The 72,089-nt window shown below is 44.9% G+C and overlaps 1 protein-coding gene across 2 annotated transcripts; it reads left to right on the top strand.

The window, feature by feature from the left end:
• Positions 1-43,822: 43,822 nt before the first annotated feature.
• Positions 43,823-65,188, top strand: Lhx8 (LIM homeobox 8). 2 transcript variants are annotated; one of them, XM_059265055.1, is made up of 9 exons: positions 43,823-43,918; positions 45,718-45,807; positions 46,024-46,185; positions 49,552-49,673; positions 51,895-52,115; positions 52,572-52,675; positions 56,734-56,829; positions 61,168-61,351; positions 64,940-65,188. In XM_059265055.1, exons 1-9 carry the CDS (start codon positions 43,838-43,840, stop codon positions 64,984-64,986), a joined length of 1,107 nt encoding a protein of 368 aa, XP_059121038.1. In that variant the 5' UTR covers positions 43,823-43,837; the 3' UTR covers positions 64,987-65,188. The 2 variants fall into 2 exon arrangements, with proteins under 2 accessions (XP_059121038.1, XP_059121039.1); XM_059265056.1 differs by lacking the exon at positions 43,823-43,918 and having other exon boundaries at positions 61,168-61,355.
• The last annotated feature ends 6,901 nt before the right edge of the window (positions 65,189-72,089 follow it).

Genomic DNA, 72,089 nt, shown 5'->3' with positions numbered 1-72,089 from the left:
GGTCCCAGCAGACATGCACACAGATCCCTCTCTGACGCCTGCCTTGCCTTCCAGGATACACCCTCCACTGCATCTCCTCTTCCTCTGTGGCTGCTGTGAGTACCCCCTGTGACCTCTTGACCTCTGCTGCTTCCGTGCAGATCTTAGATGCTGGTCTACCCCGGAGCCCCACCCTCTTCTTTCCTCGGACTCCTGAGTGCCACCCTAGCACAGCACCATCTTCATGGTAGAGCCTGCTTTTGACTTCACCCACTCACAAGCACCCCACCATATTACACTGTCACCAGATAACCAAAAATTCACAGCGTGTAGCAGTTTCATGGGCAGTAGTTTGCCACGTAATTCAGATTTTTTTCATAGCAGAACTGAGGTAGCTGCTGAGTACCAACCAGCCAGTGGACTGGCAGCAGTTCGATTAGGCCATCAACAGTGGGCACCAGTTGAAGTCCACTGGCTATTGGTCCTTGGCACATCCCTGGTGACTGGATAGCGGACAGTGGTCTGTGATCACCCCATTGTTAGGTGTGTTCTTCTGATGGGACCCAGGTGATGGTTCTGGTGCACCTGCTAAGCTCTCAGGCCTGGCTCTCCTGGTATGACTTCAATCCTCCCATGTGGTGTCTTCAAATGGTCCAAATTTACTTTGATAAGTTTACAGGGTGATGCTCACTCTGCTTTTACAGGGTTCCACAGGCCTGTAGCTCATGTGTTGCTAGAGTTTTCCTGCCTGGCCCACGGTCAGGGCAAATCTCTCTCACCCGCCAGTCCCACAGCCGCTCAGACCCGATCAAGTAAACACAGAGACTTATATTAGTTACAAACTGTATGGCTGTGGCAGGCTTCTTGTTAACCGTTCTTATATCTTAAATTAATCCATTTCCATTAATCTATACCTTGCCACATGGCTCATGGCTTACCGGGATCTTTCCATGCGGCTTGTCATGGTAGCGGCTGGCAGTGTCTCTCTCTCAACCTTCCACTTCCCAGAATTCTTCTCCTTGTCCCGCCTATACTTCCTGCCTAGCCAATGGCCAATCAGTGATTTATTTACTGACCAATCAGCAACACACTTGACATACAGACCATCCCACAGCACTTCCCCTTTTCTTTTCTTAAAAAGGAAGGTTTTAACCTTTACATATCTCCAAAGTCAGCTTGGTATATTTGGGAATTTGGGCGTAGTTTCTCTTACTACTTCCTGCTGGAGGGGGGCGCTGTATCTTATGGGGATACAAAGAAAATTTTATAATTATGGAATAGTCCATGAGGGTATGTCGTCTGAGCCAGTTGCCTTGAAACCATTCTGGATGTTGGATCATCAGGGCCATGGTGTCATCGGAGACCTTTTAGGGGGTCTTGGCTGGTCAAACCTGATGTATCTTAATCTGGAACAAATCCATAGTCTCTGGCTTTCTGTGGAAACAAAAGCAGAGACTCTTTTTCAAAGCAACATATCCTTATATCCAAATTTTGAAGTCAAGGTACCTTTAAAATATACATTTTGGCATAACTTAACAGCTTTTACAATCAAATGTTTTTTTGCAGTTACGAATATCAAAGAGAACATAATCCAGATTCTCTGTGTGGTAGCCATCTTTATGTGGCTTATTTTTTTATATTAGCTTGAGCCTATTTCTTTTAAACTGTAGCCTTCTAAGCCTGAAATGGCGCAGTGGCTGCTGGCTCCGCCCACTTCAGCTTCCCAACATGGCGGTGGTCCGCTTTCTGCCAGCTCTGGGAGCCGTAACTCTCAGAAATAGTGGGTCTACACTTTTACCAAAGTAGCGTGTAGCCCAGAAACCTCTTTTTTTGTTTTGTACTAGCAAAGGCTATATCCACCACACAGCTTAATGTGTTACTTGCAGAGGCCTCATTCCCACCATACTGCAGGTCGAGAGAGCGCACGCTAGGAACCCGCCAGTAGCTCAAACCGGCAGCTGTTGCTCATTTGAGAGAGACAATTAGGAAGCTGTTTTTAGCTCCGTTTTAGAATCTTTTTTTTAAGTTTTTAGGTGGAAACTCTTGCCCCACGTTGGGCGCCATTTGTTGCTAGAGTTTTCCTGCCTGGCCCACGGTCAGGGCAAATCTCTCTCACCCGCCAGTCCCACAGCTGCTCAGACCCGATCAAGTAAACACAGAGACTTATATTAGTTACAAACTGTATGGCTGTGGCAGGCTTCTTGTTAACTGTTCTTATATCTTAAATTAATCCATTTCCATTAATCTATACCTTGCCACATGGCTCATGGCTTACCGGGATCTTTCCATGCGGCTTGTCATGGTGGTGGCTGGCAGTGTCTCTCTCTCAGCCTTCCACTTCCCAGAATTCTTCTCCTTGTCCCGCCTATACTTCCTGCCTAGCCAATGGCCAATCAGTGATTTATTTACTGACCAATCAGCAACACACTTGACATACAGACCATCCCACAGCACTCATGGGTGGTGCTGGACAGGTGGTGTTGTCCACACCACAACCAGGCACATGGAAAGCCTGCCTCTGCACTTGCACTCGCCAGGAACTCAAACATTGCGTGTCAAATGGAATCTCTGGACAAGGCACAGCCTGCAAAATTGCTGTTTTATACAGTGTGGAGTAGTTGGCAATGAGACATACCATACATAAACACACTGTAACCTCCCACTGCACACAGTGAGCCCTTGGGTTCCCCATCCTCATATCCACAGTGGCCACAGGCAGGGAGCACATGCTCCAGGTCTTCTTGATTCGGGAAGGATGGGAGTATTGGTCAGTGGTGTCTCCCAGGGAACTCACAGGACTGAGTGTCATGAATACCCTCCCTTGCCACAAAGTTGGTGGGGCTGAAGAGATGGCCTCATGGTAAAGTGTGACTATTGCTTTTGCCCAGGATCTGAGTTTGGGTCCCACACTCACATCTGGTGGCTAGCAACCCCCTGTAATCCCAGCCTCAGAGGATCTGATGCTCTTTGCTGGGCTCCTTGGACATATCCACTCACAGACACAAGTAAAGCAAACATAAAATCTTTTTGAAAAAAAAAATGGTTGACCTTGAGCCACACAGCAGACCAAAGACAGGTTTCCCATCCTCCACCCTGCCTTTTCTGCCCTTCAAGTCATGTGATCCGGGATAGCTTATGAAGTCCTGAGTGACAGGATCACAAAGGGAATGAAAAATTACTAAATGCAAACTTAGGTGTCTTGGGTTTCTTGGAAGTGTGAAAGGTAGACAGCTTCCCTCCCCCATAAAGATGAGGTAAATGTCTAGAAGGGACAGTCCAGGAAGCCTCCTCAGTAAAAACCTGCTCATTCGCCTGGAGGTCCTCAGCGATGCAAACTGCTCACTTGAGATGAGAAGACCCCTATTGTAGCTGAGATAGCTTCCTCAGGCTAACAGGCAAGGCAAAAAATGAAATACAATAAAGAGAGTGCATAAAGCTGGCAGGCCGAGGAAGCCAAACTCCAACAGCTTCCGTCTACCAGCTGCCAAGTAGGCCGGCTGTGGAGCCACAACTCTGCATCTTATAACTTTGCTAAACCTGAATGTATTTTGTTATAGTACACTATTCTGTGGAGCTTTTGTTAATCCCACCAATCGAGAATAAAACCACTCCCACAGATTAAAGCCAAATTTGAAGTAACCTTTTAATTAAATACTGGCCAGGTGAGTGGACTCTGGCCAGGTCCATACCCAGGTTCCAGGGAAATGGCCCCAAGTCATGGTTTACAGTGGCTTAAGAAGGAAAACCCATAATTCATTGCATTTCCCATCAGGTCCAACCAGGGGCAAGTTTACATCCTGACGTAACTCCAGCCTATATCCAAATAGGGGCAAGCGTGACATATTTCCTGCCTGTGAGCCTCCCGCCACATATGATCAAGCACATCCAGTGCAGATGAGTCAAACAAACTTGTTCAGGGGAGTGAGAAACATGGGACTTGTTATCTCCCATAAACAATAGCCCCCAGCATTCAGGAACTCTCTGTCCTTGAGCAAGGGGCTTGCAGATCTGAGGCATTTTTGTTTTATGGATTCCTTAGGCACAGTAATTAAAACTTAAGAGGTAACCTTGGCTCTCACACTCTGTCTTGCCATGGGTGAATACACAATCAGAGCCATCTCCATTAACACAGACACTTTCCACAGGGAGCATATGCTTACAGCAGAGGAAATACAAGATCTCTCTCTTTCCTTCCTTTCACCGAGTCCTGCAATGAGGCTTGTGGTCCTCTTGAATCTACACATTCTGCTCTTGTGTCTAAGGAGAAATATGTGATGGTTTTTGTTTTATTTTTAACTCAATTTCTATTTGCAAGGGAGAAAAAAACTAGTGGCAAAGAGCATTAAGACTTTGAAAGTTGTAATTTAGGTTAAAACAAAATCCTTCAGAGGAAAGTAAACAAGGTGTCCTTTCCCTAAAGTCTCCTCTTACCAGTTGAAAAATAAAAACCTGGGTATTTGAACTGCAAACTTTTTCATTCCCTACTCCATCCTCTTTTCATCTTTATAAACTGAAGAAAAATCTATAATTACTATACTAACAAAGAATACAGCTGAACTATACACAGGTTAAATCGTTCTAAATAAAGCTGAGAATAATAAATAATAGACCGGTCGAGGGAGTTAGCATAATAAACACACCGACAGCAACACTACACCCCACAATGTGGATGTCGCCCCATTTCCAAGTACTTGAAACTTCCTGGGTAGAAAGGCAGCTTGAAAAGCGTCTGCAAAGTTTCGATTTCCTTGGAAACTGCAGAGCCCTCTACTCCAGACTCTCAGAGACTCCTACAATCCCATTTATTCTAAGGGTGGCGGCAGTGGTGGAGAGGGGGGGTGGGCGAGTTGTTAACCTATTGTTCAAAACCTCCAAGGTATCGGGTACGACATTGTCATATATACGGCTCCTCTGACTCTCGTAGGCTTCTGTCTAGCTACTTATTACATGCAGGCTCATTCATGATTCCTGGTGAGTTCACGTCTCATCTAGAGCAGACAGCAGCAACACAAGAGAGAGGGCTGACATCCAAGGTTGTCGACATGGGCAGTGTGTGGATGACCACACACACACACACACACACACACACACACGCACACACACACGCACACACACATACATACATACTCATACACATACACACACATACACACTCACACATACACACACATACACACTCACACACATACATAATACTCATACACATACACACTCACAGACACACATACATACACACTCACAGACACACATACATACACACTCACACACATACATACACACACATACACATACATACACACACATACACATACATACACACACATACATACATACATACACACACATACACACTTGCCGTGGTTAAAAACTTTAGCCTCATATGGACCACAAACTACTTTCAAGCAAACTCCACTCGTGCATCAGAATTCTCTTTTAGAAATAAAGCAAGCTGGATGTTTACTGCATCAGATCTTCAGAGGCAGTCACTGTGAAGTCCTGTGGGTCAACTTAGCCTGGCTGGGAGTCACCATTGTTGCATCTATAAAGAGAGATAAGCCATCGTTTCAAACCTACCTGAAAGATCAGCTTAGCACTGAATTCTGAGATGAAATGCTAGCCAAAAGAACTTTATTGTAGCCATTTTGCCTGCTCCCTCCTCTTGCCAGTGAATGGCTCCCCATCCTCTGCTTAATCTGCTCCAATACAGTCCCACTCTGCATTCTTGAGTGACCTCCTGTCTCCCCTTCTCTTCCCTCTCCCTTCCCTTCTCTCTGTTTCATTCACAAAGCTATTCCTTCCTTGCTTCTTGGCTGACCTGAGTGAGCAGCCTCCGACAGCATGTGCCCACTGTGGTGTTCCGTCTTATCATAGATTCAAAGTGATGGGCACAAGGGATCATGGCTAGGAGCCAAGAGTAGCTTTCCTCCTTTGAGTCAAAGGGACAAAACACTAGCACACTCCACTTTATTGAACAGAAAACGGAGACTCAGAAGTGGGCTAACGTCCTCATCTTGTGAGAACTAAAATGTAGAAAGGCAAACTGAATTCAGAGCTCTGGATTGTTCCCCATGGCCATCCTTTCCCGGCACTGGCCTCTGCCTTGGCTAGGAGTAAGGATCAGTTAACTGTAGCGTGAGGGGCTCAGCTAGATCCCAGCAAGATGAGCTGTTCACATCAGCAAACTGCTCCTACGGGGCTGCCCCGCTTCCTGGCTCCTAAATTAACGTCTTCCACTGGGGAAGGTGGTCATGGGGTGGACAGAGAGCAAAGGGAGACTGACTCGGGAATCATGGAAGCAGGCTGATCAACCGAACACCCAGTGGGAGGAGGAAAGAAAGAGGGAGAGACGGTGTTGCTGAGTGGTACTGAGGATCCATGGCACTTGTGAAATCGATCCTACAGCCTCCTAAGGGGACATAGTGAAAACTAATGCACACTTTCCTGACACCTCACCTCCTTGGAGACACAATCTGTGATCACACCAGGTTCACTCGGTCCACTCACCGCAGCCATATAACTAACTCATGTTAGAATGCAAAAAAAAAAAAAAAAAACAACCAGCATTGTCTCTTTTGACCAGCTTCATTATGCCTGGGTGACAGATGCCACCCGGGGGAGTGGCAAGTTCACTGTTCCCTCTGCTGTGCGATGAGACCCTCGTTTGGGGCTGGGACCACTCTTGCTGATGGCACTTCCTGGCTCCCTCTCTGCTCTTTACAGCCTAGTCCTTGGTTCCTCTCATCCTTTCTTCCTCCTGCTCAACCCCAGCCCCCAAAACACAAATCTTCCTTGTATGTCAGTATCCATTTGGCAAGCTACATCACTGAATAGGGCATTTTCCTGCTGATTTAAAATAGCACTTATCAGTTATTTTTCTCTTTTGGTCCCCACACTAAGATAGAGAAAAATGAGGAAATTTTAATCTCTCCTTATCTTTTTAAAGTAAAACATGCCTTTTTATCACTGTTCACACCCACTTGGCCCCGGTCCCAGCACTTTCTAAACTTCCCAGAGATAGGCATTTATATTTTGAAACAGTGAAAATATATATTCACTTTGGGAAGACATATAAAAAATTATTTGCACATATCTTGGCTGTTGGTGACAAGAAGATAAAATGCCCTGAGAATCCAGGAACTTGCCCGTCCTTGTCTCGTAATTTTGAGCAGTCCCAAAGCAGTGCATTTCTCCCATATACGCCTGGGTTGGAAATATGGATATATGTGTTCTTGTGACGTTTTTCATTCAATATATCATCCTCCCAAATAGTTTCTCATAATCTATTAGTACCTGCCCCCAAATTTTAACAGCTCACAACCCACAAAATAGCCAGAGGCATCAGAGAAGTTGATTTCTTAACCAGTGTATACAGGAGTTATTTATTTCCCGGCCTTCCATCTTAGGTAAAACAAGCACCAGAACAAAGTCTCGTTTGTGTCTCATGTTTTCTGTGCTCAGAATCACGCCTTGTGCCTGTGCACGCTCTCCACCACCGAGCAGCACCCAGCCCACAAATGTTCTTTGCTAGCACACAGTCTTCCTTGCAGACAGCTGTAGACTTCGTTTCCACTCTCAAAGTCCCAGTTTGACTATACCTCTTAGGCTGTTCACCCCTCTCTGGTGAATCTCCTACTTAAATCCTGAACTGGATAATTTTGTGTAATTCTGAAATTTTTCTCTGCATACATTATGGGGAGCTGTTACATGGTGTTGAGTTGAAGGACCCCAAACCCCAGGCTAAAACAGCATTTGCAACCTGGCCCTTGTTCTCTGTCAGGCTCAGCACCTATCTCAGAAACGTAATGAGCTGAACCAACTGGTGTGTGTTAAATTAAAATCTGCTCAAATCGTGGAGTGACATTTGATCGCCGTATTGACAGCTGTAACTGGATGTTCAGAGCAAGTCTAAATGAGAGGTAGGAATAAGATACAGGCAGAGGTGCCTGCTCTCCCGACCAGACTGACAGAATCAACAGCACAGCATCCATATTGTTATGCCTAGCAAGGCGGTGGTTGTTTAGAGTACACCGCAACCAAATAGGCTCCTGAGGACTGACTTCAGCTGGCTGAGCTCCTGGGAGGCTGGGTTCTAAGGCATCATGTTCATTCACAGTGAAATGTGGGGTTTTGTTTGTTTATCTGTTGTTTTACTTCTTGTGACAGTGGGTAGAGCCTTACCTATTGAAGGTTATCTAACTACAAATGAGCTTTTCAGAATGGAATATGAGCAAACAGGGTTTGGGAGGGTGTTTTGAAGGTGCCATAGAGAACCGTCTGCACACATTGCCGCAGGCAGCCAGGCTTCTCTAAGACACCCTTGTCTTGATTCTGATTTGCCTTCCGCTGTGAAAGTAGTCTTTCCTCCGCAGCATGGTGGCCCCTTGCTTTGACTCAGTACACAGACTATATCTGGCTCAATTGAGTTGCAGTCAAATTAGTGAGTCAGGACTTTCTGGTGACAGAATTTCGGCAGCTTTAATAGCAGTTACTGAGTGACTAGAACAAGTCTATTCCACTTGCTGTGACATGACAGCTAAGATCATCCCAGCCAATTCTAGTAAACAGCTTCTCTGTAAAGGAACCCTCTTACCATTGACACTGATTCTCCCTTAATACAATTTAGTAGCAGAAGATTAGACTACACTTATAACCACCCTCGAATCTACAGTACACAGTCTATACCTAGTAAGTCTCCAGGCACACAAGACGGTGCAGTGACAATTTCTGTCTTCAAGACGGTCTAAACCTAGTGATTGTCAAAGGATAGAGATCACTGGTGGGGGGGGGGGGGGAGTGGCTTATAGCCCTGGAAAGGAACTGGGAGGCTGCCCTTGACACGAGGTTATTTCCCATGAAAGTGTAGCATTCCTGTTCTTGTAATAAAATGCCATCAGAGCACTAGGGCATTAGTGCAGTTAAAGTAGACTTTCTCCAATAATATAGGAATGGTTCGTTGATTGTTACAAAAAGCATTTTTGAAATGTTCAGTTGCACTTTTGAAAGTACAAATTTTTACACTTCACTGGGAACACCATCATAATATTTAAAAATATAATAATAAGTCCAGGATCAAGCAAAAAGGCCTGTGCACTAAGTTGTATATTTATTCATTGCTGTGGGATGGTCTGTATGTCAAATGTGTTGCTGATTGGTCAATAAATAAAACACTGATTGGCCATTGGCTAGGCAGAAAGTATGGGTGGGACAAGGAGGAGAATAAAGCTGGGAAGTGGAAGGCTGAGTCAGAGAGACACTGCCAGCTTCTGCCAGGACAAGCAGCATCATGTGAAGATGCTGGTAAGCCACGAGCTACTTGGCAAGATATAAATTTATGGAAATGGATTAATTTAAGCTGTAAGAACAGTTAGCAAGAAGCCTGCCACGGCCATACAGTTTGTAACCAATATAAGTCTCTGTGTTTACTTGGTCAGGTCTGAGCGGCTGTGGGACTGGCAGGTGAGAGAGATTTGTCCTGACTGTGGGCCAGGCAGGAAAACTCTAGCTACAATTCATTCATTCATTCATTCATTCAGCTAGTCAGAAAATTAGATCTTAGCACTTAGGTAGGTAACAGAAATGTAATGTTGAGTAAAATGACATAGCCTCCAGGTCATTCACAGAGCTGATAGTTTTATGTGACGATCACATCCAAGTTGCATCACACAAGAGTAAGCTACGTTTCCAAGTCATGTTTCCAAAGTGAGGTTTATATTAGGCAACTGAAGCAAATGAACTCAAAGGAAATACAAGCAATTACAGTGAATGCCGTCTGTGACTAGCCTGGATCTTATATATATAACAAAGCACAGGCAAAATGAAGTCAGTTGTTGGGTTTGTTTGTTTTATGAATGTTTTATTCATTTGTTTTTGCTTGTTTGAGACAGGGCTTGTTTGTAGCTGAAGCTGGTCTCAAACATGCAACAATCTTCCTGCCTTGGCCTTGTAGGTGATGGAATTACTGGCCTCTGCAGGCAGCATGCTTGGCTGAAAGACTATCTGCAACCACGGTAGCCGAGTAATGAGCTGTCACTCATAAAAGGCAATACTGTTTCCACCTCGGTTCCTCAACCGTGAGTGGAGGAAGCCAGCCCCACGTGCTGAAAACACTTAGACAGCCCTGGAGCCCAGTAATGGAGGAGCTGTATAAGGTTCCCACCCCAACAGGGCTGAGCTCAGTAGCTCCTGAGTATGCAGCTTGGACAATGAGGATGCCAACAGCAGTGAGCTCCCAGATAACTCACTCCTGCCAACATCCCCACCTCCACCTCATGGCAGGACCCAAGCCAGAGCCAAGGGAAGACACTCTTGAATTCTTGTCCAAGAGAAACTGAGAAATAATAAATGTTTACTGTTACTTTAAGACACTAGATTTGAGTGTGTTGTGTTTCTCAGCTATAGATAACAGATACATGGCAAAACCCATCCAGATCCAACATATGTGTTCATTAACATAAAGACAAACATCCAGCCATGTTTGTGGCCTTAGCCCCCCCAGCATTCTGCACCCCCAGTTTGCATGGTCGAGACAACAGTAGAGTTATTGGGGTACCTGCTTTTCTTCAACTTTCCTAGCAGTTAGCCATTTACGTTTCTGTCCAGAACCAGAAGCTCTGAGCTGTAACTTTGGCTTGGTAACTTTTGAGCAGCCCATACAGACAGCCCTGAAACACCATCACACAGCTTCAGGTCCATTCACTTACTCCACACAAAACCCATCTCAACAACCAACCAAGTCGTTGAGAAACAGCCCTAGAACAATGTCACATTAAGAACGAAACATGGGCGGCTGTCCAGTTCAGCAAGAAAGCACTTGTGCGCAAGCTCAAAGTTTGACCCACAGGTGGCCCAGCTCTCCTAGGGAAAACAGGAGACAGAGGCAGGAGAATCCTCAGAAACCCACAGGACAGATACCATGGCTCAAGGAGCCGGGAGCACAGTAGAAGGCAAAGGGCAACCCACAAGATTATCTTCACACCTACACACACAGACACACACACAGACACACACACACACACACACACACGCACACACAATTTTACAAAGGAAAAGAAATGAAACATTGGATTTCTCCTTTTTTGCACTAGGAAATGTTAAGAATTAAAAAGGTTAGCATAAACTGGTCATTTAAATGATTCTGTACGAGTTAGAGAGCTGACTGGTTAAGAGCACCGAAAAAAAAAAAGCACTTGCTGCTCTTGCAGAGGACCTGAGTTCAGTCCCCAGAATCCACACTGGGTGGCTCACAGCCACCCACAAATACAGGCACATGTGCACACACAGGCACACATGTAACTAAAATATTCTTAACTTTTTTTAAAGAAGTCATTCTACACTCACAGCAGTGGCCATTAATTGAATGCCTGATTATGTTACTATCATTCCAGGCAATCTACCTATATTATCATTAAATATTCTCTGAAGATATTATTACAAAATGTGTTTTCTTTATACATGGGGAGACTGTTTAAGTGACTTACTCAAGGTTACCCAGGACAAAAGTGGTAGAGTTGGGATTCCAACCCTTGTCTGCCTGATGCCAAGTGAAATAACATTTACTACAAGACACTCTAATGAAACTCCAACAAGGGACCCTCTGAAGAGGAACCAAGTTGGTAATGGTGCTTGTCTATTTTAGACTAGCAATGAAACTGAAATTCTAACCCGTTTTATTGGTTTCTTATGCACTTACTAATTGTCTCTTCTTTAGAAATTACCTACATATCAAACAAAAATTTTCAAGCTTTTTATTTGTGTGAGAGAGTATATATATATGCATCTCATTGTGTGTAGGGGCCCCTAGAAGCTAGAAGATAAAGGTTGATCCCCTGGAGCTGGAGTTAACGGAGGTTGGGAGACACCTAACATGGGTGCTGGGATCTTAATTCAGGTCCTCTGCAAGAACAGCAAATGCTCTTAACCGCTGAGCCATCTCTCCAGCCCCCTCAGACAATCTATAATCAGATTGTAGAAGTGTTCTCGGTGTGCTACCTCATGGTCATCAATATTGCCTGATTTATTGCAGCCACTTCATAGAACAGGAACTTTAATGAGAATGCATTGACTGGGTGGGCTAATTCTACCCTTAGCACTGGAAGAAGTGATGTTAACTTAGACTGTTTGGTAAACACGCATGATTGTTACAAACACCTCAAGAAAAGGCATCCAAGGAACTGATGACTTTGCTTAATCCACACAGAAAATTGTTTCAGACCTAAAGGTTTAAGACGCTTAACTTCAAGTCTTTTATAAATATTTCTGAGTTCATATTTCGGGAGTTTATCTGTATACCACATTTTTATCTTTATTTGAGATCTTTTCCATTTTTAGGACTCTTAAACACACTCACCATTTAGGGACTCATGAAATTCTCATCGCATAGTTAAATGTTGTGACTTCTTATCAGGTTTACGGAACACCTTAAGTGCTTTCTGTTGCAGCTTTATGCACCGCGTCGAGTGAGTCTGAGGAGTATTGAGTCCATGGGATGAGCTCATGAGGGACTACATCCCACACCACTAAACATGGGGAAGAACTAACTGTCGGTGGATTTCCCAGTGAGAGATTCCTTTTGCCTAAAATGTTCGAGGAGACCTATTCCTTGTTGCCTAGCTAATTAATATATCTAAAGAGTAATACTTGCCATGCCCAGGGCAGAATGGGGCTGAGCTCCTGGGTCCTCCTCTTTCTCTAGCCCCTAAAAGTTGTTTTAAGGGAGTCGATTACTCCCTAGACTTCGTTTCAGTTTGTGTCGTTTGCTTCATTCACCACATTCCTGCTCTTCTCTTGATAATGATTGTATTCCCCTGCCTGCCTTCTTTTGGCAATAGCTGACCTGGCTGTGAGCCCAAAACATGGTAAATTACAAATTACTACCAGATGAAGCTGCAAGTCTTCCACAGAGCACTTCCTCCAGGCCCAGAGTACTGCGAGGCTCAGTGACATCGCTGGAGTGATTAAGACCTGTGTGTGTGTGTGTGTGTGTGTGTGTGTGTGTGTGTGTGTCCAGAGGTGTGTCTGTATGTGCAGGCATGTGTGTGTTGTCAGCCAAATGCATGCATGTTACTAGATGATAGAGCTTTAATGAAGCGTCCCATTAATTTTTAAAATCAGAAAATAAGAAATAAGTTGCAGTGGCCCAGGAAAAAGTGTAACAGTGACAAGAAATAGTTACGAAATAAGTCACAACATAATTCTCTCCTTTAAAGTTATTTTCTCAATAACTCTTCTTTAATTTAAAATTTTACATAGTTACAAATAATTTTAATTCTAATATTGGAAATGAGACTTCGTAGCCATTCAGTGGTGGTGCACACCTTTAATCTCAGCACTTGGGAGGCAGAAACAGGCAGCTCTCTGAGTCTACAGAGAGAGTTCCAGGACAGCCAGCGCTATACAGAGAAACCCTGTCCTGAAATGGAAATGAGACTTCTTGTGAAATAAAAAATAAACAATATTCTTATTAAAATGTTTTTTTACTTTTCGTTTTCAATACTTCTGACTAAACAGCATTTGCTATATGATTTTTATCAATAAATAATAAATGTCCATTTAAAAAACTTCATTATTTTTATAGATAAGTTTTAATAATCTGGGTGAGATAAATTTCCAAGACTCTAGTAAATTAAAAATAGAAGAAAAATAGAAAATTCATTTATATTACTAAGTCCACAATAAAAGTAATTTTTAATCATGTGAGTGACTGTACTGTATCATACTGTCTTTCTCAGTCCCCAAATGCAAATGTCAGCTTAAAATCTGAATCTATCCCACAAGCTACAAAGGTCGTTCAGGAAAATAACTGAAAAGCACCTCCTGAATAAGTACAATTTGGGGTGACTACTCATGATATATTGACTGGTTCGTGTACATGTGGGAAAGTGAGGCATTATCAAATTAAAATGGAACATCTGTAAAACGCTTGGCGAGAGAATGTTAAAATGTTATAAATCAGTATGTGAGTGTTTAAAATGAAGTAAACTCGCCCTGTGTTTTGTGGATTTGATTTATTCCCATGTTTCACGGTGGGGTTACACTTCAGCAAAGCTCAAGGAGCCAGATTTCTTCCTAAGTCTCTTCCCACCAAGGTATTTCTATTAAATTCAGCTGTGGTGCCAAGACTTCATCATTTTAAAATCCATGGTTGTTCAGGAGGCTGGCATGGAACTCACCCTGCATCCCAAGCTGGCCTTGAACTTGAACTTGGCTGAATCTCCCATTGCTGACATCACACATGTACACCCCTGGCCCCAAACTCTGTATTTTGATCCTGTAATTCTAACAACCGTTCAAATGTAAGTGTGCTGTAAACACAATGCCGATTCCATGTCTTGAGAAACAGAGACATGAAAAGCTGTCTCGAGCGGGATAAGAGTCCAAGCCACTCCACACACGGGTGTACGGCCATGCAGGGCAGACCCCCCCCCAACAGCGCCCTCTGTGGCCCTGCACTGTGAATGCAGCTCTTCAGTCAGTCTGAGAGCTCTTCCCAAGGGCCTGTTCTACAGAGGATCTGACTTATTAGTAAGTTCCCCCAAGGGAATCTAGAAGAGGAGCTCTGGCTTTCCAAGGATCTTGTCTAAGATCACCATTCCATGCTTTCCCTGAATCTTACCCAGACAAGGCAAGTGTGAATCCAACATGTGATGGGGAGTCACTGAGACTAAAAGGGGGGCAGGCAATACATTGAGGTGCTAAAGTTTAGCCTTTCGTTAATAGAAGAAATAAAAAAAATCTAGAAAACCTCAATAATCCCCACCCCCACCTCAGAGGAGTAGTATCTGGCAAGGACTGACTCCAGAAGTCATTTGTTTCTTGGTAAGAATCTGAAAGAGTGGCAGGCTATTCCCACTATTTTCTCATGTGGGTGTGCTGTATGTGTGTACACGGATTGTGTGCAGGTGCGCTCACCTACGCAGGTGCACGCAGCTCACTACTGTACAGCAAGGAGCTCTGCTTGTCTCTGCCTCCCGGAGTGCTGGGGTTAGAGATCACTCCACTGCACAAGTGTTTTGTTTTCTGTTTTCTGTGGGAGCTAGGGGTCCCAAACTCAGTTCCCTGTGATTATTCAGCAAGGACCTCACCCTCAGGGCCGTCTCCCCAACCCAAGGTTATTTCTTTGACAGTATATTCACCTGAGCCCAGATCTGTGCTAACACTTAAGTACCAGCCCTTGCCCTGGCTCCTCTGCATCTTCTAGAGAGAATGCAGTGCATTGTGGGAGCCCAAGCACTCAAATGAAAGAGACAGATGTTACTCTTTGACGACTTGCTCAGTGCAGTACTACCGAGAGAATTCAACTGCACTGCTTGATAGGGCAACGTAAGAAGGATAAAATAACAAAGCAAACTCTAAAAAAATCTGTTTACGAGTAACTAGGAGGCCACTCTTTTCTGTCAGGATTGGTTGACAATGCCCTGGCATAAACTACAAACTCAGAACGGACCCGGTGTTTCTCAGAAAAACTGTGGTTACTGTTGCATGACCGGGATAACCCCTACTATAGACCTTCCAGTTCGCAGAGCTTCTCCCCAGCTTCTCCAGCTTTTCCTCTGGCCTGAAGCCGCTGCCTGGGTAAAGGCCACCCAAGGCTGACAGTGAATGAATTCCAGGCAAATTCCACAGCTTATCTTCCACTACAGGGAAGCAGCGTAAATGGCTAAACCATGCAGCGGCAGCAGCATCCAAGCTCTGAGGGTTTAAGGTAGATGACCCCCCAACAAGAAATTTCAGTGAGCTAAAGATGGAAGTGAAGGGGACTTCAAAGGGTCACGTCTAGACAACACCTTCCTGTCTCAGAGAATCGTTTGCGACCTCTACTCACTGCAGACCAACAAGAAGGAAGAGCCGTCAGACCTCATTGACCGTAGGTAACGAAACAGGGTAATTTCTTCTGATAGTGTCACCGAAGAGGAAATCCTACAGACTAAACCGATTAAGATCTCAAGGGAAATATCATATGAACAAAATTGGTCGAGGGGCTTTGGGAAGGTTGTGGGGTTTGGGGAAGAAGGGGTTATGGGTGGGACTTTTAAAATTTGAATTGGTCTCCTTTTTTGCAGCAGAAACAGAATTTGAGGAAATGTTGAGTTATACAACAATAGATAAGTCTTCTATGTTTTCCCATTAGACAGTTATAAACGCTGAATCCTTAGTTCCCCACAATCTGAAACCACTCCCCTTCCGGGAAGAACAGAGCTGTTTCTTTCAAAAGGACAAAGCTGATTGCACTGAGTATTTTTTTATCTTATGGTATGTACGTCAGATGAAGCTAAGTTGATGACATGTTGAGTATACGATGGAATAGAACTGAGGAATTTAGTCCTAGTGGTTTCAAGTTGTTGTGTTTTGTTAATCACGAGATTTGGGTTTATCATACTATTATATTTATAATTTTCTTTAGAAAGGGTTTTCAGCATGAAAACAAAAACATCATGTTTCAAATGCTTTTATGTTCTGCTTTTACCTAACCTTCCCTTTTAAAAATCACCTGTTTAAAAAGCAAGAGGATTTTAGCTCTTTATAAGCACCCCCAAATTAGTGAGCCGGTTTATCCCCAGCACTTACATCTATGGAGAAAATGTGACTGTCTGGGATAAGGCCTTTGCTGACTCACACCTCACTAACTCTGATCTTCCCAGACACCTCTCCTGGGTTATTTGAGTCAGAATGACTGATCTTTGTTAAGGAATCTACAACCTAGAGTAGCTAGTTAGGAGAGTCTGCCTCCCTGCTTGCTAGGGTGGGTCTCACACTAACCAGTAGTTTAAAAACAAAAAAGACTTGATTGAGCTCTTGATGGTTTAGACACCTCAGTGGGTGCCTCCTTGCTGTAGGTGTCCCTCTGGGATGGTGGAGCTGCCATGGACACACACACACACACACACACACACACACACACACACACACACACACTGCAGCCTGCTTCTGCGCACGCATGTTCCTAAGAACGTATCACAGAGAGGTCTGTGATAGTCACAGCTGTTGAAAGAGTCCTGATACTTGAAGTTTGTGGTAGTGAGAAGCACAAAGCCACAGGGCAGCCACATTCACACGCTTTCTTGACTCAGCACGCTGTTCTCCTGTGAGTCTGTTAGTGAACAATGGGATCCAGTGTCAGATTGGTAGCAATCATCAATTACTTTTTACTAAAAGATTATATGCTTCTATAAAAAGCCCCTGATTTAAGTTCTGAGAAAAAAGCAATGTGTATTGGTAAAATTCTGACTTGAAACTGGAAAGCTATTATTACTCTTGAAATTATTAACTTATAAGAAATACATATTATATTATTTAAGTCATTGCATTTAAAAGGAACATGTTTTTGTAAAAGAGAAACCTTTGGAAATATTGTTTACAAAAAATTCAGTGTCTATGTTATTCCAATTATGAAAGTAGGCATTGTAAATGAATTACGATGTAGGCATTGTGAAAGAGTTAGCCAAAGTGTTCAGAGACAATGAAAACTTCCTATTGTGACTGTCTTGACATGTCATCCTACTCTGTTTCTCTTCTCGTACACTTAATGTCTGCATACAGGGAGAACTTACTCTACATATAGCACGTTTTCAAGTTATGTCAGAATTCTCTCAGTGGAAAAATAATGTTAATAGCTATGTAATACTCCATTCTAGAAATATAGTAGATATTAATGATTTTCTTGAACACCTTGCTTGCTTAACCTATTAACAATGACCTATAATCCCAGCTCTCAAGAGCCAGAGGCAGGCAGATCTACATAAGTTCAAGGCCACCTGGTCTACAAAGTGAGTTCCAGGACAGCCACAGCAGGTACACAGGAAAACTCTGTCATGAGAGACAAAAAAAAAAAAAAAAATTACTGTTTGTAAAAATTTGAGAGTGTGAGCACAGATTTTTGTTTTGTTTTTGACTTTTTAAGAAAGTCTCACAGTGTAGATTGTGCTGGTCTCAAAGTAGCTATGCAGCCCAAACTGGCCTGGAATTTACCATGCTCCTGCCTCAGCCTCACCAGTGGTGGGATAACAGGCATGGACCACCATTCTCTGCTATGATAGACTGTTCTGTGGAGGCTGATTCATTTTTCATCTATTTGTTTTTGTTGAGATCTCTCCTCTTTATTTTAAAAATAAGGTTAGCTAGTTGTGGCGATTCACACTGGTAATCCCAGTGCTCAGAAATCTTAGGCAGGAGGATTGCCATGAATTAAAGACAAGCTTGGACTATAGAGTGAGACACTATCTCAAAAAAGTAATGCTCTTTAACCAAAAGTGATTTTTAAAAAGTAGATACACCACACACACACACACACACACACACACACACACACACACACACAAAACCAAAAAGCAAAAAGCAAAAGAAACAAGAAACAACCTCATAAATTTCTTCCATGGGCAACTACATCCCATCATATTTCCTTCAAGTCTTTTTTCTTTCAATATATTTGAAATTATCTTGATTATGTAATTTTGAATCCAGATTTTTCTCTTCTCACATACTGGAAGCATTTCCATATGGCATAAAATTTTATTATTATTTTTAGTGGCACTTGTGACTATTAATGACTGCCTTGGGCTCCCTAGCCTGAGGGAGGCATAGTTACTCAATCACAATTCCCGGACACTTACATACTTTATAATGGGCTGTGTCAGACATCACTGATTGTAAACTCCAGTAAGAGACTCATTTCTTTTCCATAAAATGGCCAAAAAGGTGGGGCTGGAGAGATGGCTCAGCAGCTAAGAGCACTGGCTCTTCCAGAGGACCTGAGTTCAATTCCCAGCAACCACATGGCAGCTCACAACCATCTGTAATGAGATCTGGCGCCCTCTTCTGGTCTGCAGGCATACATGCAGACAGAACACTGTATAAATAGTAAGTAAATAAATCTTTTTTTTTTTTAAAGGGCCAAAAAGAAATGGGCCATACTTGGTGCTGGAGAGATGGCTCAGCAGCTAAGAGTGCCTACCAGTCTTTGAAGGACATGGGTTCAGTTTCAAGCACACAACAAGTGTGTTTGAAACATTCTGTAACTCCAGTTCCAGGGGATCAGGCACCATCTTCTGGCCTCCAAGGGCACCTGCACACACAGAGAATATACACAAACTCAGGCCTAGGCCTGCAGGATCTCATGCCCCCACAGGTACCTATTTCACAGACAGCTGTCATGCATTGACATTGTGCACATACATATATGCAGGCAAAAAACATATATGCATAAAATAAATAAATCATTTTTAAAAATTAAAAAAAACACATAAACTCTATTTCAATTTTCTGAGTTTAGAAAGTGTGGCCCAAAGAGCAAGATTTCCATAATATAGAAATTACTGAAGATGCAGTTTATTTAAGGGAAATGAACTCACATAAATTCCACAGTTTCAGCTGGGCGGTGGTGGCGCACTCCTTTAATCCCAGCACTCGGGAGGCAGAGGCAGGTGGATCTCTGTGAGTTTGAGGCCAGCCTGGGCTACAGAGTGAGTTCCAGGAAAGGCGCAAAGCTACACAGAGAAACCCTGTCTCGAAAAACAAACAACAACAACAACAACAAATTCCACAGTTTCTTGTTTCCTTTTTGTAATTTCTTAGTAATAAAAATACTGAAAGAATATATCATTTCTTTTTTCTTTTTTTCTTTTTTAAGAGTTTCTAGGGATTGGGCCCGAGTCTCATTGCTGCAGCCCAAGCTACACGTCACATCTTTAAGAGGTGGTTAGTTTATCACCCCTCTTTTTTCCAGGACTGTACTTGACATTGTTACCGTGGTGGTGGAAGTTGTTCGTTATCTCTACCATATCCACTGTTTAGAAAGAAGAATCGGTATGTTAGAAGAACAACACAAAGTATTGATGCTGCTTTGCCAGCCTACCTTGACCAAGATTACACTTTACAAATCTTCTATCAAAACCAGAGGAAAAATATACTTGGAACAGAATCTATTAAAATGTACCTCTTGCTGTGATTCTGAGATAGTATTTTTATATATGCATAGATAGTACACTTTGGCAACATTACTACCCAATCTTATAAAGCGCTGATATTTCATGCAACTGTTGTTTCTTTTCTTCCCTTCTGTAGTTCTGGGGATTGAACCCAGGGCCTGACATACAGTCACCTCCCAGCTGAGCTACACCCCCAGCATTCATTTGCTTTTTATTTTAAGACAGAGTCTCTAAAGGTTGCCTAGGGAGGCCTTGACATTGCCTCCTCTCCTGCCTCAGCTCCTGAGCAGCTGGATTCCAGCCCTGTAGCACCAGGCCCACCCTACCACAATGGTTTTAAAAATAAAATTCCAGGTGTGATACATATCAACCTTCAGTTATGTAACTTTAAGGAACACTCACTCTATTCTTTTTAAATATTAGCCTTCCATGAGCCTCCTAGTATTTGTATTTAATAATTTAGGACATTTTACCACAGCACTATTTTAAACAACTCTTTGTTTTCCAAGGAGAAAAGTAGGAAATGTGTATCCTAAAATTAAAAATGCTTTACTTATACTTTAAATCTTTCTTTTCCCTTGTGCTGGGGCTAGAATGCAGGCCACCCGTGTGCCAGGCCTGTACTCTACCTTAAAGTTCCATTTCCACAACTATAGATGAAACTCCACCTCCACCGTTTCTTTTTAGAGCTACCTTATTTTATGTATATGAGTCTTTTGCACGTGTGTCTATACATTACGTACATGCCTGATGCCCTTGGAGGTCAGAAAAGGGTGTTGGATCCCCTGGAATTGGAGTTATGGATAGTACTGAGTTTCCATGTGAGTACTGAGACTGGAAGACTGTTCTGCAAGAACATGTGATCTTAACCACTGAGCCATTTGTCAATTTTCCCCTCCCTGCTTTTAAGACAGACAGGTATTCAGCTCCTGACTCTCCTGCCTCCGTCTCCCTAGTGCTAGGAACAGAGGCATATGCTATGACTTGGTGTTTTCTTTTAAATATCAGCCCTGTTAAAGGTAGATGTCACAGCCACGTGTGGTGGTGCACACCTTTAATCCCAGCACCCAGGAGGCAGAGGCAGATGGATCTCTGAGTCTGAGGCTAACCTGGTCTATAAAGCGAGTTCACACAGAGTTCACACAGTTCACACAGAGAAGCCTTGTCTCAAAAAACAGGAAGGCAGCCACGGTATTATACACACATAGTGAATGCCTTTTTTACTCTGTTTCCTTCTCTCAGGTCCCTAGAAATCCTTCCCAAAGGCAAAGTTCTAACTGAACTGTATGCTGAGCACCTCTCCTGGGGAGCTGACTCTAAGCTGAAAGAGGTCCTGATTGAGCTCGGCCCATACTCAGGGCACAAAGTTAACTTTAAAACTGTTTGGTTGAAAACACAACAGACTGCACCCAAGAAACAACAACCAACCTGACTTACACACACACAAACACACCACAGATGCAGATCAGTAACCCTCACACATGCACCTGCGTAGTGGTATTTGCTCTGCCCATGACCTTGGGCTACATGGCCTGAAGGAGACAGTGCTTCTTGTACATGACCTCTTTAAAGGAGAGAAGGGTCACAAGATCCCTTCTTCCTGTTTTTGGGGTTTTGTTTTTTAATATCCTGGCATGACTGGGACACCAGACAGCTTGGGAATTGAACCCGGGTCCACTGGAATATCAGTCAGTGCTCTTAACCACTGAGCCACTTCTCCAGAATAAAAATTTAAAAAAAAAAAAAAAGGTAAGAAGAAAACATGTGATCCCTCTCTCTTCTCCCTTTAAAAGTCAGGAAGCACCTCCTCCTTCAGGCCTTATAGCCCAAGGTTATTGGCAGAGCAAATACCACGACATACCTGCACACGCATGAACACACATGCATGCACACACAAATTCACAAATTGCTTGATTTAAAATGATGCATTGAATCTGAAGAGATGACTCAGAATCTAAGTGTGTTGGCTGCTCTTCCAGAGTGCTAGAATTCAGTAGCTAGCACTCATGTTGCAGGGCTCACAACCACCTAAACTCCAGCTCCAAAAGATCTAACACCTTCTTCTGGCCTGCACACACATGACATACACAGACACACATATACACACACATAAATAGAAAATAAAATACCTAGATAAAAAAATAAAGTGAAGTATTTTTCTATGTGTATAGTTCTTGGAGAGGGGAAAGACACTTGGAGACAAGGTCTATCCTGTGAAGTTCAACAAGTTTCTATTCCTGGCCAGGACCCCCCTGTACAAAACCCTCTGGTCCCTTGCCAGCCAACCCCTCTCATCAGAGAGCATGCCAGCTGCCCCACCTTCCATGAGCAAATTAGAAAGCATATCCATCCATTCTGTCCGGGTGCCCAGACCTCACTTTCTATGCTAGAGGAGACCACAGACCTTCCCACCCCATCCCCCTCATTGACGATGTTTCAAACTCAGCATCTAAGACAAGGGAAGCCAACACCTAGAATGCAGCACACGCCCTGTGAGGACTTTACATATGCCTGTCCATCACCAGTGAAATGGGGAGGAAATCCAGACAGACGGAAGTCTGGCCTGCAGGGCAGAAGCCCACCCAGTGCAGAGTTACTGGCTGGCAAATATCGGTAACATTCTTAACCCCACAAGGCTGGAAACTCTCCGTTTGAAGTTTCCCACCTTTTTTTTTAAATTGTATTCTTCTTTATGTGTGTATGAATGTATGCCACAGGTGTGTAGGTGTTTGAGAAGACAAAAAGGAGCATCAAATCCCCAGAAGCTAGAGTTGCTGATGGTCCTGAGCCACCCCATTAGGCTGCTTGGAATGGAACCCAAATTCTCTAGAAGAGCAACAAGTGCTCTTAACTATTGAACCATCTCTCCAGTCCCATGTTGGAACTCTTTTCCTTGCAGTTCCAGGGAGACAAATGAGCATTTTAAAAATCTTCACAAGAGATAACTAGGTTTATTTTGCAACACAAACTTCCATGATTTTGCTCTCTTAACAGTATCCAAACTTGTTGGCACATCAGCTTTTATTTTAAAACATTCATTTCTCAGGATCCAGGAAAAATATAAACAGTGAAGTGTCCCTGTCTCAGGAGAAACAGAAGCTGCTGAATGTGGTGCAGTCTGTCACCCCAGCACCGGAGACACTGAGACAGGGCTGTGAGTTCCAGGCCAGGCTCTGGAGTGAGATGCTTTCCAAAAAATAAATAAGCAAATGGGGGTAAAAAGAAAAAGTGAGTAAAGTAGAAGAATAGAGACTTCATAAAGAGAAACAAAGGCAGAATGCAAAGAAATTCTCAGAACATGTATCATAGTTTAGAGTTTAGTTACATAAGAACAAAGTTTAACACTTGGAGGACTCAGCTGCTTAAGTAATATCCCCACCCGTGGTCTAAAACATGGTGGGACTGGGAACTCAGTGGCTACCTGGGAGTACAGCACCTCCCTGAAAACTGGAAGCATCTGGCTCTGTTCTGACCAGCTAGTCCATGTGATGATTTATTTTTCAGTCAGGCTGGTTAGTAGCAGCCGGGCCTAAATGACAGGTGTGCAAACATCTCTGAAAGGCAGTTTTGTAAATACAGTAGTTCCCCTTTATCCACAGCTTTGCCTTCTCTGGTTATAGCTATGGAGGATCTGGTTATAGCTACGGAGTATCTGAAGGTACAAAATGAAACATTGAAGAAATCAACAATCAGGGCTGGAGAGAGACGGTGCCACAGTTAACAGTTAGGAGTGTCTGCTGCTGTTCCAGAGGACAGAGTTCTGCTTATAGCACCCACAGAGAAGACATCCACAACCACCTGTAACCCCAGCCCCCAAGGCTTCCAGGACCTCTGTCCTCCACAGGCACCACACACAGACACACACACACACACACACACACACACACACACACACACACACCCCACCCCACCCCACCCCACACCACACCACAAACAATTAAAATAAAACACTTTGCCTGTCCCACTTTATGTTCATATCCTTCAGGGTTTAATCACTATGAACTTGCTCATTTATTCAGCAAATATTTGTTGAGCTCTACAACAACATAAGAAAAAGAAAGAAAAATGGGAAGAAAATGCATTTTAAAGCATAGCATTGTGGCCCAGGCTTGTCATATGAGAATGAAATGACAAGAGGATTATCATACATTTGAGAGCAGCCTGGGCTGACTGTCTCGAGAAAAAGATAAAATAATAATATTTATGTATGTATATATTAATAAAAATCAGCAAAATTTAAATTTAGAAGTCCAAAGGAGAGATACTTTAAAATGTTAGCACATCTAATTTCTGTTCTGTTTTTTCTGTATAATTATTGGACTTGTTTACTCCACATTTTGGAAATTTTACCTCTGCCTATGTGGTGGTTTGACTAGGAATGGCCCCCATAGACTCAGGTGTTTGAATGCTTGACCCATGGTACGACATGGTGGCGTGCAGGCAGACATGGTGTTGAAGAAGGAGCTGAGAGTTCTACATCGTGATGCATAGGCAGCAGAAGCAACTGTGAGCCACAGTAGGCATAGCTTGAGCATAGGAGACCTCAGAGTGCCCCCATAGCCTGTCCCCCCCCACAGCCTACCCCCCCCCCCACAGCCTATCCCCCCACAGCCTGCCCCCCCTGCAGTGAAACGCTTCTTCCAATAAGGCTACACCTGCTCCACCATGTCCCACCATGATGATAATGGACTGGACATCTGAATTGTAAGCTGCCCAATTAAATGTTTTCCTTTGTAAGAGTTGCTGTGGTTATGATGCCTCTTCACAGTGATAGAAACCTTCACTCAGACAATCTACTTTTCAGAGCTGTATTCAGCTCTACAACCTTGAACCATCGAACTTAGTGGTGATGTTAAGAAGTGGAAGCAAAGAAGCATTGTTTTTGAAGAATGTAAGAAATTAATTTGGAAAGAAAAGATTAGGGAACAGCATTCTCCCGCATGCGAGCTCTCCTTCATCACTCTGTTTGCTGGCCCTGTCCCCATCTGTTGCACAGAGCAATCTGTTTCATGTGCTTCAGTCACCTGTGTCCTGCAAGTGTCAGGGAAGAGAAGGGCTGGAGAGTGTGTGTTCTGTTCATCTGAGTTGCCCTCCAGCAGCCCTGAAAGCAGCTGGCACAAGACAAGTGTTAGTGGCTATCTACAAGCTGTCCTTTCTGCTCTCTTGCTGCTGGAAGGAAGGGTTCCCCTGCACGGCTCACCTCTCATTGTCGGTCTTCTACATCTTTAAAAACCTGCATGTCTATGAAGCCCCTCTCCCGGGAGAAAAGTACCCCACAGAGGGGTTATGCGTCCTCCTACTAGCTAAGGGCTTGCTTGTGAAGCCAGCTACACAAATTACCATGAGAAACATGGTTCACCTCTGTAGTTCTATGAACTTGCTTTTTCAAACATTTTCCACCCCACCTGACATTCAACCAGGACTTCCCTACAGATGTCTGGGTCTAGAAAGTGTTTGGCTACATCCCTTTACAGGCACTAAGCTGTACTCCAGGTTCCACACTACTTGAATAGATAAGAATTACAATAGCCATCATTCCCACATTCCTCCTCTGCCTCTAAGTGCTAATAGGTCATTGTTTGGATGGCTTGTTTGTGTTTAGGATAGTTTCCCAATTTGAGCTCCAGAGATTTATAGATTACCTACCCTAGGTTATTCTTATGCGTTTTAAAAACATCTTGCAGGACCTGGTGTGGTGACAGCACTCAGGTAACAGAGGCAGGCAGGTCTCTGAGTAGGAGACCAGCCTCGTCTAAGTATCAAATTCCTGGCCAGCCAGGGTTACCTGGGTTTCATAGTGAAACTCGGTAAAAAAAAAAAAAAAAAAGGACTGAGAATATAGCTCAGTGGTAGAATGTTTGTCTAGCACGCACAAGGCCTAGAACTCAAACCTAGGGAACACATACAAACTGTTCAGATATTATCTGACTTACTATCACAACGCCCATATAGATTAAAGGAAGTTATCTCTACTTTCCAATTAAAAAAAAAAAGGCATAGGGACAAGGTGTTAGTATCTGCATTTTTTTTTAAACAAACAAAAATCAAAGTCACAAAGCTGGTAAGTGGCAACATAGATTCTTTCAATTCTAAGAAGAGGTTTCTGTTTGTTTATTAACAGTGAACTAATACATTGATCATGTACCTGGTCCTGTTGGCATTAACCTCAATGTACATAAGCAGAGTGTGCACAGGCCTGTCACCCCCCTTCCCACAGAGCCACCACTACCCATCAAACAGAACTGCCATTCCTTTGTCAGTCTGTCCATCAGCTCACCAATCATAACATAGTCCCAGTTGAAGGCATTAAGAATCTCAAGCTCCCTAAATCATGTTTTCTGCTCTCCAAGAGTATTTAGACTAGCAAAGAAATTAGAAAAGGCTCCCTGGACTGCAGGGTGGCATATGGAAGGACAGGAAAGCCCCAGGCCAAATGGGTGGGAGGCAGGACTCTGGAAATTTCTCTCCATTATTTTTCGCACTTTGGTTTTCAAATGAGATGGCATGCCACCAGGCAGCTTGGGATGTTTAAATACTAGGTCCCTATTCACAGTACATCAGATGGAATGATAGCTGTAGATTCAGGATGAGCTCCTTACATATTTGTGTTTAAAATACAGTGATGTCTGGAGAGAATGTACAACTATGATTCTACCAAAGACAAAAAGTTGTTTGTTTTTAAGATTTCATTTTATTTTTAATCATGTGTGTATTTGTGTGTCTGTCTTTATATGTATACACATGAGGTCAGTTCCCCTTGGAGGCCAGAAGAGGGTATCAGATACCCTGTAGCTGGAGTTACAGGTGGTTGTGAGCCACTCCCTGGGTACTTGGAGCTGAACTCAGATCCTCAGCAAGAATGGTGTGATTATTTAACTGCTGACCCATCTCTCCAGGCTCTTAAGAGATTTTAGAAAAAATCTTCAACACATCACAAAAGTAGACAAGAGAATTATCTTATTTCTCATCAACAAATAAATGTAAATTTTGTGTCATAGGTAGATTCTAGCCGGTTGAAGTGAGGTGCATTTCTCCTCATCCTCCCTTCTCAGGCTTCTCAACCTCAGTTGCTTGCCTTGCTCCAATAGTGAGGGCCAAGCACTCCTCCCCCTCGTCTTTGGTTCTGTCAGCTTTCATTGCATGTTCTGGTAGTGAGCAGTCAAGTGGTTCTGGTCAGTTTCAGGGACTTCCTAAAGCTATTTGAATTGTTTACGTTCCTGCTTACAGAACTTCCTTACAGGATAGAATGTTTCAATCTTAGAGGACACTGTTGCACAACAGTGAGCTATTAAAAAGAGAAAGAAAAAGAAAGAAAGAAGGAAGGGAGGAAGAGAGGGAGGGAGGGAGGGAGAGAGGGAGACTATAAGGGTGAGAGGGGAAATTCCTGGGGGCATATGGGGAGGGTTGGAGGGAAGTTTGAATGGAATATAGTCGAGATACATTGCTTAAGGGTATAAACTTGTCAGAGAATAAATTTAAAATATTATTTTAAAAAGAAGAAAAGAGAAACTAGTGAACATGCTCAAGGAAAAGGCAGCATTTAAACCAGCCTTCAGAATCTAAAGGCCAAGTGGAAGAATGAAGAATGCTTGTTTGAAATTTGCAAATATTTGATTGGTTGGAAAATACCAGTATCAACAGCAACAACTAGACAACTGTTAAAAAAAAAGAAAGAAAGAAAAAAGAAAGAAGGAAGAAAACTTCAAAATATGAGAGTTTAAAACAAAACACTAGGTCTTTATCATTTTGATGATTCTATGGGGCCATCCTGAATTGGGTGGTGGAGTCCATAACTCTTTTCTTTCTGAGATTTGAAGAGTAGCATCAGTTAAATTTCTCACAGTGCTGGACCTGGGTCCTCACCCTGAGCTCCAGTCAGAATGAGCTTTGAAGAAATAGCCCACTTATTATAGAGAGGTTTATATGTTGCCAGTTGATGATAGTCTACTAAAGATAGTTATTCAATGAGAGATCAACCAAGTTCTTATGATGCAAAAGAGTATGCACTACCCTCAAAAGATCACACTGTGATTCATCATCCCAGTCTTATGTGATGCTGTCCATTAAGAGGTTATAGTGATAGATATGGATATAGTTAGAATGGTAACTTTTAGATCACTCAAGTGGAGTTCACTACAGAAGTTATGAGAGGAATGTTTCCTGGGCCAATGCTCCACATGCACAGAGTCCCACTATTTTCTAGTGGAAACAGTCATCATGTAATAACTGCAGTTCTTGTGATAGATAGGCTTGTATACGGAAGTTTCTCTCCCACCAGCAACTCCCAAATACCTGGCAGGTGCTTCTCAATTACCACACAGAGGCTTATATTAATTACAAATGTTTGGCCAATGGCTCAGGCTAATTATTAACTAGCTCTTACATTTAAATTAACCCATTCCTATTAAACTATTTATTGCCTCATGGTCCATGGCTTAATGGTCCTGCAGCATCCTGCTTCTTGGGCACCTCTTGGCATCTGTCTTGACCCTACCCCTCTTCCTCTGAGTCCCAGTTTGATTCTTTCACCTAACTTTATCCTGTCTTGTCATAGGCCAAAACAACTTTATTATCAACCAATGAGAGACACATATTCACAGCATACAGAAGGACCATCCCATAGCACAAGATGGAAGATAAGATACATCTTTACTCAAGCTGTCACAATTTACCTTGGAATACAAGAACAAGGGCTGCCCCCTTGGACAGAAAAGAGAGATCCTTCACACAATCCCTATAGCACTGCAAGCCACAGAGCATCAAGACATTCTGGTAGCAGAAGGAGCCAGTCTGATAGAAGGGGAGGCAGAAGCACATTCTAGAAATCTATAAAGCTTTGGACCAAAATCAACAAATCAATAAAAGAGGAATGATCCTGCCATAACTACCTAAGGGTTCATAGAAAAAGTTAGGTTGGCTTTTATCTAGCTAGGTTCCTCTCTGTACTTTTTATGTTTTGTGGGAAAAAAAGTAAAGCATGTTTAATTTTAATAGAATTGTTTTAGCAAGAAAATGCTAAGTGTGTTAAGTCCTGACTTGGAATAAATGTAAGTTTCCTTTTTTAAAATTTATTTATTCATTGTGTCTTTCACATCATGCCTCCCAATCCCACCCATCTCCTGCCCCACCCCAAAATAAAACAAAATAAAATTGAAGAGAAAAAGAGAGAAGAAAAAAGGAAGTAGGGGAAATCTCATCACGAAAGCTGCAGTATCATCATGCAGTAACCCCTTCATGCATTCATTTTTACCTGCAGGTGTCCATTGAAAAGAATCATTGGTCTGGTTCAAGGCCGCTGGTCTCTGCTGCACCATCCAAGCTGGGCCCTTACTGTGACTCTTTATGGACATCCTGTTGTTGCCTTGTGATGTGGAAATCCTGAAGCCCTGGGTCCACAGGGGCTGAAGAGATGGCTCAGCCATTAAAAGCTAGTCTCACAACCAAAAATATAAGTTTCCAAATAAAGAAATCCCTGAAGCTTATGTAGACAGGTTTTTCTTTGGGCTGTCAGCTCACAAAATGACACAGACACCTACTAATTATGAAAGCTCAACCTATAGCTTGGGCTTGTCCTGCTAGCTCTTATGACTTAAATTACCTCATTTTATTAATCTATGTTTTGCCTCATGGCTTTTTACCTCTCTTCCATCTTGCACCTCCTGTTTCCTCTCAGTGGCCTCTGGCATCTCTCTCATGCCTAGATTCATCTCCTCTCCTCTCTTTCTCTGTCCAGAAGTCCCACTTCACCTCTTCCTATCTAGCTATTGACCATACAGCTCTTTATTAAACCAATCAGAAGGTGCCTTGGCAAAGACACATCTTCACAGTGTACAAAAAGATTGTTCCACAACAAGCTTGAGAGAGAGAGAGAGACAGAGAGGGAGAGAGAGAGAGAGAGAGAGAGAGAGAGAGAGAGAGAGAGAGAGAGAGAAGCTGGGCAGTGGTGGCCCAGGCCTTTAGTCCCAGCACTGGGAAGGCAGTAAGTTCCAGGATAACGAGGGCTACACAGAGAAATGCTGTCTTGAAAAACTAAAAAGAAGAAAGAAGGAGAAGGAGGAGGAGGAGGAGGAGGAGGAGGAGGAGGAGGAGGAGGAGACTATGAGACAAAGGAATGCCTATAGCTCAGAGTTCAAGCTCGATTTAATTTCAGCAATCAATCCACAAGGCGGCACATGCACAATGGCGCACTAACAACAGGCAGATGATCTGAGAAATCTCCCTCTACAGCCTGACATGACCAATATTTGTAAGAGCTGGTGTGAGAATGCAAAAAAAAAAAAATCTGTGAACAGTAGTTTACCACAAAAACATAGAAAGATTCCCATGAAATTAATTCTTAGTTTGAACTCACAGAGATCCAGAACTCACAGATCTCACCTGAGACACACAGCAACAAGGATTCAGAAACTGAAGTGTTTCCACCAAAGTCACTACACTGCTAAAAACTGAGAGGCTGAAAGTGGAATGCAGGTCAGAGGCCCCCATCTCTAGGCATTTCTACCTGAGCTTTCTGTCTCCTGCCAACTCTGAGGGGAGGGAAATGGAGAGACTCCAGAAATGGTGTATCAGTCCGCTGTGGTAGTGCAGGCCTGAAATCCCAGCACATAGGAGATGCAGGCAGGATCATCAGAAATTCAAGGTCATCTTCAGCTACACAGTGAGGTAGCCTGAGCTACAGGAGACTCTATGTGGTGGTGGTTGGGGAGGGTGTGGTATGTGTGACAATATCCAGTAGAAATAAACAGCTTGTGTAAATAATCACAGATCAGTGATTATGTCCAGTCAAAATAAGATGCAACACCCAGGATGTTGACTAAATCCAGCCACCATGATCAAACGGGAGACAGTTGGAATGCAGGTTCCTCCAGAGTAAAAGATGTTCAATTAATTCAATCACATGATTGCTCCTTTCTCCCCTACTATTTTCTATAAGTGTATAAAATAATAAAACTATGCTTTGATCTCCAGAATTATTAGAGATAGTAGATAAATGTAACTGCTGTAATCTTTGTAAGTGCTAGGAAAAAATTTACCTCTAAAATTTTACTATGATTTTTCCAAAACTTTCTACTAAAAAAAAAGACATATTTTTGCCAAGTAGTGTGATGATATTGTATTTCCCAAAATATTGTGCACCCTAATAAACTTATCTGGGGTCAGAGAACAGAACAGCCACTAGATATAGAGGCCAGAAAATGGTGGCACACACACTTTTAATCCTAGCATTCCAAAGACAGAAATCCGTCTGGATCTCTGTGAGTTCAAAGCCACATTGGAAACAGCCAGGCATGGAGACACACACCTTTAATCCCAGGAAGTGATGACAGGAAGCAGAAAGGTATATAAGGTGTGAGGACCAGGAACTAGAGCCTGTTAAGCTTTTAGGCTTTGAAGCAGCAGTTCAGCTGAGATCCATTCGGATGAGGACTCAGAGGCTTCCAGTCTGAGGAAACAGGATCAGCTGAGGAACTGGCGAGGTGATGTTGGCTGTGGCTTGTTCTGCTTCTCTGATCTTCCAGCACGCACCCCAATACCTGGCTTCAGGTTTGAATTTATTAATAAGACCTTCTAACAATTCTTGTTACAAAGTAGCTTATCCACAGCATGTTTGTGTGGGGGAAAAGATGAAAATAAACTGGACCTTCCAGTTTGCTGGACAGTTAAACATCCAGACAAGCAAATACATAGGAAACAACAACAAAAAAACCTACAAACATTGGCTTCAGTCATCAATTGTCTTGACTTCAAGGGCAGCCTGGTCTACAAGCCAGCTAGGGCTACACAGTGAGACTCTGTCAAAAAACACAACAAAAAAACAAACCAAGAATCATCTCCACCCAACCACTGCTCAGATCCCACAGTAGACCTCATGACTGACTGTAACACAGGAAGCAAAACAGTTGAACAGGTACTTCAGGAAACTACCGCTGGCTTCCTTCCAGGGGAAGGTGCACACCCTATATGTTATCTCCAAGGCCTGTGGTAGCGGTCTGTGGCTTGTTGGGAGAGTTTGTTTTCATTTCCACAAATGAGAGCCTTCACAATGTGTGGATTTATGTATATGATTTATATGTATATAGAGAAAATTACATGAGATCATCTGATAATTTTATTAATTTAAGAACCAAAGTATAGATTGAAACATTATAGAGTTGAAAGAATCAACAAATTATTTCTTTGCCCAGTCTGCCTCTAGACAGGGAATTTTCAGAGTTCAAGGACCACCCATGAGGTACTCTTACATCTGTACCACCTGATACCTCATAGGCACTCAAACAAGCTTAATGAATTTAACCCCAATAGTTATATGGATACAGCTCTCTCTCTTTCTCAGTAATCATTGATATTTGTCTGGGGACTCTCTCTCCAACTGACGTAACAGCCAAAGATGTTTTTAGAGAAAATGCATCTAGTTATTTACTTTTCCAATCCTGGTCTTCTAAGATGAGAACCGTGCATTAATGTGTGTAAGAAAAGGCATCAGACCTGCAAGAGGCCCATGGAAAATCGGTGCAGAACTCCAGATTGGCTAAATCAGGTTTGTTATTTTATCCATTAAATAGTCTAAGCGGATTAATTGGAACCAGACATGTGAAGATTCATAGGGTTTGCATTTTAGTAACACTGGTTATTTTACAAAGAAATCTGTAAGTTATATTTCAACACATCCAAACTAACTGCTTAAAGAAAATGGAGATCTTGGTAAATAATTTTTAAAAAATACATGTAGGCCGAGATGTTACAAAACCTCTCTCCTTTTATAACCAGATCCATCTCACAGTAAACAATGTACTCACCTCCAAATGTCTTGTATGAATAATATCAGTCATCTACATTACCATAGATACATTTTATTTATAAATTATATACATCAAAGCAAAATTTTGTTTTCATGAATAAACAGAGTTTACATCCTGAGTTGGTATTTAGTGGACACCCTTAAGTCACAGCAGCCTGTCTGGATAAGGAGAGAGAGAGGAACAACTGTTTTCAGCAGATTCCATCAAAGGAAACATTTCTGTCAGCTGAGTGCTGAACTCCAGGCACCCAGGCCAGAAGCGTATTTACTCAGTCCTCAGAACTGCTGTCTGGGCCTATAACTGAGACACCTTCAGAAACTGGTATACTAAAGCTTTACCCCGATGTAAACAGACTGGTCAAGGTAACCACGGGAATGCTGCATTCTAGAAAAGCGATTTGAAAACACTCAGCCTGGTCCACATTCTCTGGCCAATTACAGCCTCACAATTATTCCTCCACCAGACACAAAACTTAGCAATCAAACAATGGATTTATGAATAATCTTTGAAATGTCACATTAGCTCTGCTTTGAAGACCTCAAACCTGTGTGAGTGACCACAAGATAAAAAATAAATTCCTGATTAGATAAGCTCAATAACCTCTGCATTGCATTCAAAATACGTTTAACATAATCACATTACACTGCCATTGTACTTTATTGTTTTGCAAACCAGTTATTACAGCCTTGGAATAATGTCAAAAATATAAAATTCCTAAGTTTAACGCTTATAATGAAGAAATATACAAATCATCAGAAATATACAATAGTCGTCCCCCCCCCCCGTGTGTGTGTGTGTGTGTGTGTGTGTGTGTGTGTGTGTGTGTGTGTTTAGTTGGGTGATGATTTGATTTTAATTTAATAGCTTTGTTTCCAAATATCTCTCTCTCCAGCGTCTTCACTACTGTGGTGTTTTGTCCTGTCTCTCCTCTGTCACACTTAGCTCAACTGCTGTTGACCTGGGCAAATGTGTTTCTGATGCCTGTCAGCAAGTATAAAAGCATAATTTCATTAAAGTGTATTATATATGCTCTGAACCAAGAGAACAGTGTAAAATGAAGTTTGGCTGAAGTTCACCCGGGCATCACACAGCACTGGCAGGAGTGTTTTTAAACAGATGGTGTAAAATCTTGCTAACACGATAGTGTGTGCTCGACATAGAAAAGTGATCAGGAACAGATGTGTTCCAATGACCACCGTACCAAGCAGAAACAATGAACAGGGATCCACGTTAAAAACGACACCCTGGCCAGGGGCAAAGAAAGCACCGAGCAAAGCTTGTCCCTGTCCAACACCACTGATCTTTCTGCAGATTAAAGGTGGCATGCAAATATATCCCCTTTGGCTTCTACCCACATTAGTACTGCACTTCCATCAAGGTGGCCAGAATTAAGAACATGATTTTTAAATATATTAAAAAGATAATCCCATGAAGGGAAAATAAGTTCTTGATTTAACTTAAGAAACTCAGGACCCTAAGGACTCTGTCCATCTTTGGCGCAGAACACATTCTCATCAGCCCAGCAGAAACACACACACACACACACACACACACACACACACACACACACACACCCTTTAGAGCTATACACGATTGCCTAATCAAGTTCCAAGCATTTGCCCTAGCATTGAATGGCTTTATTTAAGAAGTACCAAAGGCTTAAGCAGCTGTGATTGGCAAGGGGACTAAAGCTAAGTAGGGAATCCCCAGGGAAATGCTCCCCGAGACTGAGCCACTCCAGAGGATGGTCAGGCCCACACCCTTAGCATCTGTCCCCCTGAGCCACCTAGGATGGAGGGTGGGGAGTGAGGGGAGAACTGTGCTGGTACCGGAGCAAGTGGATTCCAGGAGTCTGCTCCAGCACAAAGCAGATCATACCTCTCAGGCTTCAGCTTCCCACAGGATTTGGGCATTGGGGACTGCCTACCTAGGAAATCCCTAAGGCCCTGGAGGTTTTGCTCAATCAGGCCTTGCCACATGGCTTTGCCACACACATTACTCCTAAGGACTGGAGTAGGTGCTCTCTGTGTGCTGCCTGAGTGCCTGCTGGTCTGGGGCTTTTTAAAGACAGAGCAAGAAGCACCCTTGTGTATTTACAAGCAAGTGGGGCTGAGGGAAACCCAGGCTTGGGCTAGGGGCATCCTCCGGGAGGGCACCGACTTCCTCATAGAAAAAAAAGTCTTAAGGAGCTCTCAATGCCCCATCTGATTCCAGAACAGGAACATTCGTGGTAAAACCCAAGTCTGCATGCTGGGCTAGCCCATGGCCAAGGGCTAAAGGACAGCGGCTGGCATCTCTGGACCAGCCAAGCAGGATCCCTGCTCTCTCTGTCTAGTGTTGACTCTGGCCGTCCAGGGCTCTGGCCACCCTCTGGGGTGGGCAGGAGTGAAGACCAGCCACAGCAGCCTCCCTGGGCATTCTGGGTGTGGACAGCAGTGCCTCTGGGGTGAAGGCCAAGGGCCTGGAGGACACAGCTTGGACACCCTGGGACCGGGTGACTCCATGGCAGTCCCCAAGAGACCACCTGCAGAGAGGGCACTGATCTGCACAGGCTGCCCAGCTAGAGAAAAGGCCTGGAGCCTGGCAAGAGGTGGCCTGTTAGACTGGGAAGTTAACCAAGGAAATGCAACAATATTTACGCAGGCTGTGAGAAAGTGCAGGCCCAGCATGCGATCTAATGGGCCTTGCTAGTCTGCTGCCTGAGGCCAGAGATAGCACATGAACTTGAAAACTAGTGCTCAGCACCCTCCAACCTTGCACCTTCCACAGCCCAAACCAGATGCTAATTCTCACTTCTGTTATTCCAAGGGAAAGTGGGGGTCTGAAAGCCAGTGCACCATGGGGACCGACTATGGAGGTTAGCACAGTGATTAAGACCTTGGCATGGGTTTGTGGTCTGCCTCTGTGAGGCATTTCTTGGAGCTTTGGGTTTCTGGTCTATGAAGTGGGCAACAAGTGCCACAGCAGAGAAAGCGTGTGATGCTCACCCAACAGCTGCTTATAATGGTCCCCAGTCACCTGGAAAGTAGAGAGTCTTTTGAGGAAATGTTACTCCAGAGCTTTTTTTTTTTTTTTTTTTTTTTTTTTTGGTTTTTCGAGACAGGGTTTCTCTGTGTAGCTTTGCGCCTTTCCTGGAACTCACTTGGTAGCCCAGGCTGGCCTCGAACTCACAGAGATCCGCCTGGCTCTGCCTCCCGAGTGCTAGGATTAAAGGCATGCGCCACCACCGCCCGGCAACTCCAGAGCTTTTAAAGAAGCAGAGACATGGGTGTTTTCACTGAACCCGCTTTTCTACCCTGGCTGTTAAAAGAACAGAATAGATTGATTCAGCTCCACCCCAAACAGGGTTGAACTCAGGGGCCACACGTGCTAGCCAAGCCCTTTAACACTGAGCTGCACGCTCAGCCTCTAATTCGGATTTTTTTGAAAGAAGTTTCTTCCACATCACTGCATTATTAAAGTTACTTATGCAAAGTGGAAATATTCCAAAGGGAAGGAAGAGGAAGAAGGGCTGAGAGGGTTATTACACAATGCATTAGAGATACGTTTGTGTAATTAAACATTCAGAAGAAACCTCTGCCCTTTGACTCTAAGACAGAAAGACAATAATGAATGCAAAGAGAGTCCTAATATCCTCTGAAGGTGGTACAGTGTGCAACATTCTTTAAATTTACATTTATTTGTATGGGGGAAGGCGCAAGTGCCACAGCTAGCATCTGCACTTCCAAAGACAACTTGCAGGAATTGAGTCTCCCCTTCCACATAGGTTCCAGAGGTGAAACTTAACTGTCTTTACCTACTGACATCCTGAGACACACTTTTGCGGATGGGGCAGGGTTGGTGCCCCTCCTGCAAGGAGAGCTTATATTTTACTGAAATTCATGAGACTGACCACTCTGAAAGTTGGATTTTGCCTCTTTTACAAAAGCCTGTAGCAGCTCCCCGAGGAGTTTGCAGGTGTTACTGGTGCATGTGAGAAACTCAAGAATTCAGAGTAAGGTGTTCACACACACACACACACACACACACACACACACACACACACACACACACGAGAGTGGGTGAATTAATCACCATCGGGACTGGTATCCTCATCACAGGATGAGAGGCCTCTTCCAGCTCTTTCCAAGACTTGGATTCCCAGCCATCAGGTTTCCTGGGAAATTCTGGACAAATGCACAGCTAAGGTGATTATGGGCTGTGTCTGGGGTTAGATCTCACAGCAGCAACAGCACCTGGTTCCCAATCACCTCAGATCCAATCTTCTCTGTCTACTCTGGTCCTCCTTCTTTTCCTGGAACAAAATCTGTTTCAGCATCTGATAAAATATATAGCATTTCTGTGTTTGCAGAGTGAGACCAAAGAGGCTTATCCTGTCCCTGATCACACATGTTCTCTATCCAAGGTGTTCCTACAATGCTACACTATAGTAACCCCAAGTTCAGAAGCCACTCCTTCTGTGGCCTCTCTGGAAGACAAAGCAGGTGTCCAGTTCCATTGCTCACTAAGATTTGAAGAGTTCCATCATTATAAATGAAAAGTGGAACCCAAGTTCCCTCAATTATTTGGTCAGATTGTCCACTCTCTTCCTGGCTTAAATTCTTCAAGGGATTAAAAAACAATTAAATTGCTTGAACAATGGACGAAGCGCTGGAGTGAAGATGGCTGAGGAGGGAGCCTGCTGTTGGCCAGAACTTTTATTGTCCAGTGCCAAGCACTAAGCTGGGTTTCAGAGAATCAGAAGACAACACAGCTCCTGTCTCTATGGAGCTTTCAGAGTACCTGCTGGGGTCATCTTGAATACCCTGTTTGTGTTAGGAAACTATTTCTGAAGGCTTTCCCACAAGTGGCAGAGGGTAAGATACCCCGGCTTTGCATAGCCAGAGGCAGGCACTGTAACCTCTTCAGACTTTATAGAGTTGTGGTCAAGTTCAAAAGGAAAATTCCAGAAGAGGGCTTAACCCTCTGTATCACTATCAGTATAGAGATTAGTCACTGCTTGATTCATCCAGAATGAATCCACTTGTGACAGTAAACGTCAGCTGTAAGGGGACGGACAGACACTTGACTGTGGGTTTAAGAACTGACTCCATTTTCCCCTCTTGTGGCTTTTTTATTTGACACTCGAAACCATTCCATGATAGTGGAAGTGGAATGGGGCACACTTCACCGAAGGATACCAGAAACCTCAGTTTACCTACAGGTACAGGGGCAGACAGAAGTCCCAGGAGGAAAACGCTGGAGGCTGGATTATTAGGTCACAACCAAGTCTTCTGAACTCTGAAAAGAATCACATCATAAAACCATTTACCAAAAGTGTCCCTTCTGAACTCACCCAAAAGAGTTCTATGGCTAAAACACTAAAAATGCAGCTTCCACGTTAGATGTTTAGATTCAAAGGTGGAGATAGTATTATTGGACAAGTTAAAATAAGAATGTGCATCAGAGCACTGGGGGGGGGGGTGAGCAACATCTACTGCCGAGCTCCCAATACTCAGATGCTTGCACAGATTCGCAGAAATCCAGGTGCCTGCTTTTTAAATGCATAAGATTAGCCTGAGATAAACCAGGGAGACCAGAGCAGTTCAGGAAAGCTTGAATGAGGGGTACTGCTAAAGCTGGGGGCTGACCATTCTCTCCTGGAGCCTGTGAAGGGCATGGAGGTACTGCTGCTCAGGTACTGAGTCTGGGGGACCCTATGGGGCATCACACTGTATAGCCGAGAACCTGGCCTGTTCCCGCCTCTTGGAACAAGGCTTTGGTGATGCTTCTGCTCCTAGATCTCTCCAAGGAAGCATGGGAGAATTAAGAGAGGGCGAGAACTGTACCCCACCCCGACCAGCACCCCAGAACCCACTGTGTGGATGAACACTTATCCAAGCACTGTTTCTGTTCATATGACACCTTAGTGACGTGCTCTCCATCCTGTGAATGATAAACACTGAGGTCTGAAGTTAAATTCTTCAATATCTGGCTACAAGTTGATTAGCTTCAAACTTCACATTAAATGGACAGCAAGTTGTCTCGCTCTTTTAACAACATACTTCTCTCCACCCGCCCCCAGAAAGGCAAGAGGGGAGAAAGGAGAAAGGAAGGAAGAGAGGGAGCAAATTGGAGGAAAACATTTCCTCGGTTATGAGAACCAAGTCTCCTGCAGTTGAAATGCACATACAAAGTTACTTAACTTTTAAAAGTATGGTTTAGAATTTTTCTGCAGACCTTCATGGCGAACGCATCATTTTACAAGTTCCCTTAAGATATGGCTGACGGCACAAGCCTGGGGAGTGTTGCAGAGAGCTGTGGGCACCATAGCTGTGGGCGGCTTTCTGGGCTCTCCAAGAGCCATGAGTTCCCTTAGCAAACTTTATCAAATTCTGGGAACCAGGGGCTCTCGCGATACCCTGCAGCCCCACTCCCGGCTACAGAAACTCTGTTGGCGCCCGGGCTGTTGCATTCAGACAGAGAGTGGCTTTTCTGCCACCCTAGCTGGGGTTTAATTCCAATTATAGGAATGCGAGAAAAGGACTCGGGCGAGGTGGGATGATACGGGTGGGAAGAGAGTGGGTGGAGAGTCACCTCCGGGATGAAGTCTCCACTCTCCCAGATGAGGGAGCTCAAAGCTGTATCTCCTGGGAGAGGGGGGTTCCTAGAACCTGCCAGAAACTCCAAGGTGAGGGGATTGTTACTTGGACATTTCTCACGTTCCCGCTACATCTTGTTCTTTAGGGGTTTGCAGGCAGGATTCTATAGAAACGATAGTCAAGTTTCCGTGGTTCCTGCTTTATTGGTCACGAGAAAAGGCACAGAACACCGCGACTCCAAACCACAGGCGTACTTAAAGCGAGACTGTGGGCTTGTGAATGTCACAATGTGTTAATGGAATTGCATGCTAACGTTTAACCCAGGAGTCTTCCAGGCCGCCCCTCCCCTAATTTCGGGTTCCTCGTGGCCCGGAGTTATTTTCTCGCTTCATTTCTCTGTCCAGTAAGTGGGCCGGGTTTCCTGATGCTCTACCAAGAACTAGTGCACACGTGCAGGCTCTGGTTAAGCAGAACCTAGCTCTCCCTCCGTGTGTCTCCAGAGTTTGTCTTCCTTGAGACCTGGAGGGGTCGCTCAGGGCCAAGGGGAGGAGCACTGGTCTGCACACCAGGGTGTCCCGAGTGTCCCTAGTGCAGTCAATCAAGAAAGTCCTCCTCCCCCACTCCCCAGGCTCATCCTCAGCTAGCAGTAGATCTCAGACCCCTGCAGACATCATCTTGGTGACCTTCACTTTCGAGAACAGTGGAGCCTCTGCTGTTCCCTGGCTCTGTGGGTAACGAAGTCTAAGAGTCTGGGCTCAGTGAGTCCCAAAGGTGAGCGAGCAGGTTTCATGCTATGTGCCACTGAATGGGGACACAGGTTCCCAGACGCTCGCTTTTAGCAGAAAGTACCTCTGGACGTTCTTCCTTCTTCAAACACTTTCCAGATTCTGTGCACGATAAACGAGGTGGCCAACAATCAAAGGCACAGTCAACAGCCACGTGTCACACATGCAGTTCGATGGCGATCATAGCTGAGCATTCACTTTAGGGACGTTGGCAGTTCCTTCTCAGGAGCCAAGGTCACACATTCCGCTACCTCTTCGGACAGTCCTTGGGCCGACCGCGCCCAGGCGCGGTTCTTGGGTTGGAGAAAGCGAAGCCCAACCTCAGGCCACTGTGGCTACTTCGCCTAGGCTTTCCCCCCAGGTCCTAGTTGTGTCTTTGTAGATGTGACCCAGGATAGCCCTCGCCAGCCCTCTGAAGGACCGCAGCCCCCAGGGGACAGCTTTAGAAGCCGAGAGCCAGTGGATGGCCTGCCTTCCGCGCGCAAGCTCCAGGATAAGTTCCTCCAGACCCGTAGTTAGCGCCAGGAGCTCAGACGTGCAGTTCAATAGAAGTTGGTGGGTACTTTCTCTACTTAAAGTAATAATTTTCTAATTCGGATCTATAGCTTTTAAATACCGAGCTCCAGAGACCCCTGTCAATGCAGCCTTTTTTTCATCCCACGGATGCAGGATGTTTATAAATGGCTCCTGCCGTGCGATCCGGGTGTGAAAATATCAGTTTTATGCCTTGGATAGGAGTCGCCGAGGAGGTGGGTCATTAGTAGACCGCACATTTAGCAGCTGCTCGCTGCCCAATTAGGCAGGTCTTCGCCGAGGTGGAAGCTGTGGGGGTCAGGTAGGTTGGGGTTCTCTCTTTCTCCAGCCCTGAACCAAGGCCTGGCGCGACGGGATCCAGACCGCTTCCCGCACTCCTTGGGTTTTAGCAGGACACACTTAGTGCGAGCCGCACATCCCCGGACCAGACGTCTTTGGAGTTCTCTCTGGTTTTCTTTCCTACTCCATTCATTCCGTGAACGCAGCCACGGGATCAAGGATGTTGGTAGACCCCCTAAGCGGGCCTTCCGCTTCTGATTTTCATTTGATGAGCGGTGGCTCCTACAAATTTCAGTCCAATAGGAAGGCACCAACAAGGCACGGCCGATTTATTTTCCCATCTACCGGCAGGCAAGATAATATATATGCATATATATTTTTTACTGTGTTTCGTTCAAAACTGGTCTCATTTGCAGTCATGGCTAAAAATTCTCTTTTTTTTTTTTTTTTTTAAGAAAAGTGTTTTGTGACTTGTATCTAAAACACTTAACTTGGGAAGAACAGAGGACGAACTTTTTCTTGGCCTGATCCGAGGAGCAATGAGCCCCAGTTCGCCTGCGGGCAAGCAGAGGAAAAACAGTTTTAGGTGAGCGGGGTCAGAAGGTCATTAGGCCCAGGACCCTGCGGGAAGCTCAGCCTTGACCTTCCAAGTGAAAAACCTTCGCTTTCCGCTCCGCCCATCTCCATCGCACACCCCGTGCCAAAGCCTTAGTCCCCAGGACAGGAAACGCACTTTCCACCGGGGAAACGCACTTACCACGGGACAGCCCGGGGAGCGCGCTGGACACACGCAATTATGCCGCGGGTGAGGTCGCGGTCGCGCCGGGCGCCTGGAGCACGGCAGACGCAGACCAGCCGTTTAGATCTTCTGCAGCAGACTGACGACGTCCTCCTTCTCTAAGCCCGGAAGCCTCTAAAAACGAATCATTTCCTCCACTTATGCAGAGATAGGAGCTCTTAGATCAAGATTAGTATGTTGAAAACCTGATTGAGAGCCGCCTGATTAGGCGAGGGTGGGTGGAAAAGCAGCGTACCCGCCGGCGCCCCTCCCCACTTCCCCCAAGCAGCTCTGGCGCGCGGGGCTCTCGAGATGACCCGCGCAGACCGTTCTCGCTAGCAGGCAAAGGCAACCACGGATTCGCGTTGCAAACCTTAGCACGAAGAAGGACTGTAAGTAAGTCTCCACCCTAGATTCTAGTTAATTCCTCTTCCAGGAGATCGGTCCTCCTTGCGGCCTGCTGGAGCCAGCCTTCCGCAGCAGTCCGTTTCCATTCCAGAGGGTCATCTCCTAGCAGCGGCTTATGGAAAATACGTTATTATGTGGATTCCCTCACCCAATCCTGATTTTTGCTTTTGACGAAAAAACAAAACAAAAAAACACACGGTTTAGCTTTTCAGGCAGTCAGTCCAAACCCGAATCCTTCAGTGTGCCACCAGAATATAGGTTACTCTAAATCTTAGGTCCCTCTTCTCTTATTCCATGCTAAATTTAAAGGAGATCTCCTGTTGGGGACCGGCTAGGGAATGCTAGTGTGAACGTGTGTGTAAACCGCTGAAAAGGAAAGCAGAGATGGTGTGTGTTCAAGTCCCCTGTCTAAGGAGCAAAAGGGGCGATCAAAGGAAACGCGAAGTTGCAGTCTTTGCTCGGTCCCAGGCTCAGTTCTTCCGGGAAAGTGTGTCCACCGGTCCACTGCCCGCCCCTCCGCTGACGGCAGGTCCCGGCAAAGTCTCACTTCATCTTCCGCACAAGTAAGACAAGGGAGTGAGATTTCCTATCCTTGTGTTTTACTGCACATATTTCTGTCTAATTGAAGTAACAAAGCATGGTTTTGTTACAAGTCTTGATAAAAATAAAGACTCCAAGATGTCTTTAAATTACTTAAGTTCCAAATGTTTCGATTTTGTTTATCTAAAAGGACAAATAGGAAATAAACGTCATTTAAGTATAACTTCTTACAAAATTTATCTTCTATAAACGAAGTGATAACCTACAAAGAAATTTAAAAAACAAACAAGCAAACAAACAAAAAGCTCCTACACTTCCAATCCAGAGCAAAATTACTCCTACCCCCTACTTGTACGCACACGTACACAGTCTAGCACGGGAGTGCGCAGCAGCAATGGACGCCTCCGTCTATGGCAGAGACTTTTGTCTAGAATGAAATAAAAGCAACATTCGTGAGTAACGTACTTTCGTCTTCCTTGTATCCTTGATTCCAAATCTAGTCGCAAATCAAATCTAGTCGCTCAGATGCCCCTTCTTTATCTTAACGGGAAAACTTTTCGCCAATGGAGATAGACCCACCGACGCGCATTTCAGAAGGACTAAAGCTTGGGAACCCAGGAGACCTCTGCTTCCCCTCCCGCGCGCCGCTGAAAGAGATGTAACCCGAATCTTTGTTTAGGTTTTGGCTGGGGAGCGAGAATTTAAAACAAGTCAGACGCGGAAAGCAGATTCTAAAAAAAAAAAAAAAAGAAAGAAAAGAAAGAAAAGAAAAGAAAAGGAAAGAAAGAAAGAAAGGAGGGAAAAAAGAAGAAAAATCAAGTTAATGGGCCATCCACATTTCCCCCACCTTTAACACTGAACTTGGAGTAAGTTGTCTGGTGCAGATAAAGATCTTAACATGTAGAGAAGGCGGGTTTTTCCGCAAGGAGGTGAGGCTGCCCCTCCAGGAAAAGACTTTCCCCCACACCCCCTCCTCCCCGTGAGGTTCCACCCTCTGGAAAACACAACTTCTTTCCCTCTTTTCCTGGAGGGACAGACCTCAGTGTAGCTGAGAGAGGAATCTAAGAACCGCGGTCCGAGAGTGGCTACGGCCACAGCGGCCTCTTTGGACGAGACATCTCAACCCTGCGTGTTAGCTTTCCTTGGCGCTCTGGGGCGGGGGAGGGGGCACTGCAGACACCCGCAGCCTCTGACCCTCTGGAGCTGGTATGTGATAAGCAACGCCTGCGGGGCCATGTATTGGAAGAGCGATCAGATGTTTGTGTGTAAACTGGAGGGAAAGGACGTGCCGGAGCTGGCGGTTCCCCGTGAGAAGGTGAGCGCGCCGACGCCCGGCAGGACCCGTTGAATAGCAGTTTCCCTGAGAAAAGAGAGTTGCTGGGCTCCTCGCCGAGCCTCGGAAACTACCTGTCACTGCCTCATCTCCAGACCTGACTTTTTTTTTTTTATTACGTAGTAGCGCTAGGTAGTAATCACCGCGTCCCCTCCCCGTGGGCTCACTTAACCTGAGGCATGGACACTCTAATTTGGGAGACGAAGTCTGGAGCGTAAGGTGCTCTGGGGCCATGTGAGTCCTGCTTTTATTCTATTTAACTCGCTGTTCGAGGCGGCCTGGGACAGCGGTGGGCTAGGGGTCCAGGCGTTTGCGAGTGGCACCAGGTACCAATCGCTGCGCTCCGCTGAGCGCTGGCTCTCGCCTCGGATCGGGCGCGTGTGGGGTCTGGGGACCCGCGGCTACAGACTCGAGGACTTGGGTCCTGCAGAGTCCGCCGGCTCTTGGGAAGGGCCAGGAAAACGATTTCTTTGGAAACACCCCAGGGGCAAGTCTCGCAGCAGGAGGACCCAGAAAGCTGTCACCTCTCCGGAGGCAAGACCCGTGGGTGGCTGGCGTTTTAAGCTGGAACGGGTTCCCAGACCGGGGGCCTCGGCAGGACGCGCGGGCCACTGCGGGGTTTGTGTTTGCGGGGAAGGTGACGGGTAGCGTTTCTGCCTGGGTGCTTTGTGTGCGCGAGGACGCGGCCGGGAGGCGGCTGCGCTGGGGAGACCCGCGCGCGCTGGCTCACCTGGGTTTTCAGAGGACAGAGGAAAGGGAGACAAAGGGACAGAACGCGGGGCGGGGGCGGCTGTGGGCCGCGGGAACCCGTGGACCCACCAGCCCTAAGCCAGACTTCTCAGAGAGATTGCGTTCGTTTGTAGAACAAAACTGAAAGTGCAGCCCGTGCTTGGGGACACTTGAGCACGCGCCTGTGTGCTCTAAAACGTACTGACCCGCGTCGGGTGAGGTTGTGTTTTTTTTTTTTTTTAAATGGGACAAATTAAATTCAGCTGGATATTTCCATTATTCGACCCGCTTTTTGCACTGGTTAAAAATAATCCTTTAGTAGCTAAAATGTTGACTTACTGAGCACTAAGTGGCAATTCACACCTTAAAGAAACCAGTGTAAATCGCTTACGGTTCTAATTGCTTCAAGTTTACCAAAGAGCTGCTGGCTCCGTTTAATCTGAAGCATTTTCATTCAAATCGTCGGAACAAACACCAGGCTTCTTAAATCCCACTGTAATTAGCTTTCAAGTATCCGATTAAACCTCTTCACCTTTCGGGCTATCCTATTCAAAAAGCCCCCCCTTTAAAAAATATATGTGTGTCTTGCTCTTTTAATTGAGGTTATTAAAGAAATCAAGTTTTTTCTCCCCACCCCCTCCTCAGTCATCTTTTCTTCTCTCTCACTCCACCTCCCCCCCGCCCCGCGCCCCCTTTAGCCGGGTGTTCCCCGCTCCCGGGTGATTGACGTCTAGAAAGCAATCGCTTTGTGCGCGGAGGCCGGTTATTAGCTGGGTACCCCCGGCGGGGGGCGGGGAGCCGGCGTGCTGGGGTGAGCGCGGGGCCCCGAGCCACGGCCCCGCAGTCCTGCAGTCGCCCGCTGGCGGCGGCGGCCCAGGGAGGCTGCGCGCTGGCCCGCCAGCTGCGCCCGGGCTCAGGTGCCCGCGGCGGCTGCACGCGCCGCCCTCGTGCGGGGCCTTCAAGAGCTCGGCGGGGCCGCGGCTGCGGGGCGCCGTGTGCACGCCGCCGGCTCCTGACCCGTGTCTCCCGCCTTCCCCGCTCTCGCGGCGCAGTGCCCGGGGCTCATGTCGGAGGAGTGCGGGCGGCCTGCAGCCCTGGCGGCCGGGAGGACCCGCAAAGGCGCCGGGGAGGACGGAGGACTGGTGAGTAGGGCGGCGGCGGCCTGCGGGGGACCCCCGGTTCCTTGGGCGGGGCGGGACGCGGGGCTGCGGGGCTGCGGGGAGTCTCGCAGGTCTGGGAACCCCAGGGAGAGGACAGGGAAAGCTGGGGAGGGAGGACAGCCCTTGGGGTGCCCCCGTGGGGTGGTGGGACGTGGAAGGGAGGAGAGGTCTGCGGTCAGTGCTCCCTTCTTCCTGCAGGTGAATCCTGAGGGAGCTGGGGACGAGGACTCCTGCTCCTCCTCGGCCCCGCTTTCCCCGTCGTCGTCGCCACAGTCCATGGCCTCGGGCTCCGTCTGCCCGCCAGGCAAGTGTGTGTGCAGTAGCTGCGGCCTGGAGATTGTGGACAAATACCTCCTCAAGGTAGGCGAGCCCCAGAGGGAGTCAGCGTGAGGCTCTAGGGGAAAGTGCCCCACCCCGGGTCAGCCGAGGCTCTGGAGTCCCTCTCGGCAAAGTAGTCCGCTCTAGGCCCCACAACGAGGAGAGGAAGTGCCACTCGGGGTAGTTAGGTTGGGAAACTGTGGAGACGCGTCTGCTGCTGTAGGGAGGGTTCCCCGGGTGTGTGCCGAGGGTTTGGGGAAGCGCCACCCATCCTGAAAGAGCTGCAGTTGCCAGGGCTTTTGTTTACCAAGCCTAGACCTCTACTTACTTAAATATCCTGTACTCTCCAAACCCGTCCCTCCTCTCCAATACGCCCGTGCTGCTGTCTTCGCAGACTAACCCGGGTCGGTGTGTCAACCGATTCACAGTCTCCTGTGACTAAAAACACTGTAAACTGATTTAAAAGACCTTTTGTTTGCACTGTTATTATCATCGCGGTCTTGCATTTATTTACAGGTACCTGGAACCTTCCCAAAGCAGAAGTTCATATAAGTTTTTAGAAGCCATTTCGGCACCTCCCGGACCTTGCTAAGCACAACAGTGTAATGTCCTGTCAGTGCCGGGGGAGAGGGCTGCAAATCCAAATAGACGCAAAGTTAGGCAGGCATAACTGAGAGCCTCGGTTGGAATGGTTCACGCGGTGGTTTCAGAGCTGACTGACCGTCTTAATTCGGTTTAACTTTTTCTTTTAAAATATTGTGCACAGGGTTGTGGGGGAATTTTGGAGTTGGAATTCTGGTAGGCTGCAGTTATCCATGCCATTGCAGGCAGGATCTCGGTCCCATGTGTCTTAATATGAATGCATTGGGTTTCGAACTTCAATAGCTTTTAAAAACTGCTATGTGAAAAAAATGTTTTCCTCTATACCAAATTAGTTGCAAGCCCATTCACTTTCTCTTCTCCTCCCCATGCTTCAGCTTTACGAAGGATTAATTATGGAAAGTAAAAGTTCAAAAAGTGAATTAGTGGGTTTAAGTTAATGTCAACATTCAAAAGCTGAGCTCTGGGTGGAATGGGAATATTACTCTGGAGCCCAGATAAAGCACCAGAAGAGGCTTGGGTGAAAACAGTTTTAGATATTGTTAGTTGATTCTTGAAGCTGGCAAACTAACCTGGGCTTTCTCTTTAAATCTGCATTCTTAAAAATTCCATTTCTAATTTGTTATTTGGAAAACTATGAATGTCACAAAACCATTCCCAGAGTCAAAATTATCTTCTTGTTTTGAACAAGGTTCCCAGTAAGTGGCAGAATCTTGAGTGTTTCTGAACCAGACTTAAGAACTTTTAACATGTCACAGCAGAGAAGATGTAGAAATAGTTACACAGTATAGTCCAAGTTCTGCCTTGAAGTCTAGGAGTCATTGCGTGTGATTTTATAATTGCTTATGCTTGTCTTCATATGATATGAAAATCCTAGCCAAGTGGTTATGCAAAGTTTCCTTTTATAACTGGACAGGAGTCTACCTAGGAAGGTTTTCTACATACAATCGTAGTCTACTAGGTTTTATAAATCAACTAACTTTTGCTACCACAGCATCACTTAGAAACTAAATACTCAGCATCCTTACCCCCAGGTGAAGCGCTAACTCCTTACTCTAGGTTTGACTCTAAACTTTTCACTGGTAAAAAGTATTTTGACCCAGTGCAGATCCAGCTTTTGAGGCTATTGGAAAAACATCCTGTGGAGCAGGTCACATGGAGTCAGATGAGTGGTCAGCAGGAGCTACCTGAAGCTGTGGCCCCCTTCCAGGCCCCTCCTGTCACCCAGGAGTGGTCCTAGCCTGGTGTTGAGCCTTGGATGAATACTAGTTTAGAGAAGGGTTCCAGATCCCTTTCCAGAATCTTCCCCACCCTCCTTTACTCCCTGGCAAAGGCAAAGAATGTTAAGGAGCTTTCTTTTGTTTTTCAAAAGAAACTTTGTGGAAAGGTGTCAAGCCAGACATGAGGTCTGGCTTTTGTAGAGTATTATAGAGAGAGGCCAGGGCTCTGTTTTAAAGCCTTGCTTTAGAAAACAAAAGCCTGGGTGTGACTGAAGGCTGTTACCAATGGAATACTCACTTGGACTTTTTATATTAACTGGGAACAACTTAGGGGAAACGTGAGGAAAGTACATCTTTACTTCCAGGATGTCTTCATTTTAATTCAATTAACTGTTTTTATATAGCGATTATATGGTTCTTTTGAAGAAAGACCCAGACCTCAAATTTAAATTTCCATCAGAAATGAAACACTGCTTTGAGAAAAGGCTCATAACTCAATAGAAAACCCATGGTTTCCTTCAAAGTGTCTTTTTTATGTCCATCCTATCAGAGTTCAAACACCCTGACCGGGAGTTACAAAGCATAAACCTAGTTAGTCCCTGTATTTACTCATCAGCACACTTCAGGAGCTGCCCTGCAGGCCAGCACAGCCCAATTCATATCTCCATTTGGTGGCTGACGTTCAGTGCGCAGAGGGGCAGAGGGGCAGAGGGGCAGAGGGGCAGAGGGGCAGAGGGGCAGAGGGGCAGAGGGGCAGAGGGGCAGCGGCAGCTTCAGGTGACTGCAATGATCATATGTTTCCTGAACTGATGACATTCCTTGTTCCTATGTCAAAGTCTAGAGTGCCTGCTTTATTAAATACTGTCCTGCCTCACTATGCGGACATATTTCCTGGGTGCTTTTATGACTACCTATGAGCAGACACCTTTCTTTCTCCAGGAGCTAGGTCGTTCAGTAGGTTGCCAACACCCTCCTCTGCACTCTGTTCTCTGTAGCTGTGTACATTGGAAGCAGGCGTGAGGCACAGGATCACTGGGCTCTACTTTAGCGACTCCTGGTGTGTAAGGGAAGTGGATTGCTTGCTTTCCCTATTAGGATATTTTACAAAGCACTTTCTGTCTTTGTCATTCTTATTAATGGTACACAGTTTATAGCTGTTTGGCCAAAAAGTAGGTCGAAGAGGCTTGCATCTTGACTTCCATAGCTGCCAGGTTCCACCGTAGGAAGGATCAGAGCAAAGTGAAAACAACCCATACACATGACTAGAATAAATGCTCTCTCTGTGTTCACAGAGGTTTGGTCAAGGAGGGAGGAAAGAGAACGAAAGAAAACCTGAACCTTCAAAGGATTAAAAAAACAAACTTGAATGTGATCTATAGGCGTCTGGTTTCTTGTTGGAGTCTAGAAGAGGATATAGCCAGATGCATGCTCATGTCAATGGTGCTGTTGGGGGGGGGGGTCTCCAGAACATGTGTTACAAGGCCTTCTCTTGCCTCCCACAAGGCCTTCTCTTGCTTCCCACACCATGTTGGTGACTGGGGCCCAAAGGTGGTGTCACCCGGCTGCTCATCCTCATTTCCTCTTGCAGGTGAATGACTTGTGTTGGCACGTCCGCTGTCTGTCCTGCAGTGTCTGCAGAACCTCCCTGGGAAGGCACACGAGCTGTTATATTAAAGACAAAGACATTTTCTGTAAACTCGATTACTTCAGGTATATTGCTATTTTCATTTTAATAAATACCTCAAGAAGTTATTTTAAAAGACCTTTGTAACAGGACATTTTGCGTACAGTTTGATTACTCAAAGCCAATTATGATGATATATTTCTTTTTTTTTTTTTTGAGATCAGATCTTGCTATGTAGCCTAGGCTGGCCTTGAACTCATGATCCTTCTGTGTCATCTCTCAAGTGACAAGATTAGAGGCTTTAAGCATCATAATCAACTTCTCAAAAATTTTTTGGGGGGTATAATTTGTATTAAAGCTAAATTAGTGTTTGTTTGCTCCCTTTAGGAATTGGCTAAATAAAACTTTGTTTTGGATCACATTCCCATTCTAAGGATGAAAGTTTGGGGTATTCAAAACAGAGACTTTGGGGATCTGCAATAAAGGATGAAGATACATGATGGTAGCATTGCTCCTTGTTTGAAGTCAGTTGTGAAGTGAAACAAAATCATTAGGGGTGAATTGATCCCTGGTAATAAACCTCTAAGATACCAGGCGTTTAGATAAAATAATCAGCTACACTATTTAAAAGAACAAACTGTCATAAACACAACAAACGGAATCATTCTGCCCAGAGGTCTTGCTTTATTTTTATTTTTACTTTGGTCTGTTCTTTGACTTTGGCTGCTGAGACGTACTTGCTCAGTAAGTGTGGCATGTTGTCTCTGTGATCTCCCCATGGCTGTCTAAGTGTCAGGTGTCTTCCAGGATGTACTTCTTTGTGGAGAGTTGTCTAAGCCTTGTAAGCATTACTTTAAATGTGGTCATATCTCTTTATTTGCATTCCTAAATTAGAAAACGTTCATTGTAAAATTTTGTATAGCAAAATTAGTAACAACTAATTACAGTATCGATGCTATTTCAAAAGTCATTTCAGAGAGTTTAGTGATTAAATTGAATACAATACATAGACAGGTTATAGCACATGATCATAATTACAGTCTATCTTATAAAATTAAGTGATTTTATAATTGCCAAAAATGTATACTTCTCACCAGAATTATGCCATTTTTTTCTTTCTTTTCTTTTCTTTTTTTCTTGGTTTTTCAAGACAGGGTTTCTCTGTGTAGTCCTGGCTGTCCTGGAACTCACTCTGTAGACCAGGCTGGCCTCGAACTCACAGAGACCCATCTGCCTCTGCCTCTCCAGTGCTGAGCTTAAAGGTGTGCACCACCGCTGCCTGGCCAGAATTAGGCCATTTCTTGGGCATTAGTAACAGTTGGTTCCTCTTCAACTTACAGTATATTAATCACCCTTTGAAATTTTTGATTTTTTAAGAAAATATTTATTAAAATCTGTTTTTTAAAGGATTTTTTTGTGTATATGTTCTGAAATTCATTTTTAGAATCCAGTGTTCCAATTAAATTGGCAATACTTAAAGATGGGTCCCTGGGTGGACACAGGCAGATGTGCTAACCTTGTCCACCAGTGACTGTGGTGGGAGACAGAAGAGGGCATCTGATCACTAAGACTGGGAGGGGAAAAATTCCCTTTGCCTCTGGTATCTTGATGAGAATGCCTACAGATGTTTCTAGAAATTTTAGACACTATTTCTACTCCCCTGTGGCTGGCAATGTAGCATTCGTCGCTGCTGGAATGCTTCTGCATTTTTTCTCTTTGCCCTTCAGGGTGAAGAATATAGATAGATTCTGTACTTTCCCTGATACTTTCTAATTTAAATATGTCAGCATTAGTTATTCCTCCTCGTCGTCGCAACTTGGGCTTTGTGTTTGTTTCTGGCACTGCAGACTGAACCAGTGTGTGCGTGCGCGCTAAGTACATACTCCGCCATGAGCTGCACCCATCCCTCCAACTAGATTTTAGCCGATCAATGTTCCGATGTTCAGTTAGTGTAGTTTTGCCCTTTGAGGTTTTCAACCTGGAGTGTGCATGTGTAACTGTGCACGTGTATCTGGAATCTCTACACGACCTATAAATGCCTTAAGATGTGACACAATAAAAGGGCTGTTGAAACTCCTATTTCATGTATTTGAAAACTAATCTTCCTCGCCATTACCAATTGAGGCGGTTTTGTTTTTAAAGCAGATTTGAATTGTAACCCTGTCTCAACTGCTTCCCATAATGAGAAAAAAAATTAATTTCTGTTTCACTTTCACAATACTTAAATCATTGCAAAGAGCACGATGATGTGTTAGTCTGGAGTTGCCTGACACACACCTTACCACGCCTCCTCCCTGTGTCCTACAGACGTTATGGGACGCGGTGCTCTCGCTGTGGCAGGCACATCCACTCCACTGACTGGGTCCGCAGGGCCAAGGGCAATGTCTATCACTTGGCCTGCTTTGCCTGCTTTTCTTGCAAGAGGCAGCTGTCAACTGGGGAGGAGTTTGCCTTGGTGGAAGAGAAAGTCCTCTGCAGAATGCATTTCGACTGCATGCTGGATAATTTAAAAAGAGAAGTGGAAAATGGTAAGTAGAGCTCAGAACACCGTTGAGTCTTTGAGGACCTTGAATGAAGAGATAAAAATTGATTCCACCCCAAGGTCATTCTAATGTCATATTTTATACAAGAGGTAAAGGCTAGAAAGTCAACAGGGCTGCCAGGAAAGGGCTCCATCTGCTGCTCTGCGGGCCAAGCGTGGACTCTGTGAGTTCCACTCTGTGCTCCGTGGCAGCAGCCTGGAGTCCGGGTTCGGCTTTATTTGTGTGTATTTGCCTTCCTCACATGGGCCTTAGATGTATGCCTTGACTGCATTTCCGGCAGAGTGCACAAGGCTATAAATACTGTCTCTTATGCTCTATTGGCAACATGATTTTAACACTCTACAAACTCAGAAGATGCAAAGGTGTGTGAGGACACTCGACTGTGCACTAGTGTGGACCCATCTGAGTTACCAACTGGGTGGTTTGTTTTTTAAAACGCAGGTAATGGGATTAGTGTGGAAGGAGCCCTGCTCACAGAACAAGATGTCAATCATCCAAAGCCAGCCAAAAGAGCTCGGACCAGCTTCACAGCCGATCAGCTCCAGGTAGACATGGCAATACATTTGCAATTTCTGAACCCCCCCCCCCCCCCCCGCCCCAAAAGAAAACAGACTTGAAGCAAATTAAATATGATCTCCATGCTGCCTGAGAATATTGTTTAATAAAGGTCCTATACTTTTTAAAAGATCTAACTTGATGAGAATATCAGTGCATACTTATTGCCCTAAAATGTCATGGTCTGCAGAGTTCAGTCATGGTAGCTTCGTGTCCTTAGGGTCTTTTGGTATTGACATCAAATTAGGACACAGCATCAGTCTAAGGCAGACATTTTACATGTAATGACAACAGAAGATGACTGTGTGGAGACTCAGCACTCAGTGCTGTGTTGTCATTTAAGTCAATCATGTGAGGTGTTTAAACCACAGGGATTCCGTACAGGGAGGAACAGAAATGCGTCACTGAGAGGGGAATCTAATGGTTGACGCCCATCATAAAGGGGTAGAGGTAGTGACTCCACCGTCCTGCTGAGGTTGAAAACAGACAAGCTTCGCTATCACAGTTGTCTAGGATGTGAGGATTATCTCATTTGTGCAAACTGTCAAGAGAATGTTCCTTGATTTATATTTAAGTCTACATATGATGATTCTTCCTGGAATTTTTCCAGATAATCATATTTTCTAAACGATCAGTGTGGCTGAGGTGTTTGTTTTAAGATGAATAACATTACTGCACCTCTTCCATGGGTTGCTGGGTGTGTTGCATATAGTATCCGCTTCAGCTCAGTACCGAAGGCAATCATGTCTTGTTAGCAAGTGAAAGAAAAACCACTTCCAGCAGTCAGAGACTGGCCAGTGTTTTAGACCTCTACAGTAAAAACAGAATGATTAGGGGTAACCTGGACATGGCCAGCATCCCAAAAGAATTTGGCAAATGGACCAAATGCTGAGTATTAAAATCTAGATCCATTAAGAAAAAACCTCCAAGTGCACAATTGCTTGCTGTTTATTAGACATGAAGTCCATGATCGAGCCTTGTTGCTCGGATGCACCCAGGGGTGCTGGAGAAAGTCACACATGGCTTCGGCTGATGTGAATTCTTGTCTAAGCTTTGCAAAAGCACCCAGTTTGAGCAGGAAGGCTGGATTAGACAGCATCTCTAATAGACACGTATCAGGTTTGAAAGTGGTCTGTTCCATAAGGAGTTGGCTGTGACTGACGATTATAGGCTTCATAACTTGGATGTGAAAATTCCTTACAAAAATTGTAACTGTGGAACTTCAAAGGCATGGCAGATAGCTGTACAATCTCTGGTGAGAAGATAATTACAGGAAAAAAAATAAGATGGGATATTCGTTGGGGTTTTTGCAGGCCAAGTGCTGTGCTGGGCTTCATGTTCCCATCATTTTCAACTCCTCAGCTACTGCCACAGTTGTCAGTGTAGTCTGCCTCCTGGGGAGTGGGGAGAAGGACACAGGAACCACCCGCAAGGTGACCCACTGCTCAGGGAATGGCAGAGGAGAGACTCAGGCAGACTTGCCCAACCTCTGTGCTTTTCATGTGGTTTTGCCTCCCAGGAGCCCATGTTCTTCAGCAGAACCCAGCAAGACAGAGAGGATAAATCCTGAATCTTGCAGACAGGCTTATAGTTAAACTTGCAAAATACTTAAACTATGCATTGCTACATGTTAACTGAATCATAAGCTAAAAAAGAAAAAAATCATCAGAGTTGGGTTCTGAAAAGCATGGTCTCGTTTATTCAGCATTCAGTAGCATTGATCCTGTACACAAGATGGTCAAGATAAATGAGACAAATACTTAGTTGTTCCAAAGAACAAGAAAGCTGGGATAGCCACAGATTTAAAAGAGGAAAAAAAAAACCCGAGTCATTTACTTTCACCAGATTATCTGATAAACCAAGTACTATATTCACCTTGTCAAACTGTTTCATTTTTGAGAAAATTGTGAATGTATTTAAATACTAATTTCAATAAAATAATAAAAAAAAAAATCACATGTGAATACTGAGTTGAGACTGCCCATGTGGTGCTTGCTTTGGACGGAAGAGCGTTAAAACAGGGCAACTAAGTAGATTCCTAAAATTCCATTTCAGAATCTTACAGAAAGAAAAGTTTCCTATTGAAGGTATGTCTGCATACCCTCTCAAACGTGGCCCCCTTGGTAAGAAGGGCAACATACTCCTGACTTCTCTGGTAGACCCCTGGGTGTAAAAATGCTGCTGCTGCTGCAGGGCGTCCGATGATCGTCCTGAAGAGCTCCCAGGATTGGGAGTGGCCTTTAGCAGCTTCAACACCTGCAGAACAGGGAGACTAAGAAACCCAGCGTGTCTTTTCCTCCTCCTTTTTTCCCTTTTTGTGTGCGACTGAAAACTGGCACTAAATAAAGGAAGAACCGTGAGGGCACCACTTTCTTTAGAATATTCTAGTTCTAATTGGCCGAGGTAAAGTTCCGTTCCTTGATGAACTGTCTTTGCTAAATGTACATTGGTTCTGTTATTAAAACTTATATTTCTAGAGGGCTTTTGTTCCTTTTTAAACCAGATCATCAAGAATGACCTTAGAAGCAAATTCCCAAGTATCAGTTCAGCTTGGTCTTTGTGAGAAATTAAAGATATGATCAATTCTCTTGCTGTTTTGTCTTTGGATGTTACGCTTAAGTCACCCCTGCACAAGCACAGCTTGAGAGAAAAGCATTCCCTCTGATAAGGAAGGGGAAAAAGGAAGGGATGGAGACGACAGATGCTTAGTCCATTTTGCCACTTTTTTAAATAAGAAAAAGTCTGTTCCTTTTACAGTGAGTATACTGGTACAACACAGGATGGGACACTAGGAGCATTTGACCCTGGAACAGTCAGTAGCCAGGGGCATCTTAAGAGGATCATCAAATGTTCCCTTGAGATGTTTCTGGACCCACGCTGGACTTTTCTCCGTCTCTTGAGATTTTCTTCATATTGTCAAGGTTCCGTCACCAACTCCAAAGTGCACAGTGTGGCAGGTGGAGACTGTAGCATCTCCCCTCCCCCTGGGGGGAGCATAATGCAGGATTCTTTCCCATAGTCCTCTGGGAGCTCCCACTTTTTCAAAGGAACCTGTTGGGCTGCTTTCTGGCAAGTGAAGAGGCAGAGAGGGACAAGGGTGCATTGTCAGAAGCAGACAGAGGCTGCAGTTCACCTGCCTGGAGAGAGGGGGCCAGCAGGTGGGGCAGAGGGTGCTCACTTCCTTGGCCCACAGACAAGCACAGCCTACTAAATGCTGTTATTCTTTATTAATTATCTTTATTGCATATTCCCCTCAGCTGATTGACTTTGGGTAATAAAATTCAAACATATTACTTGACTCTCATGATTCCCCCTTCCAAAAAGCCAAAGGCCTTGACTGTGGCTTTCATTTTCTTCCTCCATTTACCTTTGATTAGAGGCAGTTATTGGCATTTCTATATTCTTCTTCTAGGAACTTAAGATTAGCTCCCCCTCCTGGTGCCATATGTGAATATATACATGTCATAGCCCTTGGCGGAGTGGTGTCAATCCCGAATGTCACAGTTCAATCTCTGGACTCTGCTAAGGTCTTGTTGCATGGACTAATGGATGTGTCTCCTTGTAAGATCTCAGAAGTTGCTTCATAGGGAGCAAAGCCCCTCCACACACACCAGTGGCATCTCAGCAGCTGTGTGGTGCATGTCCGCAGCAGAGCATCAATGGAAACCGTTAGTGGCCGAGGCTGTGTGCACCCACAGAGGCCAGAGATAGATGTGGTGTGATTTGTGTATTTTGAGTTTCCAGTGCAGGAACACTTAACAAAATGAGAAGCCAAGTGAAGGAGACTCAGTCTGTATATTTCTGAGTTCCAAGCCTGGAAAGAGAAAGGGAATATCTCTAATGACACAGTTGAGAGGCAGCATTCCATCCAGCAGTGGGGCAGTTTTTAAAAATCTCAGAGTTTGTGTGACTTTATAAAGTGAGCCTTTCTTTCATTGTAAAACAGACATCACATTTTCATCGTGTGTCTTATCTGTCCCGCCACAAAATTAAAAGACCAAGCTGTTAACTGTTTGCTCCCAACATTTGTTTTAAAAAACAACCACAGGTTATGCAAGCACAGTTTGCTCAGGACAACAACCCAGATGCACAGACCCTCCAGAAACTGGCAGAGCGGACGGGCTTAAGCCGACGTGTCATACAGGTGAGAACCGTATGCATCAATCAAGAGATGCAGAAGGCTCTGCATCTGACTCTTTGCGGGTGTATGCTGACCTTTGGTGAGCTCCTACTTTAGGTCTCTTCCACTCTGAGCCCATTTCTTAAAAGCCTGTGTGACAAAGTTTTCCTGGAAAGACGCAGCACTGTCTACTCACCACAGACTAAAGTATGGAAAGCACCAAGTCCGACTTGGTGAAGCAGTGAGCTTCATGGTCACTCACAGGAGCAGAGATGACTCCAGCAGAGCTGCATCACCAAGGGTCACCCCAGTAAGGGGAAAAGGTCACAAAGGCTGGGAACCTGCACACTGTGCAGCCTGCAAACAGCTCAGAAGATTGAAGAGTGTCCTTTCCAGGTGCCTCAGTTGGCCTTACCCTCTTTCAGCAGCTCAGCTGGCATGTTTCTGCTTCTTCCTGGCAGCTAGGCTGGTCTGTGTGGTATGCTCAGCTTTTATAGTTTACTCTGGCAGGGAGGGGCCTAGTGAATCTGGTCAGTTTCAGGGACTTCCTGAAGCTCTTTGAGTTGTTTACCTTCCTGCTTAAGGAACTTCCCCGTAGGATGGAATATTTTAATCCCAGAGGAAACTGTTACACAACAGCCTGACATTGGCTTTCCTGGACTAGGCACCATGTGTCAATTACTCTGTTCATCTTTATTCAGATAGCTCTGAGATCCTTGGGCTAAGAAATACTGCAGTTCCAAGCCAAATCTGGTTCTGAGCTCTCCTCTTCCTCCCCTCTCCTCCTCTCCCCTCCCCTCCCCTCCCCTCCTCTCCTCTCCTCTCCCCTCCTCTCCCCTTCTTTCCCCTCCCTTCCCTTTCTCCTCCCTCTCTTCCCCTCGCCCACCCTCTTTCTGCCCAACCGCTATAGTCTGATCGTGGTCTTTAGTAAAGATCTAGGAGAAGTGATATGACCATGCTAGGGAAGAGTGAGGTATAGCCAAACATACATACTGTAGAATTCATGTATGGAAATTCTGGGAAATTGTTGGAATTGCCCCTTTTGTAAAGAGGAGGCCATGACATCTGATTGGGGAAAGAAAGAACAAGTTGACAAAATGTGGGAAGAAGTGGAGCCAGGGTTTTGGTTCTGGTGGCCAGGAAACTAGGGAGGTTTTTGTTTTTAAGAGACTTGACTGCAGCGTAGACCTATAACTAAATTCCAGAAACACTTTTACTAATTGCATAATGATGGCAGATACTGGCTACTAGCAAGTCAGGAAAGCAGCCTGGAGACTGCAGCAGAGAAGCAAAAGGAAGACCATTGCTGAACTAGAAGTCCGAGTTCTCCTGGGAAGGGTGCTGGGTCAGCAGCACGGGAGTCAAAAGAAAGCTCATTGGCTCTTGGGAGGGGGATGCGGTCACCTTCACCTGTGCTAGCCATGTGGTGTTGGTGGTGGCCCTGCTGTGTGAACAGCATTTGAAGGGATGAACAGGGCTCAATCCACAGGGTCAGTCCCTTGGAACTGGGTCGATCCTTTACAAACTCTAAGTGAGAATAAGGAGCGGAGGAGGGGCCTGAGGGAGAGGACGGGGTCACAGAGGCTCTCTGAATGGAGGGAGCACAGCAGCACCCTGAGTGAGGGATACTGGTGAAGTAGCAGAGGGTCTGAAGAAGGATGACATCAAAAACCTGAGCCACGGTGGTAGAGAGAGGCTAGGGACATGGAACATCGTTTAAAAGAATTGTTGAGGCTTTTTTTTTTTTTTTTTTTAAATCAATGGCACTAATCATAACCAGCAAAAAATAGTTTGGCCTGGGGTCATGAATTCCTTTTTGGTACACATGTTCTGTTTCATGTAGTTGACCTTTAGGTGCTAATTTTCCGGGAAGCAGGAAGTGTTTCCGATAAACCAGTAAACCTTGCCTTTGGGACCTGAGTTCGAGGCAGCTTCTCTAAAGCGGCTCCTGGTGACTGCAGTGTGTTGAGGATCCCTTAGGAGGCAGGCCCCATGTCTTGGGCACTGCTCACATGTTCAGAGCACTGCCTTTACATTTTACAAAAGAACTAACAAGGGCTCAGTCCAGAAGGAGTGCTGAGAAGATCTAGAAGTCTTGTGGTATTAAAGGCAATATGAATGTAAGGAAGACAGGACCAGGAGGGAGTCTGTACAGGGTCAGCATCTTCACATATCTGCATAGCTACCCTGTGGAGGGGTGGCTAAAAAGGAGGACAGAACAAGGAGGGAGTCTGTACAGGGTCAGCATCTTCTCATATCTATCTGCATAGCTACCCTGTGGAGGGGTGGCTGAAAAGGACCATCCATCCATCATGAACTGTCCACACGACAGGCTGCAGGTGTGATGCTGATGCTACTGAAGTTCTCTTGTGGCTAGTTCAGACTCCATGGCCTGGAGGAGTCCTCCTAATTTCAGACTTTATTCATTGCGGAGTGGAGGCAAGAAGCTCAGACGGGTGACTGTTGTAAGTCTAGCAAAGGAGACGGCGTGGTCTTCCCAGAGCGGTTCTTATTACTGGAGGAGTAAGGACCCAAGAGAGACATCTGCCAGGCTGTTTCCAGGCATTTATTAGGTCACCATGTGCAAGTCAGATTGCACTCCAGCATTAGCGCTTAGATTTTATTTTCAGATTGGAACTTTTAATATATGTGGATTGAAGGTTAGATGTTTTTGATGTAATGGCAGGTGACCCCCCTCAACAGTGGGGAATGTTGTCTTCTCCTCTGAGTGGTGGTATGTGCTGTTACAGAGCCTGTGGATGGACCTGGGACTGGAGACTTTGGGTGTGGTCTCCAGAGAATGAGTGAAGAGGCTTTGACTGCACCCTGCTTTTCCTTGGTTTATACCCAGGTCTCCATCTAGGAACATTCCCTGTGCCTTCTCCAGTTACCTGCTCAGGCTGAACACCTATGAGACCGATACGTTTGGCTCCCTTGGTTTGGAGCGATGGCTGGCCAGCCCCCCGGGTTTTGAGTCCCAAGGCGCAGGATATGTCTTTGAATCAGGCCAACATTTTTCCCCTTTTAAGTTCTTTGCACTTTCTTTCTCTTATCTCAGGCCATGAAGCTCCTACAGGGTAGCCCTGGACACAGATAACATTCCTGACCTTACCCTGGCCTGCCCTTCCCAGATGCAAAAATGCTTATTCTAATCTCCTTGAAGTTTTTTAGCTCTTTCTTTATCATTTCTCCTGTGACACAATTTGTTTGGAATGAAGGTGATCAAGTGTGTGTGTGTGTCAGAGATTGTGCCCAGGGCCATGCACATGTTAGGCAAGCATTCTACAATCGAGCTATACCTTAGCCTGTGATAGCATATTTTAATAGAGTAACACTGTATGTTGAAGCTGCCTTTCATGACAGAGTCCACTCACATGCAGATTCGCTTCTGGACATGCTCTGGCAGTCAGGTCTCACGTTCCTAGATCTGGATTTAAGCCTCATCCTTCTGGAATCACTTCATAGAGTGGATAGTGCAGTGGTTGGCACTTTGCTTTTTGTGAGGTCTTACCAGTTGGATGTGTTTGTAATTCATTCTGCTCAACGATGGCTAGTTTGTTCTTATTGTAGAGTTGACCTTAACCTGCTTCTAATGGAATAGTCTGTGTATTCACTAAGAGAGAGTGAACTCAGCAGGTTAAATGTGGCTGGGATGACTCAGTCAAGAATCTTGTAGAAAGCTGTGAGTTCCCAGTAGGGATTTTAATAATGTGAACAAGGATTTGAAATGCTTCCAGCAGGTGTCTAAAAATACAACAGTACTTTCTTTTTAAGTTCTGATTAAAAGAACTTTCCTGTTTTCTGCTTTTTCCAAATGCCAATAGCAAAACTGGAGACACTTTCCCAGAATTCTCAAGGCTTTACTTGTTTTTTAAAAAAAAAAAATGCCTTTTTTTGTAAAAGCATAGAATAGACCTTTAAGTAAACCACCAGAGACTATTAGCTGAGAAAAATAAAAAAGACTATTGTTATAATACTTGAGCTAAAATGTTTCTCCAGTCAGTGGATATTTTAAACTTTTTTGAGGCAAGATCTTATATAGCCCAGGCTGGCCCCTAGCTTGATATAGCCAAAGAGGCAGGACTTGGTGTAGCCCAGGCTGGCCCCTAGCTTGCCATGTATCAAAAAATGACCTTGAATGTAGGACCTGCCTGTGGCCTCCTCCCAAGTGCCGGGGTTACAGGAATGCGCCACTGCACCTGGCTTCTGTGGTGCTGGAGTGGGGACCAAGGCCTTGGAACCGCCTCTCAGCTCTGTCTGCACACCTTTGGAAGGTTTCTTTCTGGGGATGTGTGGCAATGACTTGGGCCGCTGATCCGAAGCTGGTATGTGACCTTCCTGCCTCCCTCTTCTCCCTGTCAGGTATGGTTTCAGAACTGCAGAGCCCGCCACAAGAAACACGTCAGTCCGAATCACTCCTCCTCTGCTCCTGTCACAGCGGTCGCTCCATCCAGGCTGTCTCCACCCATGTTGGAAGAAATGGCTTACTCTGCCTACGTGCCCCAGGATGGGACGATGCTGACCGCGCTGCATACTTACATGGATGGTAGGTAGCGCAGCAGCCAGCAGCTGGTAACGTCTGAGATGAGATGACGGATTGTGTTCACATTTTTGAAGGATTACCTCAGTGACGACTGAGAAACATCAGCGGGTACAGCAGACAGCAAAGTTATCCAGCTCTTAGTGTGCCGCTCTGCTCTGCAGCTGAGCTGCCAAAACCAGTGATGGCTCAGTGCTTGGGTTTTACTGGCAGCATTTTTTGTTTGTTTCTTCCTTTTCTTTAATTTTCCTTTGTTTTTATTTTATATGTATGGTATTGTCTGCATGTGTGTCTCTGCACCACATGCATGAATTAACCTCAGAGGCCAGAAGAGGGTATCAGATCTCCTGGAACTAGAGTTACAGGTGGCTGTGAACCACCGTGTGGGTGCTGGGAATCAAACTTTTGTCCTCTGGAAGAGCAGCCCGTGTTTTTAACTGCTGAGCCACCTTTCAGCCCCTTTGTTCTGTTTTCTACTGGATACATATTTAAATATTTTACGTTTCTATGGTCAGAGAAGGTGTTGACACTTACATCTCTGCACTGGAGGTTTTTGTTTTTATACTTTTTTATTGAAGTAAGTCATACATATAGAAAGCACACACAGGTGCTGGGCTTGATGACTTGCGAGCATCTTCTATAAACGGCACCTGGATGAAGGAGAGCAGCAGTGTTAGCCTCCAGAAACTGCATGCATCCCCTCCATGTAGCTGGAGTTTTCCTGTGTCCCAGCCTGCCGGCAGTTGGGACAAATCTCTTCCATTGGCGTCCCCCAAGTAAATACACAGAGACTTATATTACTTATAAACTGTATGGCACGGGCAGGCTTCTTGTTATCTTTCTTACATCTTAAATTAACCCATTTGTAAATCTATACCTTGACACATGGCTCGTGGCTTTCTAGTATCTTACATGTTGGTACTCATGGCGGCGGCTGGCAGCGTCTCCTGACTCAGCCTTCCTGTTCCCAGAATTCTCTTCATGGGACTCTTAATCCCAGGGTCGTGGGTTCGTGCCCCATTGGCTCCTCAGCCAAGCACATACACCAAATGTCTCAACCTGCAGTTCCTCTTGTACTGAGCAGGATTACCATGGCAACACCTCCGGGTTATTTTCTTCTGCCAGAGTTTACCCTGAGTTCAAAAGCCATGTCTTAATTTTTCTTTTCAAAACTTTTTTGCATATATATTTGTGTGTGGGGGGGTGCATGTGTGCCATGACACACATGTAGAGGTCAGAGGACAACTTGGAGGAATCAGTTAATTCCTTTTATCCCTGAGGATCGAACTCAGGTTGTCCAGCAACTGCTTGACAGCAACTGCTCTTTCCTGCTGAGCAAGCTTGTGGCTTCATGTGAGCGGAACCAGACAGTGTGATCGTGTATCTCTCTCTTCCACTTTCATGGAGTGTGAAAGTCATCCGTGTTGCTGACTTATTGTACAGAATGCCACTCACATCGGTTTTATGTTTGATAGCCTTTTGCGTTCCAGTTTGAGTGCTTTAGGGCATGCTGCTGTGGGTTCTCTTGCGTACATCTTCTGGTACCTTTAATTCACACTCCTGTTTGATATGAACGTGGGCTCTATGTGATGTTCTGCCGGACAGCTTCACACTGTGCTCAAACCTCTCGCTTTGAGCAGCAGCATGTGAGCACCAAAGGTGCTGCTGTCACCGCCAGCACTGGGCACACTGTCCCTCCTTCATCCTGACCGGTCTGGGGACAGTGCAGTGCCATCTCAGTATGTTTGTCAGCATTTGCCTGTGACTGACAAGTCGCCCTCCCCTTCGGACATCTGTTTATCTCATGAGGATCCTTTATATGTATGGGCTATGGGCCGGCCTGAAGGTTTCTCTTTTCAAAACTAACTTATTTCTTGTTATAATCTAAGCACAAAGCCTTTTCAATAACTGCATGTGTTGAAAGTATCTTCTAGTTACTTTACTAAGTTGTTTGATGCCTTGCATTAAGAGGACCTCTCAGTGGCCTTTAAAAATTATTTAGCTGGTTGTGATGGCAAAGGTCTTAATCCCACAATCCCAGAGGTAGAGGCAGGTGGATCTCTGAGTTTGAGGCTATCCTGGTCTACATAGAGTGTTCTGGACCAGCCAAAGTTACATAGTGAGACCCTGTCACAAAAAATTATGTGATGAAGATTTCTTACATTTCAACTTTTTGGCCTTCCATTTTTAGTATATTTTCTTCCAATTCATCTTCTAGGTCACGGAAATCTCTGTATATAAGAGTGTAAAACTCATCCATTAATGTCTTACTCAGTTGCTGACATTCAGCTAAGGACTCTCACCTCTGTGTTGATATCCATCCACTTGGCACTTTATTCCTAACTTGAAATGTTGGGTTACCCATGCTCACACTGAAGCTCGCGTTTGATGGCTCCAGCATCTGGGTCTTCTCTGCGTCTTCTCTGATGTCTTTCCTCTATCTTTAGTCAAGCCAGATCTTATTTGCCATCCCCACCCCCAAAAAAACCCCGAACCTACTTCATTTCAGTTTTGGGTAAGAAAAAAATCATTTGAGGTTCTGGATGGTATCTCTCATCAGAGACAACTATAGTTTCCTGTGGCACAAAACTGGGCTACAGGAAGTCACCTGAAGCCCCAGACAGTGCTTAGGAGGCTAATTCCGTTTCGCTTTTCCTTGGCTTTGGAATCCTGTGAGGGCCTGGGTTTGTTTGGTTTGTGTTTTTCCACCGCCCTGCCAAAGACTTAACGTCTAAGCAAGCTGTTGAACATTTCAGCCTTTCAGACAGACATTCCTCATGTGTTAAATTTGTTAGTATCTTTGTTAGCAAGAACATTTTCCTCCTTTCCTCTCTGAGTCTGGACTTCAAAACTTCCCACTACATGGGTATCTTTTAAATGCTTCCCAGCGCATGATCCAGTCATTGCCTGGCTCTCCCAGTTGCTCTCAGAGGGAGGTTTGGTTTGAAACAACACAGCCTTCACTGAAAGCAGACTTTATTTTAAGTTTTGTTTAAAAAAAAAAAAAACAAACAGACAGCCTATAATACCATTGTGCCGTTTAGTTATGCTGCTGTTGGAACTGTGTGTGTTCCTGGGAGAGACTTCAGTACTAGTTGAGACAAACACGTTTAGAGGCTAGCTGAGGGTGGGGGTTCTCACCTGTAACCCCAGTACCCTGGAGACTAAGGCCTAGAAAGAGGAACCATGAGTTGTAGTTCAGGGAGAACACAGTTAAGTACTCCTAGGGAGAACCTGGGCATGCCCCTCCCCCAACACCTGCACACAAAGACAGGCAACATCTGCATACAGAGCTCTCTCTCTCTGTGAGAAGCACACAGTACCTTTCTCATGCAGGGTGAGGTGCAGTGAATGGGAGAGAGATGGAGCACACCACTGTGCCCAAAGCTTGTGTCTCCTCCTACTAAAGATGAGTCGGTGGTCCTGCTGAGGGGGTAGAGTGACCACTGCTTATAAATGACACCAGATATCACATAGAACGGATGCCCACATCTGAGACAGTGACAAAGCCACCTTGCCTTGAGATGTCCTTGTTTGTTGAAACTGCTTTGCCACCTTAAAGAACTGATGCCCACGTCTCTTTCTGTTTTGTAGCTCACCAGCAACTCCTGGACTCCAGCCCTTGTTACCCTATACAATGACCCAGCTGCCAATAAGTCACACCTAATTCCTTTTTTCAGGGATAGAAATGATTGAGGATATAGACTTGTCATTTATTATGTATAAAATACCATTGAAAAAGATATTAATGTTAATTTTTTATTTAACACCCAAAGCATTTCAAACATCCTTTCGCTGCCCAGGTATGTATCAGTAGTTGGCCTGCAAGACACTTTTATTGATTCTTCATTTTGTTTTTTTGTAAAACTTATGTTTACAAGAAGAAAACAAGTCAAAACATTTTTTTGTATTGTCTGGAATAGTTGGCTCTAGTGTGTATCTGTTAATTTATTTGTCATCAGAAGAGCACTTTGCCTAAAAGACTGGACTGATAATGTGCAAAATGTTTACAATCCTTTGTGAAACTGTAGTTTATCATTAGTTTGTACATGTAAGTTATTGTTATAAATATTATCTGTATTTTTTGTTATATACAACTTTATACCTTGAAGCTTGTATCTGTGAATTTGCAACTGAGATTGATTTTGACGGTGTTTTTGGGATGAGCTGAGAGCGCGTCTGTTGTAGCATGCCGCACATCCACGGCAGTGCCTGCACTTGGGGAGCTGTAGCTGTAAATACACTCTAGTTGACGAAGCCACCATCCTAAGTTCATTAAACCCTTGCCATCCTTGTGAAAGTCGCAGCCAACTTGTCTCCTGTGTGTGTTATCACCAGTAAATTGCTCCTGATCTTTTTTCAAAGCCATTTTGTTTTGAGCTGGGACGTGAGTATGCTCTATTGGGAAACCTATTTGTAGATGATTATACTTAACAAAAAACAAACAAACCCACATGAAAACATCTCATTTAAACTTTAATTGCTTTTAAACTAGCTAGTCAAGTGAATGTGAACTTAAAGGCAGAATGCTTTTCGGACTGACTGTTGGGGTATCTCACTCTAGACACTAAGTGGAGCCATAGCATCATTTCTTCAGAGTTTTAAAGAAACTAGTGGAGTTTCTGGAACCAGGGCTCTGGGTTTGGTTTGGTTTGTTGTTGTTTTCCGTAGGTGACTGCATCGTAGGGATTCCTAGTTCTGAATTCTCACCCCCAGGACTGCACCCTGTGCCTAGGTAATAGATGCTTCTCTGAATTTCCAGGGTGGCAGTGCCACCCCTCCACACCCACTTCCCGTCTTTCATAGACCACTTAGGGAGGGAAAGGTAATGAGACTCTTAGGCTTAAGTGTTTGCTTAGTGGAGCAGACACACATCTGGCTGGGGACTGGAAGTAATAGTGAAGTATTTGTAATTCCATCTTAGTCATCATAAATGCAACCAGAATGCAGTCACATGGGCACAAGGAACTAGACAATCTGCCCCGTGCAAGAAGCTGCGAGCCTGAGTGGAAGAGAGGAGCAATTTTACCTTTCAACCTGCTGCTCTGGTTGGAATCCCTTTGACCGAAGTCCAAACAGCACAGCCAGAAGTCTCTCTATCTGATTTTGGGAGATTGACACTGGTCTCCTTGGGTCTTACTACCTGACATAGGCAAGGAGGGGGTGACGTCAGCTTTACCTTTCCCAGATGTCCCAGCAAGCTCCTGCGGAGAAGCCAAGCTCAGCACTGGGCAGATTGAGAGCCTTCCCCAGCTGTGTGTGATTGGCATTCTCAGCCATTAGCCTGGGCGGAGCCCAAAGGCAAGGCTCTTCTCTCCACTGCCCTTCCCTTTGGATCTGTAAGAGCTTTAAAACCCCCGAAGAGGAATCTCAAAGTTGGGGATTCCACAGTTCTTGAGCAGAGATTCAAAGCTTTGTGAATGGCTGAGGTTTGTGTTCCCTGCACCAAGCACTAACCGCAGAGATGGATACAGAAGAATTTACATATGGGGGGGCTGCAGCTGTGTCTGCACTCTACTGGGAAGATAATCAGAAGGTTACCTTTAAAACTCAAGTGTGTCTAAGCATGTGAGCACAATACTTACTGGGTTAGAACTGGAGGTAGTGAAGTAGCTTTGGTGAGGGTGGGATGAAGGGGCCGGACGACAGCTGCCTTCGTAGGCCTGAAGAGACCAGAGAAGAGGTAAGATACCCATTTTACCAGTAGGTACAGCAAACAAGGGTTCTAGAAAGATCTCAAACCCTGCTGGTGGAGACATACAACACAGAGGCAGTTAATGCATTTTAATACCCTTAAAACCAAGAAACTGGGAGGTAGGCTAACCTTTGCCATGCAAATCAAGCTTCCTACTCAAACAGGGAAACCCGACTCAGCCCTCCTTAAGCCATGCTTGTTAGTAGGACAAGGTGCCATTAACAATAGTAATCTTACATTTCACAAATGCCATTCTTAAAATCCCATGTTATTATAAATTATAAGCACACATAGCTGAGTATCCCATAATAAACACTGTAAGGTAGAATCATAGTTCATACTTTAAAAAACTGTTATAGGCATTTGAAAGCTGATAGCTGCAGCATTTCTTGGCACACAGTATATATAATTAGTGTAGTAGAATTATGAGATTAGATGGGATCTTGAGACGTTTTTTATGGCATGAAGGGCCTTAGCAGTTGGGAAAGAAGCACTTTGGTGGTGTTAGAAGTCTTTTAGATTGGAATGCAGTACTGAACGTATATTAGCACAGAAAAGGTTCTCAATGTGCTCACTGCCAGAGGTAAAGGAACTGAAATGATACAACTAAAGTTTCAGGAAAACAGATCTGAGTCTAAAGGAAGTTTAGGCACAGGGTAGTTCCGTTGGTAGGGTGCCCACTCTGATTAAAGTCCTGGGTTCAGTGTTCAGCACTTCAAAGCCAGGTATGGTACCCTGTCACTCCAGAGGTGGAGGCTGGAAAAGCCGCAGAGTCTCCTGTGGCTAAATAGCTATTCCAAAACAAAAAAGAAAATTGGGAGCCTGAAGAGATGATGGTTCAGTGAGTATTGGTGCTTGCTGTGGAGGCAAGAAGATCCCAGTTCAAATCCCCATCTCCCTTATAAAATCTGGGCACAGCCATACATGTCTGTAACTCTAGCCTGGGGAGTGTGGGCAAAAACAGGTGGGTCCTGGGAGCTTGGTGGCCATCCATCCTAGCTCAAACAGCAATATCAGGTTCTGTGAGAGACATTATGTAAAAACATCTAAGGTGGGGAACAATGGAAGGCAGCTGAGACCCTACCCTCACCTACACACACACACACACACTAAAAGCAAGAGAAAACATGTAGAAAATATATGCTGTGTTCACACACAGTCCTGTCTCATAACCTGTTTTTCCCCTTTTATAGAATGTCTTCTAAAATTACTCAGAGTATATTCTACTCCTCGACAATTTCCTATGTGTAAACACTGTGTCTAGATCACATCCGCATTCAACTCTTTCCCTCCAGTCCTCCCAAGGTGCCCCCAACCAGTCCACTTTAGGCTCCTCCTCATTTTTCATAACCCAGTGAGTCCACTTAGGCTGCTTGTTGGAAGGTGGACTGACCGTGTTGGCTTCACCTTGTGCAAGTGACTGACTAGCTGCGGTGACTTCGTGGAAGCACCAGCCACGTCATATGACGAGAAGACGGCGCTCTCCCCACCCTCCACCTCTTACAGCTTCTGGGCCCCCTTTTCCTTCATGTTCCCTGAGTCTTGGGGGAGGCATGTATGTCTCATCAGGGATGGGCACTTCATAGTCACTTCTGTAGCAGGTGGGCGGTTGTGAGCCTGCTCTGCCAGCCACTTTGAGAGAAGCTTCTAGTCTGGTCAAGACTGAAGGCCATGCTGATTAAAACAATGTCTTAATGCCAGCGTTTACACTGGCCTCCTAAATGACACACCGGATCGATTTGTGCCCTAATAAATCTGAATATTAGTAGCAAATCGAATACCTGCTAATTGTTAACAATTCTATAGGCAAATTACTAATGAAACTTGTATAAATGTCTTTTAAGTAAAATATTGATCTATAAGATTTTAATTGATATAAAGGGTTATGGCTGTTATCTCTACCAAATTCAAACATTAAAACCATCTGCAATATCACAGTATTAAGAAAGGAATTTCATATACAATTAATACTTAAAATTCGTGTTATATTGTAATTATATTAATGAGACTGTCCCCTGCCACACCATATATATACTGATTAAAAAGAGGTGGGAGCTGGGCATGGTAGTACACAATGTTTTTCTCACTACTTGGGAGGCCGAGGGGAGGGCGGGGGTGGCAAGTGTCACTGAGTTTGAGGCCAGCATGGTCTTCAGAGTGAATTCCAGGACAGCCAGAGTTACACAGAGAAACCCTGTCTCTAAAAACAGAGGTGGTGGTGGCGGCGGCGGCGGTGGCAGTGGCAGTGGAAGCCATTTCAAACAGAATGAATGACCTTTAAAAGAGGCCGGAGGGAGCTTGTTTGCCCCTTTGCCTTTCCACTCTTTGAGGATGTGTAGCCGGGTCCATCTGTGAAGAGTAGGCCCCAAGTAGACCCTGCATGTGCTGGTGTCTTCATCGTGAACACCCCATCCCTAAAACTATGAACAACACCCTGATGCTTATAAATCACTCAGTCTAAGGTATTTTGTTACAGTGTTCCCAGTGCACCAAGACATGCATCACAGTAAGTTTAGAGACTCTGGCAGCCTCTCACATTTGGTTGAGTGTAATCTAACACTGAGTGCTTGAAGCACACCCCGGGTTCCTCAGACGCATTTTGTTAAACCCTCAGTGACCTCAGGACAGGGTCCATCATTAGTCTCGCAGCTCTATTACAAGTGTGGACATTGAAGACTCTACCCTGTATGTTCACAACAACCCCAAGGCAGTGTATGAATTGAGCAGTTCTCTTCCTCCAGATAGGACCTTTTAATTCTATGCCCTTACTCTCTATTTTATTGTTAATTTGTTTTTCTGTGCCAGGGATCCAGTTAAGGGCTGCATGCATTGTAGGCAGGTGCTCTACAAATGCAGCCATGTGTCAGTTTGCTCTCTATTTCAATGGCAGTTGTGGCAGGCACCTTTATAGCTACTTTTCATTAAGTTTGTTTTTAGACAGTTTCACACATGGGTGTACACAGTGCACACTGACCACTCACCCCCTCCTGCCCACAAATCTTTCAAGTTCATAGTTATTCATTTTGTTTTGTGACTCACTGAGTTTAACCAGAGCCTGTAGTGGGTAGCCATTCCAGCTAGCTCAGTCGGTAGAGCATGAGACTCTTAATCTCAGGGTTGTGGGTTTGTGCCCCACGTTGGGCGCCAGATATTGGTGAAATTATTAAGGCCACTCCACGTAGTTAAAAGGAGATTTATTTAATGGTGTAACTTACAAATTAAGGGATAGGTAGGTCGTGGGGTCTGGGGGAGGTGTATTGCCGTCCAGCGGTGTTCTCTGGAGCTCTGCTGGGTCAACCTCCACTGTTCAGGGTCCCAGAACCGAGAGAGCGCTGGCCCATCCAGCTCTCGGGTCTCCAGGCGCCTCCCTTGGCCCCGCCTTATAGGCATGACAGTTGCCAAAGTCTCAGTGGGGGTTGGAGCTTCCAGATCAAAGCTGGAATGGCTACCCACTACAGGAGCCATCTATGTGGCCAGAGCTTGGCAAACTTACACTTTTATAAATAAAATGTAACCACCTGTCTTTCCCTAGTGTATTAGTTACTTTTCTGTTGCTGTGATAAAAAATATCTGAACCAAAAAAATACCCCAACTAAAGGCAACGTTAGCAAGAAAGGGTTCATTTTAACTTAGAGCTTGAGCTGGAGTCCATCACGGAGGGGATGGTGGAGGGCCAGGCAGGGAGGCGTTGCGGCAGAGGCAGGAAGCAAGCATGGCACCCTCTATGTAGGAAGTAGAGGAAGCAGAAAGTGGGGCTGGGCAGTAAAACCCCACTCCCCACCCCCAGCACTGTACTTCCTTCTTGAAGGTCTTACCTCCTAAGGTTATGCACCCCAACCCTCCAAATAGCGCCACCAACAGGAATCTTTGGGGGGCAGCACTCGTTCAGACTGCTGCTTCCAGAAGAGGTGCAGCTGTGTGAGCAGAGTTTCAAGACTTGAAATGCATCAACGGCCCCCAGAATCTTCGTGCTGTGTCCTCCACAGAGTCCGAGGCTGTTCCCGATCCCTTCCTACTGTGCCTGACACTCAAATGAACTTCCTAACTATTCTTCCTAATTTTATGGACAACTGGAAGATCCTCAAAGCTGTACTTGGTGTGGATGATTAATTTGCATTTCAGAGAACTAGCTTCTTATAAAGGTGGTAAAATTAGACACGGGGGTCACGTCTATGACCCCCACCCCGCCCCTTAGTTATTTTGTATGTATGGTTAGACTAGACAGGAGGAAGGGCTTGTTTCACAGAGCTGTCATTTACCTGAAATCCAATTTTAATTTACCCACTGCCCTCTACACTGTCTGATTCTGTGTGCTTTGCTGGTGATTACAGTTGCACCTCAGCACTTGGCCTTTTCATCTTTCTGAGTATTTTCCCTGTTTAATTAATGAAGGAATAGAAATTTAAGGAGTTATGATTAACATAATTATTAACGTTTTGGTTTTATATGCAAGAATTATGCAGATTATTTTCATAGGTATCTCTTAGGAGGATGTGTTCATATATTGTTAGTAGTATGAGTTTCGTAAGAAATTTCCAGGAAGGCAGACTCCAGGCTCTCAGAGGTTGTAAAAACCACAGCAGGAAATCCTCTCCTCTACCTAAACTGTTATCACAGCCTTCTACAATGGCTACTTTGTATCAACCATGGAACTGAACATGGGAGTTAGCGAGCTGTGCACAGTCGAGAGATAGACTGTGTGTATATATGTGCAAGTCAGGGGTGGGAGAATTAGGGAAGAATAAAACTGTTAGGAAATAGAGAAGGGAAGGGGCGGGGTACTTCCCTCAGAGCAGGTAAACACTTGGTGGAGGATGCTGGGAAAGCAATCCGAACACCGCAGAGTGCTTGAGCATCCGGGACAGCATCATCTTCCCCAAGAGCTCAGATTCTCACATTGTCTTCCTCCTTCCTTCAGCAAGAATCTGGCATACTGTGGCAGTTCTTGCTTTTCCTATACTTTTAGTAGGGATGTGAGACACATGAATTACTGAGGACCCAGCCTCCCTTGATGCTCTTTTTCAAAATAGCAAAAGGATTTTATGTGGC

Source organism: Peromyscus eremicus, chromosome 6 (genome assembly GCF_949786415.1).
Source record: "Peromyscus eremicus chromosome 6, PerEre_H2_v1, whole genome shotgun sequence".
Lineage (NCBI taxonomy): Eukaryota > Metazoa > Chordata > Mammalia > Rodentia > Cricetidae > Peromyscus > Peromyscus eremicus.
The sequence above is the reverse complement of the archived record's forward strand: the minus strand, read 5'-3'. Positions and strand labels throughout refer to the sequence as shown.

Excerpts from the sequence above, each read along its gene's own strand:
- Lhx8 (XM_059265055.1), top strand. The coding sequence starts at position 43,838 with ATGTATTGGAAGAGCGATCAGATGTTTGTGTGTAAACTGGAGGGAAAG. Across the intron at positions 46,186-49,551 it reads TGGACAAATACCTCCTCAAG|GTGAATGACTTGTGTTGGCA; the intron begins GTAGGCGAGCCC and ends TTCCTCTTGCAG. Across the intron at positions 52,116-52,571 it reads AAAAAGAGAAGTGGAAAATG|GTAATGGGATTAGTGTGGAA; the intron begins GTAAGTAGAGCT and ends TTTAAAACGCAG.